Raw genomic sequence first — 64,089 nt, 5'->3', positions numbered from 1 at the left:
TAAAGTGCTGGTTGTAGGAGAAAATTAGTAGACTTACTGTGCTGCTGTTTGGATGGAGATATGGTCTAGAGACTCCAAAGTGGGTGAGAATGTTGCTTAGATTTAGTTTCTTGCCTGGAAACACTTGCTGGCAACTTCATAAACAATACGAAGCAACATTTTTCTCCCACTTCCCTTCCTCTCCTGTTCTCCTGTCCCATAAAAACAGCACATGTATGCTGAAAACTAGCTTTTTTTATTTTTTTAGTTTCATGTTTCAATTAGTAGCTTATGGGGGTCTGATCCTTGTTCCATTCCCCCAGTTCATTGCAGCTCATAGCGGCTTTCCTGCCTTTTGGTGAGTAACTCCCAAATTATAGGACCAGACAAAGAAGATCTCAGTGAAGATCAAAGACCATTTTTCTCCTTCACTCTAACCAAGCAATTGAGCAAAAAATTCAGAGGAAACACAAATTTTGTTAAAGTTATCCCTCCTGGGCCAAAAAAAATATGGAGTCTGTTCCAGCTCAGATCTGTCTGAATGACACTTGCCTGTGACAACATCAAGGAACTAAGTCAGTTCCCTTCATGAAAACACACATACTCCTTTGCTAGCACACCTTGTCCTGTTCGTGTTTGTTTAATGGGTCAGTCCAAACAAATTAAGTCATATCCCTTTCCCAGCAAACTTGAACAGGGGAGGAAAAAATCCGAATGCACAACATGTGGGAACTGACAACAGGCAAGTCTAATTGTTGGCTCAAAAGGAGAAGAAAGGTGAGTTTCTAATCCCATGTAGTTCAGTGATCTCTGGGTTTTGGGACAGCTGTATACCTGTTCCTGTTAGGAGCTTGGTCCTGCTTTAAGTGTCCTTCTGGCAGTAGCTCACATTTAATAATTCTGGGTGGTGCTGGGCCAGGGTAGTGCTTGCAGATGGTGACCTTTGCTTTAGGTTGAGCCAAACGCTTCTGGATTCTGACTCCACCTTTTTTCCTTTACCACATACATCCTGAATTTGCACCCCAAACATGATCAAAGTCCAGCAAACTCACTGCAAAGCTCCTGTTGTTTTCTCTTGGCTTTTTGGACAGCAAATAGTTACAAAACGAATACTGTGCAAGTGCAAAGGCTTGCCTGGACTTGCGACTCTTTTTCTTGGCTAGTTTAGTAAGATGAGTGCATATGGTCAGTCTCCACACTGTTAACTCAGCAAAATATATTTACACTTAGCTTCGATAAAAAGTAATGACAAGTCTCCCCTTTTCTTTCTCCTCTCTTGCTTCAGAGGAAGTTATCTTGGAAAGATATCCAGTTGCTGATGTTTATGTTCATGGCACTAGGAAGAGGCAGTTCCAATTTTCATAGCAGCAGCAGCCTTCATTTGCAAAGCATCTTTCCTGGTAATGGAACAATTTTTTCCTGGTAAAGGAAGAATTTTGCAAAAAGACACTCAGAATGAGATGTAGCCACCTCTGAGAGAAAAAACAGTGAGTGCGTCATTACCGGCCGTTTAATTGTGTGCAGCAGGGCTACACAAACAATCAAGATAGGAAAGGATTAGTCAGTCCACTGCAAAACTGCAGGTGGAGGTTTTTTTAACTGGTTTATTTATGTCCAGGTCCACAAAATTTGGACATTCCTTGGCTCATCTTAAAAATCTGAGACAAACACAGTTCTCTAGGGACATTCTTTGCCCGGTATTTATTATTTCATTTTCTAGCAGATCAAAACCCACTGCAACTTTGCATTTGCTCCCATTAGAATCCTCCTGACTCCTCTCAGGAAACCAGAAGCGCACTTTGTAGCTGGTCATAAAAGTCAACAAATAAGAGATGTTTTGAAAAACTTTGATGTTTGAAGAAATGGGTCTCAACAGAACCTTCTGGTTTTTTAAACAAACATAAATATTTCATGGATGCCTCAAGGGAGCTGAAAATCACTACTGTTCTCTGTGGGCTGAGTTCTGTAGTTGTGTTTTGTCTCCCACCAGGCATTTAGCCCTCCAGTCTCTGATGTTCTCCCTCACCACAACACATGCAGTCCCGGCCAGCTCATGAGAGCAGGCAGTGAGAGCACCGAAATGACAGTTCCCATGAAGAATCACAGCAGTGTTTCAGAGCAGAACATTTCCTGATTTTGATTTTTCACCCCAAAGTTGACACTGCTCACAGGTAAAAGTATCGATCCCCAAAACTGGGGTTCCTCACAGACAGCAATGCCCTGTTGTTTTTTCTTGCCTGTGGTGCTCCAGCTTGGTTGTGCCTCTTCCCTGTAGCAGCTAGGCTAGGCTATGAGGCATTCTTCCTGGCAGCAGATTCCAGGGAATTGTAAAGTGAAACCGATACCTCGGAGTCTTTTTAATGTTTTCTGATAGCAATGCAAAAGCACAGGTCTCTGCTGAAAAATACCTCCCCAGTTTCCACTAGTGGGTTGCCATGTTTTGCATCATTGTGAATGTCAAGGTAATTTTAAGATGTAGTCCCATGTCAAGCTTGTTCCAGTGGTCAGATTCAAAGAGGTCAAATCATTACTGTAGCTGGAAAGAAGGAAATCTAACACTCCTTCTCCTGGAAACAGGTGTCATAGGGCTTTTATGGACCATGAGCATTCAGGACCAGTCTTCTTAACTTACCAGAAATCTGTAATCTTACGGTACCTCTATTTTAGGCTTATAATGATGCCACTTGTTTTGGTGTTCACACATAGCAAGAGGTACCCAGAGGTTCCATGGAAGCAGGGTAATTACTGCTTGTCAGAGTATCTTCTTTGTCTTTTCTGTATCATCTGTGTCACAAGATACGTTTCTTGTTTTTCTGTAATGCTAGTGTCCTTAAGATGGTCATGCCACATCTTCTCCATCTCCATGGGCTCTCTATCTGGCTTCTGCTTTTTTTTTTAAAGTACAAATGTAAAACATCAAATATTACGCTCTCATGAACTGTAAAAATGTTGGTACGTTCTAACAGCTGCCCTTGTAGCAATGTGAGTCCTCATCGAAAGCCCAGTGAAACTGGTAGAAAACTTGCCATTTGCTTCAAGGGGTCAAGGTCTTCAGGTAAGGTTGTTGGGAGTGAAATGAAAGGGCTGTTGAAGGATGTGCATTTTTCTCACTCTGTGCTGTTCAGATGCAGTCCTTGACCTGCAGTGCAATGTGTTACACTGAGAACTTCCTATTTCAGATCCCCATGCAGCCTCTTGCCAAGAGACTGAAAGCTGACTAAGAAGGTGCTCAGCAGCAGTGCAGGTGCAGCCAGTGGTACCTGCTCTGCTCTTACCCAGGCACTCCATGAATCTGGTGCCACATGGTACTTAATGCAATGTCTCTTTGACTGGATGTATGTTTGAGTTCTCCCAACTTGACTGTAAAATGGAAACCTCTTCCATCAGTTGCCTTTTCTTTCAGGAGGAAATAAATTCCATCTAGGAAATACCATTTTTCTTTTTGGTTTTAGTCTTTGCTTTGGAAGGGACAAATGCTCTTCGTCCCTTCTGGGGTTCTCTCTAAGGTATCCACATCCCCTGGGGACACTGGGCTGCTGTTGCCTTTCCTGCCCCAGCTTCCTTTTGTTTCCTTTTTAGGTTTCCTATGGGTTTATATCTTGGGTCCAAGCGTGAATTCCTACTAATTCTTTCCCTTTTTAAGGGATGTTTCTCACATGCATTCTCTGATGTAAGCTAATGTGGGGGAGCTCCAGTCACATCCTTGCATAGCAAGAAGGGTACTGCTGGCATCTCCTTCCTCTGTGTAGACTTTCGCTTGTATGAAATGTTTTGTATGCTACCATCATGGAGGTCTCTATGCTGCACAGGTGAAATGGGACTGAAAAAGAACAGTGGATTCTAGTGTTATTAGTCAGAAGGGGAGGATACACACCCAGAGCAATCCTGTGGTCACAGAAACCTCCTCTTCTTAGGAAAGCAGGCTGCAAACAGCTCGTGTCCAGTCTTCTAGTACTATGACTGATTTGGGGGAGATATGGGAATACAGAAGAGAAGGTAAGATAAGTCTTTGGCATACACCATCCCATTTTGTCTCCAGCATCATTTTTTTCTGCTTTTTTCTTCTTCAGGGAAGTTTCTTGGACTATTCTAGACCATCTTTTATTTCCTCTTCTCTAGGGCTGACTCTCCTCTCCATGCTTTATCCATCACTGCCTGATTTCATCCCACTTCCTGAAATGCCCAAGGCTGTTTTTACTTATCAGTGGCTCAGGCCTAAGTGGGAGGGTGGATGCTGAGCTTTGAGGGCCCCAGCTGGTCCTGGGGAATGTAATCGTCTGGTGATCTGTTTGCATTCTGCCTTGCTCCTGCCCTAGCTCACCGAGGGTTTGTGAAGCTTGGTAAGTTAATGAGTTGCTCTGAGGGTGCTAAGCAGCATTTCCGTTATCCTGAGAAAGGGGCTTGTTCTGCGCTGCGAGATGTGGCTATGGATGCCTGACAAGCTGTAGTGAGCAATGGAGGGTGCCAACACTTAACTGCTATTAGGGTCTTTTGAATAAAGACCCATTATTCCCAGGAAGTGATCTTCAGATGAGCCTCAGCTGGTGTGCTGGTAATTGCACTGCAAGATTCAGTAATTGCAAAGGACTTTAAACCCCTCTTGGGATGTCTCTTGCAGTCAGAACGGCTTTTGTCTTGAGAACAAACGAAGGCCAAATGTAAGACAGGGCTCTTCCTCCAGTGATGTGCCGAACAGCATTAGGCGCGTTGTGGGTACTTTACACGTAATGGAAACGTGGAGCCAGACAAAGTACCAAGTCAGCTGGTAAAACAACCTGTGCTTTCCCTTTTACTGGGCAGTCCTGATACTGCCTGTACAGACAATGCTCTGAGCTGGAAGGGCAGGAAGCTAGGAGAAGCATGCGTGAGGCAAGAAGGTTCTTATGTGCTTGCTCTGTCCCTATACTCTTCCCTGGGCATCTGCTGTGGCCACTGCCAGAGATGGATGTGATCCAGTAAGACCATTCTCATATGCATTTTCTCATGCATGTCTGTGTGTTTTACAGCAAGAGAAATTAAAACTGAGGCACTTAGGCTGCTGTTGAAGGGAGAGCTTCCTCTTTCAAGTCCCTGAGCCAGTCAAAGGCCCTGGTATCTTTGTGGCTGACCACCCTGCATACGTTGTAGGCTGTGTCCTTGAGGGCTTGCCTAAGGTACAAAAACACAGCTTCTTTCGGCAAAGATTAGTAGTGTTGGTGAACACTGCCGCTTTGGGGCTCTGCAGAAATGTGGGCTGAATCTTCATTCCTGATCCCCTGCTAGCACAGCACATTCCTGCAGCCCTCTGGAAAACAGCCTCCTGCTGGAATCCATCTTTCTTTCCCTGGAACCTCCCAAAGGAGTGAGCAATGGGCCTCAGGTAGGAAGTTGGAAGACCAAAGGACAAACTCTTACCAATAGAAAAATGTGACATCTTCACGGATCATAACTGGGCCATGGCAGTTCAGAGTCACTTGCAGACCTGCCTGCAGTGACTGATCCTGCGACTGATGAGCAACATAGAATGAGGCAGGTCACATAAATCCTGCACCTGTAAGTGCAGGTTACGGATACTCACCTGTCTGTCACAGGCAATAATGTGGAGGATGGTCAATCAACAGTGTTTGTAAAGCACCCTTAAGACACAGAGCACTAAATCTTAAATAATAATGAACAAAAATCTGAAAGCAATCAGATAATTAAAGTGTGTGTCATGAAGTCAGAGCTGCATTGTGCTAGGGTGTGAATGATTCCTTGTGTGACAGAAGAGAAGAGCGATCTGTTCAAATGTACATATTTGCTGGGCTAACTCTGGGGAAGAGCAAAAGCTAGTGTCAGAGTGGGCTGCATTTCCAAAAGGGGATGTGATTTGGTCAAGTAGAGGAGCACAGTGCCCTGTTAGATCTGCCTGATATATCTGAAGGAAGAGGTGGAAGTTAAGGTTGCAGGGGGAGCATCAGAGAGGACAGGGTAGGTGAGTGGATACGGAATAAGTTAAAACACTGAAGGAAGCATCTTCTTCTTGGCATTTTCTTGGGGGTAATGTCAGAGACTGCGTTTGTCTAGCATAGAGCAGCAATCATGCAAATCCCTGCCCATGACATTGGGCAGGGTTTGCAGGGAGAGGCAAGGACTGAGTGCTGTTTGCGAAGCACACTGTCACTGAGTGACAGCTAAGCACCCAGCACGCCAGGGAAAAAATGGTACAGTTCAGGATCAGGGATTGACCCACATTCCTCCGTGCAGAATAGCTGGGACAAATGCTCTTCAGCAAAATGCATGGTAGCTATTATTCTCCAAGGACAAAAAAGACCTTGTTATCTATGCAAGCAAATTGATGAAAGCCATGTTCACTTGCTGCTTCAGTTTCAGGGAGGAGAGAAAGGAGTAAGGCAAATGATCTTAATCTTTTTCCAACATTGGGCAACACATTGAGACAGCTGCCCCTGGGTATTTTAAGTCTGATGAAAACTGATCAAGAGCCTTACTTGGTTCCCATAGCTCTCTGTCTTCACATCTGAGCACCTGCTTGGGCAGTTAATATTCATACAGTATTCATTCTCCACTTGGGGTCTTTACAGACATTTGTGACTGACAGGCACCATTTCACAGATGCAGAAGTGAATCATACAGAGAAAGGTAAAAGGATGCTTTCTTGAGTGACATGAAGTCACCGAATAGGCTAGGACAGACATGAATCCTGAAACCAAGGCCATTGTTAGCTAATATCAGCCCCCTAAAAAATTAACGTCTGGGGTTATATAAATATATTTAAGTATTGATACCATACTATTAATAGTATATTAGGGCAGGAAGTATTTTACTGCTTAGGAATGAGACAGGCTGATCTCTCCATTTTTGGGGGGTCGTGGAAGCGGAGAAGTGTAGAAGTAGGAGAGTTATCTCCCCTCTAGAATGGATTTTCTTAATAGAAAAGCAAAAAATGAAAAATTCTTCTTCATTGAAGAGTCCATTGTATGGTTACTTACCGAGGGCCCCAAATCTGTCTCAGTGGCAGCAGATCCTCAGCAGCAATGAAATCTCATTTGGATTTAACCACTGATCTCAGTGGCAGCAGGAGCTGATGGGTCTGAACATTTTGGCGGGCCAACTCTGTATGTCCTACTCAAGAAATGTTCATACTTGTCTTGCCCAGGGCCGCAAGTTCCCAAAGGGCTAGAGATGCTGGCTGCAGGGCAAGCAGGGCTATTGATGGGAGCCAGGGTGAGGAAATGAGTTTTTAGTCAACCCTGCAGTAATGCAAAGGTAATGGTGTGGTTTTTAAGCTCACAGAGACCAGGAGACTCGGTGTTAGATAATCCTCAGGGTAGCTTTTGCTTGTTCCTCCTGATAACAACACTGAGCAAAGTAACATGCTTCTTTGCAAGCATGTATTTAGTAACTGAAGTTGAACTGCATATGGCATGTAGGTACAACTTCAGTTAGCTGCCGTTACACGTTACAGAAAGAAATTACCAAGGGAAATCTCTGAAGGCTTTTTGCAAGGAAATTGTTTACACATGCCTGAAACCCCCTGGAATACATTCCCACTGAAAGACTTGTGCTTAACCATAAAAATACCCTCACTATTAACTGGTATGCATTGTAGCTTTTTAAGAACCAGAAGGAATGGCACAAAATGGATGGGCTAGGGCCTTCCCTGATATGCAGTAGTATAACTTCAAGAGCTTTCAGAGGCCTATGGACTTCTGATGGAGATAATACCTCCCTGACAGCATGGGGTTTTGATTTGGTCCTTTTTTTAGGATGCTAATGTTCCTGAAAATGCCCAGCAGTGCAGCAGTAAAGAAATGTTTTTAAAGCTTGTTGGCTATAACCAGAGGCGTTTTATGTGCTCTCAGTATTCTTATGAATTGGTGTTTGCTCTGGTTCCCACAAGAAAATTGTGCTCTCTAGGTGGTCAGGTTTGATGCAGAAGAAAGGCTTCGTGATTTCTGGTTTGGCGTCCCTTCTTTGTATCCCACCTGAAGAGTCTACTCTGGTCCTTGGAGTCTGACCAGACTGTGGCACGCAGCAGCCAGACCAGGGTCCTACAGTATGTGGATTAAACATAAAGCTGTCCTAGCCCCTTGCTGATGCTGCAGTATCTCACATCCTGTTGTGATGGGGGGAAGGCATAAATTCAACTTTGGGGGAAGAGCTGGACTAAAAAAACTTATTTCAAGGCAATATTTGCATGGTATTTTACACTTTAATAAGTCAAATAGTTGTGACCAAACTAACCCAGTTTTGGCTCTGCAACACAGAGCACAATAGGCTCTTTTGACATTACTTCCCTGAGGACCAGCGTGGAGGAAGTGTGTTTGCCATCCCTGAATCTTCCAGTCTTTTAAGGATATAGTGCTATTCAGACTTTTTCTGTTACTATCCTGGTTACACTTGTGTAAGGTCATGCACAAAGCATGTGCTGTGCCGGATGGAGACCATGAGCGGCAGTAAAAATAGCTGAGTGTACCTCTGTGATTGGGAGATGTTTCTCCTCTTCTGTATTGCTTTTTGGTTTTGGCAAGCTGAGCATGACTCACTCACACCTTGTGAGGATGAAGATTTCGATTAGCCCTCTAGATTCAGGGACAGCAGGGCCACCCCTAAGGCATGAGGAGTCTCCTTCTGCAGCAGAGATATGAAATCTGCCTTATTACTGTTACAGGTGCCTTGTCCTGGTTCCCTTCAGGCCAAATTCAAAGTCACTGTTTGAATATAACTATGCACCAAAGTTGAGAGACTCAGTTATCCCTGGGGACAGAAGGGAGAACATGATGTCCTGGTTGAGACTAGAGCCTGATCCGTGGGACAGGGAAAGTGAGTTTCTTTTCTTTATCCTATAAACTCTCTGTTAGCAAGTCTGCCTCTGATATGTGTATGTGTATGTGTGCTTTTCTTTCTATATAAACACAAATTGCTCTAATTAGGAGGGAGGATTCTTGTATTTTTATATGCTAAGCAATTTGATTAATTAATAAAATGACACACAGATAAACTTTGAAATTCACTGCCATCTGCTCCAGTACAATTCAGTATCACTGATATGTAGATATCTGTCTTTAGATAAAACCTAGTGCTGAACGCACTTAGAGTAACCACTCCATTGCAAAAGTACCTTGTGCCATGTGGGTGTGTTGTTCCTCGTGAACTTCTGTAACTGTTCCTGTTTAAAAGCTATGGGTTTGATCCATGTGACTCTGTTTCAGCCTTTTTATTATCTACCAAGAACAGATGTATGTGCACACATGCAAAAGGGACCATATTGCTATGTCTGGGGGTGTGTGAACCTGGGGTAGATATTACAGATCTGTTTACAATGTAGTGCACCCTCGGCATGACAAGTCTCCCTGCCTGCTGGGGCAGAAAACAGTCATGTGGCTCAGGTTGAGATGGTTGTTTTATTGGGAGAATAACAAATATGATTCTTTCTCTCTTTTTTCCCTTATCTCTTGGAAATGTATATTTGTCTCTCTTTGTGTAGCTTCTTAATCTGAAATAAAAATCACCCCACACAGAATTCATGTTTCGATCTTTGTTTGGAGAAGACCTAGCCTTTTAGCTGGATGAAGGCTTGCCTGGGTGGCTGGACATTTTACTGGAACAAGATTTCAGGCCCTGTTCTGATATCACGCAAGCGAGTTCTCCATGACACCTTTGGGAATGCCCCTGAATGAGAACGGTGCAACTCAGGATTTGGGTCCACCTTCCCAGAACTGGGCCCTTTGCCAGCAGGCCAGTGTCACTGGTTAACTGCATATTACTCCACTTACCCCATCCCTGTGAAGCAGTTTTATGCAGGGTAGCATTTCTCCAAGCCTTATACGTAGATAACCAGTCCTTCTCCAAAACTGGCTAGGTGTTTTTGCACTTGAGACACGTAATAATTCTGATCAGTGTGCTCATTTCAGAATTGAGCTACCAAAACAGTTTCAATACTGTTCTTCCATTAAAAGCTCATATGTCTCTGTAGGGTAGATTGTATCCTGAGACACACAACACAGTATCACAAATCCTGAAAAAAATCTACTACTATCTGTGTGTATTTTGGTAGTTTCAAGCATTATGTTCTGGTTCCAGAACTAATAAACACAGGTGCAAAATATCCAAGAATGCAAGCACAAGAATAAAAAAGAAAAATCTTTAACTGTTTTTTCTCGTTTCCTTCCTTTACTGTAGGGATAGTAATACTTCTCTATGGATAGACTATGAGGATATTTGCTTCGTGTTTGCACAGAAGTATACTTTGAAGGACCTATTCGTGTATGACTTAAAAATTCTGACTGATATTGCGTCTTGGTATGTGAATTTTATGAAACTACAAAGATGGTGTTTTCCAAATGTTTATCTGATCCCAAGGTTGTGTCTTTGTCTTCTCATTTCCCTGTTGAAACACCGTGGAGCAGCCTGGAGGGACTCCAGACCAGTGAGCAGACAGAGAAGCGCTCTTGCACCTCGGTCACTATCCATTCGAGTGTCAGCAACTTTGGATAAAGAGACAGCTGCTGCCTAAAACAAGCAGGTTTTCCAAAACTTCCTGAGGTAAGTGGTGATCAAGCGTCAGATCTGTAGTGCCTCGCCACTTGAAACACATGAAGCTTTATGAGATCTGTGGAAACTGTGGAAAGATCCCATTGTCCTTAATGAGAACTAGATTGAGTCCAGCTGGCTCACACCAGACATTATTAGAGCTTGCTAGACATTAACGCCAACCAAACTAGATACAGCTTCTCATGAGATTTTCAACAAAATGTTAAAAGTTGGAAGAAGTTCTAATTAAAATTCATTGATTTTATTCTTTTTTTTACCATCACCTTCCAATCTGGCCATATACTTTCCAATCTCCAAATTTGATCCTTTTGTAAAAGGAGGAAGGTTTTGAGGAAAGTGTTCCCCATATCTTCCTTTTAAAAAGCTCTAGTTATGGGTTAAAAAGGCAGATTACACATATTTGCCTAGTTCACATGAAGAACAGCATTTAAAAGAAAATTTATAACAAAAGCAGCTGGAATTGCTGTAACTTAATATATGGTATTTGGAGACTAAATCCAACAGTGGCTAAGGAGCAGATTAGTCCTTTTTTTAGGTCCTGGTTAAGATTGGTATAATTATGGAGAAGTGCTGTATGAGTTAGCTTAAAGGTTGAAAGACAACACCATTTTGTTCTGCTGTCAAATGAACAGTTCGGGTCAAACAGGTTGTGTGGTGTAGTTGTGCTAATAGTTAGGTCATCTTTTAGATATGTAGATTGTTGATAGCTTATTGAAAATCAAATGTCTGGTATCTTCCCATTACGAGCATTCAAATGGATGTATAAGTACGCTTTGCCTCTTCAGAGTCTTGTGAGCTGCAATCATCAGAAAAATAGCCTGACATGTTTACAGCTAACTTGCTGCTCTTGGATGTCAGAGTAAAGCCATCATGCTAAGGAGGATACTTACAGTTTTTGACCAGGCAGACAGGGTAGCAGTTGGAATTTATTTCACGTTTTGGAAGTTATCTTCATGATCATAAGAGTTGGGCTTGTCAAAATACATGTCAGGGACCAGATAAACTACAAACTGGCTCAGAAATGTAGGACCACAGATGCAACACAAAGCCACTCCATAGGCCTGTGTAAGAAGAGCTCCCCATCTCTGCAGGATAGGGATCAGAAATGCTATCTAAATGACTGTAATTACTGTGTCACAAAAACATGTACCCAATCAGGCAGATCTGGATTCTCTTCATCACGGTGCACTGCAGTGTAATTAGATGGAGGTGCCTGCAGCTACGGGAGTTGGAGGGAGGCTCACGAACATTTGTAACTTGAATCTCACCAACTGACTAGGTCCCAACCAGCAGCAGCAGAGTTGTTGTTAAGATTAAGCCTTGCTTCCCTGGTAGCACATCTTTAATCAGCTGTACTAATTTTACTCGCTGAGCTTCCTTAAGGCACTGTTTTTTTTTCCTTTTAGCTGTACCACTCTTGCTGATGTAGGAAACTAGTGCGACCAAACTCAGTGCAAGATCTTACAGAAAAGGAATATGATATTTATTTACAGAATTTCCAAGTAAGTTGATTTTGCCCACTCACACTCTCATAGATTTCATTCACTCGCTCACTCACAAGCAACAAAATGTATGTGTTCAAGTGGTCTGGCCTGGGTTGCTTGTGTGCTACACATAGGACCAGGGATGCTGGTGGTCAAATCCTCACTAAATCTCCTGCGTTCCTCTTGGCTGGTGATTATGAACTATTTTTTTGCCAGATCTTTAATAAACTTTAGGAATCAACAGCTGTTGCCTAGTGGTCCTTTGGTACAGTCTGTCTTCCTGGTAGGCTACCAGGAGAAGGAATGGGATACATGATACGCCGCAACCCCGCTGCCATCCTCCTATTATCAGAGAACAGTCCTCCACGAATGAGTTGTCTGTGCTACAGTCTTATCAGTGTGCAGGCCTTCCGGGCTTGACAAAGACAACACATTCCCCAATTTTTTTTGCTGGGAATGGCATCCTTTGTTATCAATACAAGCCATTCTTTTAACCTTTGTTCTGCTATTTCTTCTGATGCTCGCATACACACTTTTTCATTCATACCAATCCTAATATTTCTTTTACAAGTCTCTATGCTGGTTCCTGCAGAATGCCGCTCCGGTTTCAAAGAGTGTCTAAGTTCTGCTCAAGGCAACCAGCAAATGACAGAGGGCTGATACATCCTAGCAATTAAAGATAAAAAGTTAAAAATTATTGGCGTTTAAAAGTTCCCCATGTTCCCCACTGAAAGTTATAGCAAAATCTCACGTTTAAAAATTATAATTTTCCCAATTATTCATTGCCTGTTATAACTCACATAGATTGAAACTGCCACCACCTCCTGACCAGCTGGCCCCTTTTTATTTCACAGAAGCACGTAGCCTTCATCCAGCAAGAGGAAAGGCGAGGTTTGGGCCACACCAATTCCCTTCCATTCATCCTCATCTGTGCCACAACACCTAGCCCTGACCTGCAGCTGTCTGGGTGGTTTTGAATGGATGACAGTGCTGGCTTGGCCTGAATAGAGGTAAGAAGATGCTTTGGGGGAAAAAGGAAAACTGGAAAGCAGACACCTGCCTTTGTGACTATTTGTTGACTGTCCTGCCAAGCTGTCCGTGGAGTGATGGGTACATCGTGTGGCCAGAAAGGAGAAATGCAACTCCTACTTGCTGACCTTTTTCTTCCCTAAAGTCATATTTTCCAGTTCTTCTCCAAAATCAGAAAGAAAAAAAAATAAAAAAATTGTTCTTTTTTTAAAGTAAAGACTTAGTAATAGCATATTTATAGCTATAATAATCTAAAAGTATGAGTGAGGGAAGTTTTGTAGGCTTTTGATGAGCCTTCTCATGACTTTATAAACAAGCTAAAGAAACATGGCTGAAGTGAAGCTGCTATTCAGACATTATTAGTGTAACTGTCCAGCTGGAAGACTGGATTCCCCAGGGGCCTAGTGTAGGTCCAGGACTGTAAGTATTTCATTAGTCATGCAAATGTTGGAACAGAGAAAATCTGAAGGTCCCACCTGGAGGAGAAGCTCTGGAAACATGTAGACAGGCAGACCTGAAATTCATAGCTACATTGGAAAAACTGAGAGAGGGTCTGGAAAACAGAGCCTGCAAAGAATTAGGGTGGGTGAGAATAATTAACTGCACAAATACTGATGGGAAACATTGGATTAAGGAGCAGGAAGTTGCGGCAAATCAGAAGCTCAGCAGGTGCCAAACGTCCTGCATTGTGAAAAAGGCAGATAACATACCGGGATGTGTCAACAGGAACACAGCCTGGACTATCATATTAGGTTTGCATTGTCTCTGCCAGGCCTGCACTGGAGTTTTGGGTCGGGTTTAGTGCCGAGCTTCAAACAGATGTGGCCTAAAGAGAGGAGAAAAAGGGGAACGATCCAAGATGTGGAAAGGCCGATCTCTGAGGAAAGAAAAGGTTGTTTTCTACCAGAAGAGAAGGTCATCTTCCTACAGAATAGAAGGCTGAGGGTGATGTATTGGTGTATTTAGAGGTCCATAAAGGCTGCTACAAAGTCCAGAGCAAATAGTGATGCATCTACAGAAAGGATGGTCTTCAATAACAGCAAGGAAAATCTAGGTTAAACCTAGTACTCTAATGGCAGCGTTGCCTGATGAGACTGGGACATCATTATCATTGGAGGCTCTTCAGGTGAGGTTAGATGCGCAGGGAATGACACAGGCAGAGCTGATTCTGCCTTGGGGGAGCAGATGGAGGAGGTATCTCTTGCAATTCCTTTTTGCCCTAGGAGCCCTGTGACTTTTCACACACTTGTACATCTCCCCTTGCTGGGGAGTTCAGAGAACACCAGAATGATTACAGTACTTTATTGTAAACATCAAGAGAGCTGGCAACATTGCCCATGGAACAAGAGTGCCTTGCTGGAGGGATTTATTTAACCTCTAGAAGACATCACGTGCTAGGATTCTGCAGGATGTAGATGCCTTTTCCTAGACTTTCTGAAAGGAATTTTGATAATATGAACTGGCAGAAAGTGTAACCTCTCATTTTGCCCAAATAAGATGTCTCCTCTGAAGGATTCCTGATGCTAATGTCAAGGCTGGTAACAAAACTCATGATCACATCACCAGAACCATCTGGCTGCTAACAGTGGTGATCGGGCTGACAGCTGCCCTGCAAATACCTCTCAGGAGAGGTTAGACAGAGTGAGCCTGTGCAGTGGCCAGAGTCCTTGGCAATACCATGCTCTGTACAGAGACAGCTCCTGCCCAGAAGTGCATGTGAGGAAGTTTGCCAGCCAAATTTGCCTTAAGGAACAAGGAACATGGTGCTGTTGGCATGCAACAAAGATATTTTATAGATCAGTGCTGGAGCAATTTTGTCACAGGGAAGGAATAAGGTTTAAGGTAGCCAACAGAAGGAAAGAAGGCTTGTGTCAACTCCTTCCTGCTTTGATGATAATCTAATGTTGAAAGACAGGTAGGTGAACTAAGGGCTTGCATATAATATTAACTGTTTGGCTGTTTGAGACCCAGCTTTATACATGGAATAATATTCCAAATGCAGATAGATCCTCCCCAGAGATGATGCCCTACTACTGGCCAAGAGGTGGCAAAGTGATCATGACCCGTTTTCCTTTCCACTACAATCTTCTATGAATATTGCTAACGTTGCTCTGGGAACAAATAGGTCAGGGACATTTGCTGACATCTTGTCCATCCCAAACATTTATGTTGTTAGACTGAAATTTGATGCTGAAGGTGGTGCAAACGCTACACAAGAGCATATAGTGCGCATCCAGGCTTCAGGTTTCATCACAGAGTATTAACTTCCTGGCTTGCAGCGTGAGAGCATTCAAGGTAGAAAGGAGCTACAAATTGAAGTGCCGGAAACTCCATGCAGTGTCCAGAAAACGACACATCATCAGTTTGGGGCATAGTAAAACGCTGAATACATACAGCTACTGTTATTGGCAGATCCAGTTCCAAACAAAAACCTTGATATTCCCACCACGAAAGCAGAGATTTTTGAAGAAAATGGAGTCTTGCCAGGATAATGTTCCTTTTACCTGACATACTGGCCATCCCAACTTCCTATATACTAGAAGTATGCCATTTTCAAATCTGATCATAAGCAAGCACTACTTCATGTTGTAGATATGGGGATTATTGTTAAAGTGCTGTCATCCACAGATTGGATTAAATCATTCTTTTTTGCTGGAGAAACTTCTTGCAGGAAAACACAGTCTAAAAGAATCCTGAGATATCAAATCAGCAGTAAAACTTCCGTCTTAGTCTTTGCCAGTCCTGAGTGATCTTGGGTAGAAGTTTGGATGGATCTGACATTATGATATAGGTCAATTAAACTAGTTTCTGTTCAGCAAAACTCCTAACAAAGAGAGTCAGGGGTCAGCCACTGAAAATCAGTATTGTTTCCCTGCAATTATTAAATAATCTCTCCTTTAGATCACCAATTTATTCCACCTTTTTTATTGACATCCTCTCAGCATGAACCTAAGGGGGGGAGAGGAAAGATTTTGCGGGGCTTTGGCTGTTCATGCTGACATCCTGGCATTTGTTTGCTCAAAGGCGGAAGCGGACGCAAACCTTTCCTGTGCAGGATCGGATTGCAGAGGAGTGCTATTCAGCTCAGAGGACAATGACTGGCAGCTTGCAAGTAATTTAAAACAGCTCAAAACAGCCACACTTTGGTATGAATCATGACCAATCCATGCCTGCTCCAGCCTTCTGACTTGCCTGAAATCAGCATGACAGACAAGTGGCTCCCTGGAGAATAAGCAATAAACAACACTTTCAAGGATGTTTTTTCACGAGGAGAAGAGCCCTGGCTTTTTCCTGCATGAATTCCAATAAAAAGCTGAGTCTTAAAGCATGCATCTGAGGCAGGGGGATGCGCGGCCTCTGGGAGGCTTGCCATACCGTTCATCAAAGAAACACCAAATATAGAAATATCGTGGAGGAATAGAGACAATGTGCAGTTTGAGTTGGCTGTGAGTGCCTCTGAGTGCCTTACCATGCCACGCTGCAGCGTTGGAGCTCCGCTGTTTGAAGCAGCCCTGGAAAAGATCCTCCCACCCTATTTCTCTGGTGACAAAAGCCCGATCCTCCAGCACTGTAAATGGGGCCAGTGCCATTGAGGTCAGGAGAACAAAAGCAGTTCGTAGCAGCTGGGACTCTGGACCGTGAAGTAAACTGCGGGCAGAGACCGAGCATGCTGCAGGGCTGCTGAATGCAGCCAGCAGACTGAGGCACGAGCCAGGGATTTGGATACTCGGGTCATGTTCCTCGCCCCTGCCTGCTGAGCGAACTTGAGACATGTCTGAACCACAGCTCCTTCATGGGTTAAAGCTGACACCGATGTCATCTGCGAAGTGCTTTGAGAGCTACAGCTGATCTGTAGGAAATCTCAGTGGTATTTAAGAAATAAGCACAAGAAACCTTAATGATGGAAGAGATGGTGCAGACGAAAACCAGGGTCAGCCCATGGACAAAACCTGGGGGAGGCTGGTATTTTCTATGGAGTATGGTGCCAGAAATCTCTGAGCATGTCGGGGGAAGGCTGTGTCATCCATGAAACAACGCTCCTCTGACTGAGTCTGAACCCCCGAGCAGCACGACTCAATTTGTGGCTTGAGGACTCAATCCAGACAGCTCCTCGGCTGCCTGAAGGCCTGCTGCCTTTTCCTTAGTACAGCTGACATGGGAAAGCCCAAGCCCTGGGCACGCTCGGAGGCTGGCGCTGAACCAGAGCCTGCCGCTGTTGCGTGGGAGGAAGGTCTTCAGCTGGGAGCTCATCCTTTCAGCCTCAGGGGGTCCTGCTTAGCAATCTGGACCCAGCTTCTCGTTTCACTTGGTGGGATTTGTTTGCTGTTACACTGACGGTCTTCGTTCATGTAATTCAATTTGTACATGTTCTTTTACGCTAGAAGCAGAAACATCCCACTGCATTAATTCCCAGAAAGGGCTGAGGTTGTCTCTACACAGACTGGCCCCAGGAAGATCAATAGAAAGGATAAAGGGAAACATCCTAACATTAAGACAAGCTATTAAAAGGGGCTAGGGGTCATGTTATTTGAGCTACGTCTATGCACAAGACCGCACTCAGTATTTAGTGCCTGCTGATTGCAAAGGGGCTTTTCATGTCTTTAACTGATGGCAGTAAGGCATTTTATTTACTCCGTTAATTCACTCCCTGTGTATTTTGCTAAAGTGTAAATGCTAAGAGGTGCCTCAGAGTGCACCAGCAGCTGTGCAACCCCAGGGTTAGTGTGAGGCCAGCTGCAGAGAGCTCGGGATGAGCGCCCCGGCGTTTGGATGTCCCTTGCCTTCCTCGGGGGGAGAGCAATGGAGCGGCTGCGTGGATGAACTCCCCTGTGCTTTGCACGTGGTACTGCTTTTACTTTGAATTACTCTATTTTCTTATTATAAACATAATTCCTGGAGCAGAAAGCTTTCCAGCCTGTGAATACGTTCTTTTCCTTGGTAAATCATTCTGCTGTTTTACAGGGGGTTATGGGGTAGGTTACTTGTACAACATTTGTCAAAAAAAAACAAACAGCCAAATTGTAGGCACCTGCCACATGTCCCTTGGTAGACTAGATGAAGCTCAACCGACTAAAGAGAAAGTCGAGATTCATCTCAATGGAAAAACAAATCATTAATTTGGGGGGGGTGCAGTAGACAGCTATTTTCATGTGGCGCTTGCAACACAGATCAAAAAGCTTAAATAAAATTTCACTCCTTGGTTTCTAAGCCAGGTTCCAGCATATAAATATATATATATATATATGTCTGTATGTGTGTGTATGTTTGTGCATGTGTAAATATATAACTAAGGCCCAAGAATCCCTGCAGAATGAAGCTGAGCCCTCCCTTCTTGCAGGGCGCGTTGCCTTCGGCCCCAGCACACGGCCAGCAGCTATATTTAATGACACCCGAGTACGCCTGATCCGCCTCTCAGCCTTGCGCCACGCGCCAGGTTTACCGCGGCCTCCCGGGGCGCTGCTCTCCCCGCCAGCACCTGCAGCAGATCCAGGAGGAGGTCGAGAGCAGCACCTCGGCCCGAGTAAGGGGAGCCCGGGGGGGGAGCCCGGCCGGCAGCACCGCTGCGACCGCCGCCGCCGCCGCCCGCGCCGAGCCCGCGGGGCCCCCGGGGGCGCGGGCGCGGGAACGGGGGGGAGGGGGCGGAGCGGAGCGCTCCCATTGGCTGAGCGGCCTCAACGTAGCAATGCTGCGCGTAGCGACCAGGGGTGGGCCGCGCTCCGATTGGCCGCGGCGGGGAGGGGGCGTGGCCGCGCGCCTTCGCGGGCCGGGGGCGGCGCGGGTCCCGCCCGGGGCCGTGGCGGCGCCTCGTCCCGGCCCGGCCCGTCCCGGCTCGGCTCGGCACGGCAGGTAGGAGCCCGGTCTGCCCCGCGGCCCGGGGCGCCTTTCCTCCCCCCTCCCCAAATCACGGGTCCGCTGGGGCCGGGCCGGCGTGCCGGCAAGGGGGGGATGGGGGGAGAGGGAGTGCGAATGCAAATTTTGCAAAATTCAGCCAGTTTTGCAAAATTCAGCCCATTTCGGGGGTTGTTTCCCGGCGGGGGCGGGGGGGGATCCGGGCTCTAAACTGTTGCTATGGGAGCTGTGTCGCTTCTCCAAAATGGCAAAAGCGCTTCTGCCCCGTGCGGTTGCACTGGAGACTTCTGACTCTTTTTTTTTTTTTGGCAGAGACTTATGACTTTTTTTTTTCTTTCTTTTTTAAGCTCGCCTCCATGTGCTTTTATGGATAGTGCTGTTCCATCTGCGTCTCCTGCGGTAATGCAGACATTATTTAGTGCTTCTCAAAGCCCCAGAGCAGGAGTATGCGTTAAGCTGCAACAGTGCCATGGCTCCGCTGCTTGTTTTGTTTTGTTTTGTTAGCAACTAGCGCAGGTTTTTAGCTGCAAAAAGGCTTTTCCGCAGGAAAACATGCAAGAAAGGAAGGGGGAAAAAAAACAACAAAAAAAACAGATTCTGCAGGTCTGAAAGGTGGTTTTTTTTTTAATAAGAGCAAACAAAACCCCATTGTAAAGCTGCTGCGGGCCCGTCGTGGGGGACGGAAACGCTGGTGCCGGCCGTGTTGCCTTGGCCGAAGTGTGCGAGCCAAGCGATACCCGCTGGAGGCAGGATGCGCCCTGTTGGGGCAGGGCTCTGGTTTCCACCGTGGTTTTGTTCAGTTCTTTGGCAGGCGGTTTCCTTTTTGCAAAAAAAGACCATTCAGGGATCGCTTTCTCGAGAGATCCTGTTGCTCCCTTTGCAGCAGCTCCTGTTGCAGTGAATGAAACTTTTGTTGTTCTTATTCATCTTTTTATCTAAAAAGAGGCCAAAGTTACAGTTTTTGTGCAGCTCCATCGCCGGTGAGGCAGCTGAGGACTCAGGTGCAGACGCAGATTCTGGCTGATTCCCTGTATTTTTAACACTGATGGAAAGTCCTCGGTGCGCCTGCAGCCGCGGTACCGCATCTGTCCCGGGAGCTGTGTCCAGGCTGCTGGCGTTCATCCTGCCCGTGGGTTGGGACTTGCTTCTTCCCATCCTGAGGTTTAATCTTGATGTGTCACCAGCAAAGGGGAGAGCTTGACTTCTGAATTTTTGCATTATTTATCCTGGAAAATGGTGAGAAACCTTATTTTCTAGATGCTGTTTGGAATTGCACTTAGCATACTCTGTTCAGAAACTGAGTTAGAGACTCTTGAAAATGTGCCAAAAACCTACCGTGTCCTTTTCCCCTTGAATGCCCTTATAACTTCTGCAATAAGTGGGTGCTAGAAATATAAATCCAAATGGACACTTGCATTTATTCATAGGTTTCCTGGTTTCTTTTTAGCTTCTGCTTTAGCTTCTCAGGTTTGAATGAACCTGTCCTCCAGAGTCAGATAGTCTGTACGGATGCTGAAATGAAAAGCAGTAAGACGAATCTGCGTTGCAGGGATTGGCTTTGGGAAAATGGGAGCATCCGCACGTGCTCTGTTGTAAAGGCTGACAGTAACGTGGAAATACAGGGGACCTCATGCCACGTTCATAAGATCAACGCAAGTTTTCAAAGCACAGAGTAGAGCCTTCATGCTTCTGCATACAGTTACAAAAATAACAGGAGAGTTGTGACCTATAATTTTTTAATGTTGCTTAACACATGCTTTTCAAATCTAAGGTCAAGTTTATGTGTATATTTATATCTGTTTTGACTGAGCTGACTGACACATGACTCGAGCCACTAAATCTGATGGAAATAGCAACGTTCAACATCACTTTGACTTTAGTGCAGAATCTTCTTGAAAATAAAGAAGTACCAAGGCTGCATATTAATCAGCGCACATTAAATTCAAAAGTCTGTCTGCTGTGGTGCCTTGTTAAGCTTTCTCTTTTTTAATCACAGGCTACCCAACAACAAAATCGACTGTAAGGGTGTTTATGTCCTAAGCTGCGGGTTTCCAGAGCCCTTCCCTCTGTTAAGATTTGTACTGACAGGCTCATTTTTGAATTTGCTGTAACCATGGCTTCCTGCTCGTGTGCTGGTTGGAAGGGTATAAATGTAATTTCAAGCACATGGCAGCGTTTAATTGAAAGGATCATGCGTTTATGTGAACGGCGTGATGTACTCTAAATACGTATTAATGATGAGAGAGAATTGCACAGAAAAAGGAGGCGGGATTTTTTTTAGGGTATGAAGTCAGAGGCTGAGCTTCCGTCTCGCGTCCTGCGCGGCGAAGCTGCTTCCTGGCTGGATTGCCGTTTCCGTGTTCGCCGCTATTCCTGGGAAGAGCTTTGTTTCTCGCCGAGTGCTTTCTCTTGCCTTGGGACCGCTTCGCAGAGCTCTCGCTTCATGAGCGGAATAGTCGACTGTTAGGTGCTGGCAAAGACGCTCCTAGGACAACGCGCTCTGGAGACGAACGCTCCTCAGCCGTAGGAAAGATCTTAACGTGTCGAGGGAAACCAAAAAGGCGCAGTAAAGCAAAGCAGAGCAGCCCAAGGGCTTTGGGGATGTGGAGAGACAGTAATGAAATGTTGCTGGATGAATTATGACTGGGAACGTAACGGGCTTGTACTTACTTCTGTAAGAGCCAGCCGTGAACGTCTGCACGCTACTTAACGCCAGCACGTGGAAAGCACTGTGGATATTCGAAACATGCGGAGAAAGGAGGGAGCAGAGCTGATTAGATGTCCCTTCACATCATGGTAACCATTGATGTTCTCTGTTGAAACACAGGCTTTTTGGCATTAAGGAAAGCATCAAAACTGATGAATGCGAAGCAGGGTAGATGGGTGGCAGGCTGCTACTTTCTGAAGTGGGTACTGGAGTTTCATATATTTAGCTGGTTTTTGCACACTGGGCTGTTTTGATTGGAAGGGAAGGAATGCAGCCAGCGAGTGTCGTTTCCCCTTGCTACAAGGGTTTTGGCTTTCAGAGCAGGTAAACAAATATATCGCTGAGGATTTTCTGGGCATTTAATCACCTGTAAGTTGGATTTAACCTTTTGGCATTTGATTTGCTAATGCTTATTTGCCTGTCTGTTTAGACAAAACATAGAAATTAATTCTAGAAGCAGAGTGAGTGAATGCAAATCAGTTAAGATTAGTAGAATAATCAACAGATTATGGATCGGTAGATTAAGATTAAAGAATAATAGAGTGTTACCTCTTGTGGTTTAGAAGACTACTGTAGTTAAAACCTAAACAATAAACACTTGAAGGAACTGTGCACATGCTATGCTGGCTCCACTAAAAAATACATGGATGTTTCAAGTGTTTTGGGGTACTGTTTCTGTTAACGTCAGAAATCTATCTTCTGCTAAGCAAGATTATATATATAGCTTTTTATAAATTATACATTATAGAACAATATATTAGCAGGGGCGGGTTTATTAATTATTTTTCTTGCAGCTACCACACCTTTTTGTTTGGATATGCAACTTTTTTTTGAAAAAGAGTGTAATACTACTGATTTTAGGATGTGCATAGAGCTGCATTTGAGAGCAATGAGCAGGGTTGGGCAAGATGTGGCCGGAGGTGGCTCCGCCGCCGCCCAAGTAGCCCTGTGGATCCTCCTTTCCTTTTTTCCTAGCTGAGGCCTGGCAGGGGACACGAGCTCTCTCTGTCATCGGGATTTGAGCCGTGCTGCTGCTGTTGCTTTTTGTCGCTGGCTTTTGTCGCTGTTCCTCCGTTGAGGAGGGCTGTGATTTTTTCCCGGCGTTGCTGGCGTGCGTGCGGACATGGTGTGTCCGCTGCGGCTCTTGGACGAGGCGGGTAGACAGGTCCTACGCTGGGCCAGGCGATCCGTGGGAGCACGTGTCCTCCTCCTCTTTCCTTCCCCCTCCCTTTCTTTTTTTCCCTTTCCTTTTAGTTGAATTTGCTATTGATTTTCCCCCTTGGCTGGCCTCTCTCCTCGCCGTCGCCAGTGCAGCTCTAGCTGGGTCAGTACCAGCCAAAACACCCTGCTAGCATTTCCCTAACGCCGTGGCCGTGGTCGAGGCCGACGCCGCGGGGAGAAGCTTTGGTGTTGGCGAAGCTCTGAGGAGCCGGAGCAGCTGTGCCAGATGTGTGCCTGCAGCTGGGTACCGCGCAGAGCCGGCACGTGGGAGTTTCTGGCAGGGCCTATTTGGATGCCGGCTGCCTCTGCAGAAAGCCCATGAGATGTCATTTGTGCCTTGGTGATGCTGCTAGGGTATTTTTAGCTCCCGCCGCCTTGGCGAAAACAAGCAGAGGTGCTTGGCTCCGGCAGGCGTTTGCAGAGCGGGATTCCCCACGTGCTGCCTTCAAACGCTTCGATCCGGCCGATTCGACCTAGCCGGCGTCTCTGCAAAAGCAACGGGAACGCGGCCCGCGTGGCTGGCGGAGATCACCCCGCATCCTGAGCTCGCGTTCGTTACCGTCGCGCTTTTGCCCCAGTGCCGGCAGCGCCTGCTGAAGCAAGCAGATAAGCGACCCGGCAAGCGGGCTCGGCATGCCCCGGACCTGCGGTGGGGTCCCGGCGCGGCCGCCGCCGCCGGCGGAGGTGGCCCGACACCGTGACAAATCGCCTAAAATCGCTTGGCCCTGTTTATTCATTTCCCTACCGACGCAGGCAGGAGGCTCCCTGTCGCGGCAGCCGGCCGGGCACGGGCGCCTGCTACCCCGCATGGGAAGCGGAGGCCGAAATCCAAGAGAAACGAGCCTGACGGCCGTGCAGGATCCAATGGAAACCCCGGTCTGCAGCGGATGCTCTCCGAAGCGAAAGGGAGGCGCCAGCAAGTTGGCGGATGTGGCCTCTGTGCCGAGTGAGGGGGCTTTTCCTTGAGAAGGGAGGAAGTTGCACGCTTCGTACCAACCTCGCGTTTCCGTCAAAGGTTTAAACACGGCCTTAGGTGCCGCAGTTTGTGTTGGCATCCGGAATATTTTGGTTGGGAGGAGGTGGGGCTGAGTTTAACATCAGTGCTCTTTTTAGAGGGGGGGAAAAAAACACACACATATTTTCAGCTTTTTCATGGTTGTTTTTCATTCGCTGTATATCAAGGTGAGAAGAAAGCAAGCAGTGTTTCAGGTGTCTGCTTTTACGGAAATCCTGAAGCGGCCCTCAGAAACTGTCGGAATCAGCCTGAAGGATCATGTGATTTTTTTTATATATATTTTTTTAAGTTTTTTTTTTTTTTTTCTTCTGGGGTGTTTGTGCAATTAGAGATCTTCCTTAGTGAAGGCTGAGCATCTGGGGCACGTGTACCTATGGGGCTCAGGCTTCAAGAAAAACACCTAATACTAAAAGTTTTTGCAGTGAAGTTACGTGGGCCTGACCATGCAGCCTGCTCCGCAGCGTGCTGTCGGTTGAGCCAGCAGTGCCATTAACTGTGTTTTCATAAACAGCTGTTCATTGAGCTAGAAGTTGCACAGCTAAGCCCAAAGACTTCTGTTTTATAGCCTCCCCCTCCTTTTTTTCTTTTTTTTTTTTTTTTATTTTATTTTTGGTATCCTTCTCACTTCTGTGAGGCTTCTATTTTCAGTGTTGTGCGTTTGTCTCAAAAAAAACCCAAACAATTTTCCATCCCAGATGTCCTGCAGGGCTCAGCCACATTAATGTCTGCTTTGCTTTTTAGTTAATGATGTCTGATTTGGGCCTGGTAACGTAACTTGTCCGCTTGCTGGTAAGAGTGGCCATTAACTCGGGAGAGAGTTGTGCCCTACCAGCAAGGTACAAAACACAGGTTTGTTCTTGGAGCAGTAAAAGCTTTAACTATATCTTTCTTGTATCTTATGTCGTAGAAATGGGCAAATGCTGGTAAGACGTGAAGGCCAGTTTGTTCTTTCCTGTGCTGCACTTGACCCACAAAGATGTGATCTTACGATTTTTGGGTTTGGCCCCAAATGTATTTAAGTTTCTAGCCTTTAATCGTGTCCAGTTTCTTACTCGGTGTGGAAATGAGGGGAGGCAGAGAAGGAGACGGAGAGTTGCTACTTGTGTTCTGCATTTCAGAGCTCCCAGGGCTCGGCGCCGTCTTTCAAAGGAAGTGCTGCATCGATGGCCTTGGACGTAGAAAGATCGCCTTCCGAAGCCTCGCTGAGCGGGAAGCCCAGGCACTATGGCGGGTGGAACTACGCAGACGTAGAGACGGACTACCCTGAGCTAGTTAACGGCGTGCGCCGGCGGTTAGACGCCGAGGAAGTCAGATCCTCCCCAAAGGGAACTGAGCGCATGGCGATGAGCGGACGTGGCCGCTTGGTCAGTGGTGTTACCCAAAGGGATTCAAGCTACTGCAGAGAAGCGCCTTTACCTTCCGCATCCAGACTGTCCGGAGCGAAAGCAAACTACGTGGAGAGACAGCCGTTCGTTTCCAGAACGACTCCCGGTAGTGACTTGTCCCGTCACGTTAGCCACCATTTCCTCTCCTCAGAAGAGCAGCAGGTGAGAGGGTTTCACTTACTGGTGTTGCTGTTTCACCAAGAGGTCCCAAAAGAGATGGGGACTTGTTTGCCTAGGCTCCAGCCTAGCAAGGGAAAGAGCATTTGTCCCAAGGAGCTTTGTCCCAAGGAAGCAGAGGCCTGGGGATGGAGGGACGTGTCCGACACTAAACAGAATGGTTCTGTAGCAGAGAAATAAAACACGAATCTCTCCAGTCTGTTGGCCTGCCAGCTCCTGCATGCTTGAAAACATGGTGAGATAAACCAGAAACACCCTTACCCAGAGCAGGAGGGAGAAGCAATGAAAATGTAGGTGCTTAAAAATACAGGCTGCTTAACTTCGGGCCCTACAGTGGGGAAAATCTCAGCCGGAGAGAGAAGTGCAGCTTGGAGGGAGTTGGTGGCAAACTCCCTCCTCTGCCCGGTAAGCTACTGGGGGCTTTTCCTCTCCTGCCTCAGGCCAGTGCGCGTCCACCCCAGCCCCAGGCTGAACCAGATCCCCGCTTCCCCAGGCTGCTGCCTCGCCGTGCAGCCTACGTCAGCTCCTGCAAGCCTCCAAGGGAAATTGCAAGGTGGCGGCTTTGACCTTATGGCCGTGAAGGGGCTGGGCTTGAATGTTGCCTTGGTTCCTGTTGCTGCTGCGGAGCTGGGAAGTTGACCAAAAGGCAACTCCTGCCGTAGAAAGGAAAAGCAGCTTCCGCTGGGTGTTTGCCGCAGAGAGTTTCTCTCCTTGTCCCCTGCAGCCTCGATCCTGTGGGCCGCTGAGCGTTTTGCAGAGCCTGCTTTTCTGTTTCTGCCCTTTTTTTGTTTGGAGGGACGTGGGCTGAGCAGGATACGCGTAATGGCAGTGGGTCGTCTTCTGTTTCTGTTGGCTTTTGCAGGATAGGCACCCCGAACTGTGTTTCAGAGGCTGGAAGAAATAAACAGGCTGGGATGACATTCTGCCCTCAGCACGCACGCCGTAACAGCGGCTCTGGCTGCCAAGTGATTCATGCAGCCTTCCAAGTACTCGAGATGCCTTTCCTTAAAAACAAACCCAGTCCAGGCCGGAGTAATTGCATGCAATTTCACAGCAGGAGCAGAGTTTGCATTTGAGCCGCTCCTTACAGCAGATCCAGGGTTGGACTTTTATCTCTGTAGCCCAGTGCTGCTGGCTGCATAAAGGGGCCTTTTGTCTGGGTGCAAAATGCAAATAGTATTCAGCGTTCCTGGAGTGTCAGAAATGTTCCTCCCAGTTCTTTTTCCTGGGGTTTTCTTGCGGTGTAGTATGCTCGTACCATTGCTGAGCTTGTATAATGAGCAAGGTTGGAAATAGTGAATTAGTGGTTCATTTTTTGTGTCTTTCTCTCTCCCCCTCCATCCCCTTTCCCATGTCCTTGGACATTTAAGCAGATGAAAATGGGCTGTTCAGAGCCGGCATCCAGCGCTCCCAACTTGCAGAGCTCTGCAGAAGAGACTGGCATCTCCGACTTCTGTCATGATATCAGTACCAGCCAGTGGAGCCACAGGTCCCTCTCCCCTTTCTCCTCCACCCTGGGGTCCTTACCAAATAAAACCACCCTCAGCCCTGAGAACACCCTCCGGAGCCATTCCAGATCCAGCTTTTCCACTCTGTCTTTAGAAGAAAACAGCATCTGCAAGCAGCAGGAGATGAAGCGATCCCAAAGCTTAGCAGCTGGCGTGGACGTGCCTCCTGCAGCCATCACCTCTTGGGACCTGCGCCATCAATCCAGCCCGACAGAAGACAGGCTGCTGCGTGCACGCAAGCCGTTAAGTCCTCTCCTGGATGACTGTGTTACCATGGAGCGTGTGAGAAAGATGTCGTCCTTCCAGGCTGATTACTGGGCCTGTGCGATACCTGATTCGTTACCCCCGTCTCCAGACCGCCAGTCTCCTCACTGGGACCCTAATAAAGAATATGAGGACTTGCTTGATTATGCTTATCCGTTAAAGCCAAGATACAAGCTTGGAAAGACACCAGAACCTTTCCTCCATGACTCAGGAATAGATGTGGACAGCTTCTCTGTTTCTCCCGAGGGCACTCTGACGTCTGCCAGCATGCGCGGCCAAGGTAGGCAGGCTCAGGGAAGCAGAGAAAATCTGCATAAGGAGTTTGCGGTCTCTGCAGAAAGATTCTCTACCCCAGTGTCTAGAAAACCAGGCTGTTTAGGATCTGCATCTTACTATGAACCCTCACCTATTGCAAAAGCATCTTTTGCAAAAAGTGCTTCCTCTGCTGGCAAAGCAGGTGTTTCTAGAGGTTTTGCTAAGGGTTTAATGATGGAGTCAGCTGGGCCACGGTCACTTGATCACCCTGATGTGGCTGGGAGAAGCTGGTGTACCAGAGAGACCTCCTTTTCAAAGTACAACGGAAAGGAAAAAAGTGCTCATCGGTTTTTACCTACAGTGCAAATGCTCCCCCTAAGAAAAGAGTGGGAAGGTGATGAAGAGTTCCTGTCGCTGCCCCCAAGACTCCGGGAGTTGGAAAGTCTGGCTCAGTATCTGTCTGATCTTTCCTTAACTGTAAGGACACCTGGGCAAGACCGCCAAAGTCTTCCTTGTTATGGTGACAGCAAGGAGCCCCTTTCATCCGAGTCGGTGGCTTTCGGAGAAGCCGGCAGCGAGGGAAGTGAGGATTGCGGTGGGCTGTGTCAGTCGTACAGCTCTCGAGAGCCCAGCGGGGAAACCACCGAACTGTGTAGGCAGCACTGTAGCGATCCTCCGCGGAGACCCGATCTCCCTGCCAGTATCGGGGCCGCCTTGGATGGGAGCTACCTGAACGAGCTGCAGGTCAGAGGGTCTCCTGAAGAGAAGGGCCGGCACAGCGAGTCCCTTGCACAGTGCATTAAGGTAGGCTGCGGCCAGGAATTGAAGCTCGCCATGGGAAGATCTCGCATAAAATGTGCCTTGTTTAGCTCTCGCTTCTTCCCAACGTCTTGTGCGTGATGTTTGTTTCCTGGCAGCTGGTAGTAATTTATACAGGGCGGCTCACCGGAGCAGATGATTTCTTTTGATGGAGCAAGAACCTCTGGCAGTAAAGGGTTTTCTGGCCTCGCCGCCCTTCTGGTGTCTGGAGTATCCCTGTTAATGGTCTGCATCCACCTAAAGGCAGTTGGGAGGGCTTGAGATGGGGCTCGGTCGTGCTGAAATGCAGAGCAGCGTATCTGCCTTGGATTTTTTCCCATAACACTTTGTACCAGCAGGAGCGGTAGTATAAACAGATTCTTTGCATTTTAATGCCTTGCTTTCCAGACCTGTTTCTCCCAGGGCTCGGTATCACGGAGGTGGACTTGGCGGAAAAACGGCGATTCACCTTCCCGAACCAAAAATTGCCAAAATTATGTTCTGCTTTTAAATGTATGGGCTGGATAGGATTTTTTTTATTATTATTATTATTATCTTTAAACCAGATGCAGAGCTGGTGGCACTTTCCTGAACTTTCATTAAAGTGGCAAGGCTGGAATTTGACTTTGGGAGCAGAGGCCCCTTGGTTTTACCCAGCACCTTACAAAAATAATTCCTTACTGAGACACTTTAAAAAGAAGTGAAAGCACTTAACTGAGCTAGACAGGACCCCCCCCCCCCCCCCCCCCGGGAAAAGGCATTGCTAATTAACTCGGTAGCTCTGGTTTTCTGTGAGGAGGAAGGCCTCCCTCCCGCAGGGGGATGGTGGAGAGAGAAAACCCTTCCTCCAGGGCGATGCCCTTGGCTTCTGAGACCTTCTCAGAGCATTTATTAGTGACCTTCCACAGTCGTGCACACACCCTGCTTTGGGGTACGCTGCTTAAACTGAATTTGCTCGACTACTTTGTTTTCCGTAGACCCTCAGTTTTCTGAGTTTAGGGATGTTTTTGCTCGCAAAGTCATGCCGTGTGGTGATGGTTTTTTTTCCTTCCCCTGCCAGCTTGCAGGTTCAGTGTGTTCGCTTTGGGTGCGCCGGCCGGCCGCTCGTCGGAGGCGGTGGGGAGAGGAGGGCGGCGGGGATGCCGCTGGCACCCGAGGAGAGCAGGGCTGTAGCGGCAGGTGCTGTCCGAAGCGCCGCTCGCTCGCGTGCTGATGCGCCTGTGCTTCCTCTGTTACAGGAATAGCTAAGTGATGCCTCTTATTTTGATTCCTTAAGCAGATGTTTTGCTGTCAGCTGGAAGAGCTAATTCGTTGGCTGTACAAATTAGCAGAGGTCGCAGACAAGTGGGTGCCGCCCGCGCCAGGCGTTTGGAGCGTGAAGGCGTCCGTGCACCGTTACTTGGTAGGTATAGCAGTGCCCTTTTCCCCCTCGGTGCCGAGGGCAGAACTGCTTTTCCCTGGCCTTGATCCACTCGGCGCGCCAGCCCGCGGCGCAGGCGATGCGAGTCTCTGCGTCTGACGGATTCCTTGCCAGCCGCGTAGCCACTCTGGGCCTGAGAAACTAGCTTGACTGCAGCAGGAGTCTGCTCTCTCTGGGTGGTGCTGGCCAGCCGCTTCCCAGAGGCGGTTGTGAGGACGAGACGATGTCTGCAGAATGCTTTGAACGAATCAAGCGCCTTAAACCAGAATGGCCCGTGTCAAACCAAGGTCCCTGTGGTCCAGGCTGCCCAAAGCGCTTCTAAATGACGCTACCTCTTTGCCTTCCCAGGAGTTCAAGAAAGACGTGGCTGATCACCGAGGTCTGACGGAGAGCGTGTTGCACAGGGGCGAAGCTCTGCTGCAGTGCATGGCATCGAATTCGCCAGGTGAGCAGGAGCGTTTCTCATCCGTGATGAGGGGAACGCGCGTTTCGACGCACGGGACCCGAGGGGCTGGTAGGGGATGCAGCCGGTGACGCTGGTTGTGGCATCTGCCCTCTGAGACTTCGGGGCTGGTCTGTGTCCCCGTGTGCAGGGATGGAGGGGGAGCAGATTTTGCCGTTCAGCAGTTTTGTCGGCACGCAGAGGGATTTTAAGCAGATGACAGAAGCCGCCTAGATGAACACCAAACAGGACTATTTAGCAGGCAGCAGTCTAATGAAGCTTCCTCAGTCGCTGTCTGGGAGTTTTCCCAGGAGGGAGGATGACTTGGTGGTTTGACTCCAGAGAAGCTATTAACTCGCCAGCACTTTCAGAGCTGGCAGCTGCCGCGGGCCTTAACTTTGCCCCGCTTTCCTTGCGCCGCGCCGTCAATCACCAGTGCTCGCCAGGTGCGCGGCTGATCGATGTGTTTGTGCCGCTTGCTGGCACCCGCGTAGACACGGAGCTGCTCCGGGGTCGCTGTGTCACATCTTCGTCTCCCGCAATTACTTGGCAGGAGCCGCGCAGGGCGTTACACCCGCGGGGACGCTCTGGCTGACCTGCCACCCGCTGTGCTGGCAGCGCGGCTCGGTCTTTCTTCTGCGTCTCGGCTAATGGCAGGGGCCGTTTCCCATTCAGGGGGCGGCTGCTGCTCTTCCCTGTCCTTTTTCCCCACGAGCAGAGCTGGTGGAAAGTGGAGATTGGGAATGTCCTGCCTGTCCTGAGGCGCTGTTGGCAATGGCAGTGAACCTGCCTTTTTTACTTCCATGTGACTCCTTTGATTTTTATCTTAACTGCAGCCTGGCCAGCTCCTGCTGGGCTCTGGAAAGGCTGTAAATCTTGAGCTAGGTAGGAGGCAATTCTTTCTTGCAGCTCAGGAGCAGGTGATTTTTACACCTCGTTTGCACTCTGGGAACCCCGGGCCTGGCACCTGCAGCAATTTGGTGTTACGGGAGCTGTGAACAGGCAGCCTGGAGCAGCCGCTCCACTGAGTTGGCGTATTCTGCGCACGTACCTGGGAGTGTATTCCTTAAGGAAGGGCCACGCGGTCTGCTCCGGTTTCTCTTTTAGGACGAGCTGCAGGAACTCCAAGGCACACGAGAACCGAAACGGAAGGGGCAGTGGGGTGCCCCTGCGAGGCCCCCGTGGGAAGGGGCATGAGCGCGTGTGAGCAACTGGCTGTGGCCAACACCACCTTTGTACAGTCGGCGAAGGTGTGTTCAGTTGTGGTCTAGTTTCGCATTACGGATGGATTTTTCTTCCACAGCCCCAAGGGAAGTTTCCTCCTCCTGTAGTTGCCTTTGAGCACAACTTTAGGAGTGCCTTTTTCTAGATTTTTCAGTCTCAACTTGGAGCCTCCTAGGTGCCCCCTCCCCTTCCCCCCCCCATAACATTGCATCACCATTTGGAAGGGATTGAGATCAGCTGATGAATTTCTAGAAGTCGATTTGCTTCAAAGATCTGTCTCGGGCAAGTGGAACTCCTCTGTATTGCTCCTCCAGACTGGATTATCATGTTAATACTGCCTCAGTCCATGCTTTTTGTTTTTCCAGCTTTAAAAGACACCCTGGATCTGATTGCAAAACAATCAGAAGAGCTGGAAAACCACATGGCGCACTGGTACAAGTCAGTTCTAGCTGCTGTGGAGCCCCTGCAGGGCGAGGATGTGATAAAGGACGTCAGCGTGCGGCAAACACCTGCTCAGGCAAAAGAAGCTAAATGGGTAAGCAAGGGAGCAAGCCAGCCTTTTTTTTGTGGCGGTGGAAGAGAGGGCGGCGTAGAAGAGAAGCACTTAGATTATTAGCACACTCTGTCAATCAGTCTTTATTTTAATCTGATGTTTGAAAAGGCTAAAGGGAGAGGAGACCAAAGGCAATCTCACAGTGGACGCCTGTAGTTTTCAGGTGAACAAGATGCAGCAATGTGAGATAGGTGGCAGGAGAGGGGGGAAAAAAAAAAATTAAAAAAAAAAAAAAAAAAGGCAGGGTGAGTTAGCGAGCCAGTTGCTGAAACCGGAGGAGCATGACAGGAGCCATGCCAGGATCTCCAAAGGGGACTGCTGAGAAGGTGAGCAGGCAGGTAAATGCTAAGGCAGGGTGCCGGCGCTCACGTTGGAGGTGACGTCAGCAGCCCAAGCGCAGACGTCCGCTTTACGGAAATCACTTGGGCAGTGGAGGGAGAGGCTGGGATGTTTGGGCTTTTTTTCAAAGAAAAGAGTCTATTTGCATGTAATAATGGACAAGAAAAGTCAGGTTTAAAATATGGGCTAGAAACTTGTTTGCTGATGTCTTGACTATCTTGCTTCAAGTAAAACTCTGCAGTGACAAAAGTGTTTCAGACGAGAATGACAGCAGCGTTAGAGTAAGTGGGGGGGGGTGTATTGAGCGGTGGTTGAGGAAGAAGACACAGCAGAGTGATCTGCTCAGATTTGTGCAGGAAACGCGTGCAACACATTCCCCCCCCCCCCCCCAGCAGTATCTCAAACTGGCGATTTCTCCTTGGCCTGCTCCACAGAACACCGTTAAAGTTTGGGTTGCAAACAGGCAAAGTTCTTTCTGAAGATTTAGATGGGAGTAACAATGAATTAAGTAGGTGGTTTTTTGTTTTTTTGTTTTTTAAGGGGTAGAGGTACATAGCTGTATTTTATACTCTAGCAAGCTCATGTGGTGATTTAAATATGCCCTTTACCTTTAAGGATTGCAGCCACCTCATCGTAACCAACTTTTCATTTTTTTCAGGCAATGCCTCTAGCAGACATGGGATTTGTTAGCCAGTCTCTGGATGGGTGAGATGAATTCCAGCAAGGAACAAAACACTACTTTCAACTCTCATAGAGATGCCAAAATACATATAATCACTGTGTATGGGATTAGCCCCCCTGCCGGGCTGATTTCTGTTTGTTTTTTACTGTTGCTTGAGAAAGGCAAGCTGTACAGAAGTTATCTGGCTACTGGTAGTTCTGTTTAATGTTGCTGACTAAGTTGGGGAGCTCTGTGAGTAAGGAATGTACAGCTGGCCTTCGGTGGTTTGTTTTGTTTATGTAGCTTTCCTTTTTATAGAAGTGGCTCGTTCCATGCATTAGCAAAGTATCAGGAACATAATGTTTTTTAACAGAGTAATCCATAGTTTGCAATGCAACTGTTTTAAGTAAAGCTGTGTGATTTTAATAGAGGTGGGGCTTTTTTGTTTGTTCATTTATACTCTAAAATTAAGTGCTAGAAGCCAAGAAGTATCAACTACTTCTGGTTCCCGGGAGCAAAGTGAACTCTTGTTTATAAACTACCATTCACTACTGAAGCAGAGGCTGTGTATTTTAACTTTCAGTTTTGTTATGTATAAATGCAAAGGTCCAATACTTTATGTGAATCCTGATTAAAATAATACCTACAGGTGTGTGCTCCCATGCAAGAACCAAGCTCTTCATGAACTGCTGTTACCTGTTATTTGCAGCAGTTCAGTAAGTTAATGTTGTGCTGCTTCCCTGTGCAAGGTTTGTGCCTCCTTACAGCTAATGTTCATCAGTACTCACAAAACAGTCAGAAAGGAGCTCTAGATGTTTTCTGAAAGAGAAAACAGCACATCTAAAGAAGCTTAACAGGATAAGTGTCTAAAAAAGTTACAGCCAATTAGAGAGTGTTGGTACTTTTGTTTTACTTAACCTTTAAACTAAATAGTTATCCTCATGTTCTCATGAAGAATGCATCATTTCCTCCCATTCTTGTGAACAGAAAAGAGAGAAGTGAACTTTGTGTAAAAAGCACAGTTAAACTAAAGCAATTAACCACCTCTGAATAGTTTAGGTTTGAAAACTGCACCATCTCAAATGCTTTATTAAAATATATATACACACACACTCCCCCCTATTCCATCCCCTCAACTTAAATGACTAGCTTGTATTGCTAAGTCACAGGTGACCATTCATATAGATCAGCCGAAGGTCAAAAAGGCACAAGCAAATGGTTACTCTTTGGAGTCACCTCCACTACCTCTCATACCTATGGGCATTCAGGGGGACCCTTAGTTAGAAGAAGCCTGGAGCAGAAGAGGTCCAGGCTTTTCATGCACAGTGAATGCTACCACCTATCTTGAACACAAGAAATAAGCTACTGGTGCCTGTTTGCTACCACTTTGAGTCTTAAACCTGACACAACATGTTAAAGCTACTTAACATCTTAACTCTTAGGTGAGGCTACAGTTCCAGGCACTGTTCCCCTGCCTCTGATTTTTAGGCCTAGTCTTCACTCCTCAGTGCAACTCCAACCTCTCCCCAGGCTCTAGCACTTAACAGTACCAGCACATTAACACAGTAATGACTTAGTAAAAAAAAAACAAAAACAAAAAACCACTGAACAACTGGTATAGCCCAAGTTGGTTTTGCAATGCTTTTATTACTGTATATATTAACATTGTTTTGGATAGTATGTAGCAGGCATCTTGACATTTAAGTTCATTTGTGCAGTTCTCTGAAGGGAAGATGTTTTACCCTCAACACACCTCCATCTGTTCACTTCCTGATCTTAGCAGCACTCCCTACTCCTACTGCTCCAGCTTCCTAGGAGCGAGTCACATATAATGAATTATACCAACAAGCACATCTCTAATAGAAAGCACATCACTTTATTGTGAAGGTCTCAAGTGGAAGAGTTCAACTTAACCATGACAATACTTTTATGTATTACAATTGCCTGTTGATTGATGCAACTATGTTGAAGAAAGCTGTTAGCCAAAGTTCCCCCCCCAACCAAAAAAAAGAGGATATTTGCACCAGTTTTAGTTTATACCTCACAACATACTTAGGCTATAGTTTTACTATCACAGGGTGTATTTACTACTAGGGGAATGTTACATGGTCTTTCAAACATGAGACTATTTACAGAATAGGCTGAACATTTGAGTTTAGATAAAGCTGAACAATTTTACATGTATAGGAAGTGTTATAGGCTAGCTTTCCTGTGGCTTTTAGCTAGACATCAGGCACTAATGATTTGATTAGCTCTGTACAAAGAATCACACACTGACCAAAACCTCTTGGCTGCTGGTTAGTTCCAAATTGTTTGAAATAGCGCCTACTTTGCGCAACAGTCTGGTGTGGGGTCTTACTTGACCAGTAAGATCACTTGTCCCCATTTCATCCTTCTGATGCCTTTATGCATAACAGAATAGGAACTAAGCTGTTGCACTAAGTCAGAAGAGTATTGATTAAAAGAGGATGGAAGTAACAGTATATAGAAAAGACAAAATGTACTGGTAGAGTCACACCACCTCAAGGTTACTTTGAAGTCATTCATGTTCAGAAAATACTGTTCTCCCCTACTACACAGAGCAGACAAGAATCCCTAAATCAAGTCCTTGAGAAATAAATTAAGTTCCAAGACTAAGATAGGGAGCTGCTGTACATTCAGAATGCATTATGCCTCCATGAACATTAGCTGGGTGTTCCAGGTACAGGATATATGCCTTAAGCACCATGACAACTCAGTCTTTTCGGCCATAGTCACTAGTTTTACTTCTGGGGAAGTTATCTGGTCTACTAGAGGGGCTGAGTGCCATGGCTGCACAAAGATATGTTTTGTGCACAATGCAAGCCTGATTTCCCCCTTAGCCATACAAATTAAGACAATATTTATCACCATACAGTTTGATATTACTTCCAATAAGTACAATATTTATTAAACATTTCTTCAGTTTTGTTACATATTGTGCAACAAATTACAATATTCTGCAGCCACAAATTATATGCAGAGTATGAAGAAACTATTAATCAGATAGTGTGATCTTTCCATTTATAATTCTACAAGAAGGAACTAGTAAATCAGATCTTACATATATCTTACTAAATTTTATGCATGGAAAGTGACAGACACTGTTGTGCTGTTTGATACAAAATGGCTAAACTTCATCTTCAGAAGACTAAACCTGACATCTAAACATGCCAATAGAAACATCAAAACAAAAATACATCCTAACCAACCACAGGAAACAGTCTGGTATCAGGAAAAGCAACAAGGATTACACGTTTATAAACCAGCACACAAAGGTTTAAAACAGTTCTGAAAATGAAGTTAGCTGTCTTGAGTCAAGGGAATAAAAAAAGTCAGTATTGACCATTTACAATCTCTGACCTTTGTGGAGACGGTAAGAATCTGTTGTAGTGCAGCTACATACAGTACAATTCAGGCAATTTTTTTTTTCACTTGGGTTCAGATTGCAAATTCATTGTTGTGAGACAAAAGGGGGGAGGCAAGTTTTAGCAGCAACCTCCACTAGACTGCTTGACTGGAGTGCTCTGAATTTTAACATTGGACTTCTCTGCACCACCAGCTGTAGCTCCAGGACCCATTCGTTTTTTAATCTCAGCAGCCATGGTCATGAAAGACTGTTCTACATTTGTGGCATTCTTTGCACTGGTTTCCAAAAATGGAATTCCAAGAGAATCCGCAAATTCCTGCAATTGAGAAACAGCATATAGTAAGTTTATACCTCACCTTGTAACCTGGCACACCTCCATAAAAACCACAAGTTCCTAGATCACCATCCCACTTCTAAACTCCAGTTTCGTCACTTGCACTGGAGTACTCAAGGGCTCATTATGCTGCTGGCATTTAGGGCACATTGACATCTATGTACCAAGATGCATCCCTACACCAGAACTTACTCAAGCACATTATGATCCAGACTAGGTGTTCAACCAAGCAAGTATATATTAACATCAACATACCTTTGCTGTTGTATAGTCTACTACTTTCTTTGTGGTCAGATCACATTTGTTCCCCACCAACAACTTGTTGACGTTTTCACTGGCATAACGGTCTATCTCCTGCAGCCACTGTTTTACATTATTAAAAGACTCCTAGGAGGTAAGAGAAGTGTAAGAAAGATTCCCTAATCAAAATGAGAGCTCAGTGTTATTCACTAATAACTTGGAAAGAATGTAAAGCAACATAATTTCTCAGTGTGCTTCACAGCCAGAAGATACAGTCAGAGGACTTTCTACTTAAGTACTACTGTATTTATCCACACAGTACTCCCCTAATTTCCTCAGGGGAGTCACAGGGTCTATAGCTCTTCAGTCCATTGAGGCAAGCCCTACACAATCACCCCTTGCTCCACTCCTCCCCTTCTTCCCCGCTCACTCTTAAAAAGCCAACATCAGTTTCCACTAGCAGGGACTCCTCCTCCTCCTCCTGTAGGAGAGATTAAAGACACAGCACATAGCTGAAAGCAGAACATGAACCCCAGGCACTTGCAAGACACCAGGTGTTAGCTGCAAACCACATTGGTTGTGGAGACACTGAAACAACCTTTGACTCCAGAAATGCAGAACCACCATGCTGAACTGACATTCAAGTTCGTGACCAAACCTGCTTGTTCCTTTTCTATTAATTCAAGGAACTCTATACTCCAAGAGCCCCCCCCAAACAGGACTACCACACCAGTGATCTTTGCAAAGATTCCTTCTTGGAAAGCACTGGCTCACTTATACCCCGCACACATGCTGAAGATTCTCCATTTCAGAGGCCAATTCTTAAGTTCAAGTATCTTCAGAAACCTTTCAACTTCAGGCAGTAATTCAGAGTTCCTGCTGCCAAATGCAGGTTGGCAAGCGTTCACATGTAACAGTCAGTTAGCTGCCCAAGTTTTAGGTTAAGCCTAAGATGCAACTGCTTTAGAAACACGTAGCCTAGCAGACCCTTTATTTCTATGTTTAGCCCCAACCCAGAAATCAGAATGCATTTAGCTTGATAAACCTTAATGCAGCCTGGAGAACACAGATCACCGACTCCTTCAAAAATGCTGTGTTATAAATCCTATGTCATGCAAAAGCATCAAATTGCAAGTTTTGTTGCCACATTAGCCAAGTGTATTCCATCTTGGGAAACACTGTAGGCACAGAGGCTTTAACACTTACCTGATCTGTAACATCATACACAACTATGATGCCATGAGCTCCTCTATAGTAACTGGAAGTGATGGTTCGAAATCTCTCCTGTCCTGCTGTGTCCCACTACAAGACAAACAGGATCAGTTGCTGCAGTTCACCTGTATCAGCGCTGCACATTAACTTGCAGAAATACAACTTGGCTGATCAGCCATCCAACTATAGGCATATCTAGTCCAAGTCACATCTACAGGAACTGTTCTGAAATTGCATCTGCATCAAATCAAGAAACTGGTATTTTGAATTGCACTTCAGTAGGAACTTTTCTAGAAGTGCTCATCTATTGAGTTTTAGACAAGTATAATAAAAAATCTCACTAAAAACAGTTTTAAGTAGTTTTGACTCAAACAGAAGCCATTTTTGCATCTGTAAACACAAGTCATAGGTCAGAGGGGTATCGGTATCTTTAGTGTTCCACTCCCTTTAACTTGCTTGGTATAGGAACTGCTGTAGAAGTGTTTAAAAGTGACATCCTCTTCAGAGGATGAAATGCAACATTTCAGAAGCAAGTCTCCTCTGGTTCCCTTCTCCTGCCAGGAGAGTTAGCATAAAGGACAGCTGGTGCTTATCCTCTTCCCCCACCAGGGTAGGGGCAGCAGCTCACCCAAACACTTGACAACTTCTACTCTTCCTGGTTAAGCTACCTTAGCATCCATTTCTGTTCCTGGAGCCGTATCAAGAATAGGGCTAGCAGCCTATTAAAAATAGGCTTGCAGACAGAATTTTAGCAGAGACAGCATTCCTAGTGGGCTGCTCTGGACTCAGGATAGCTACATGAGGTCTGCAGGCTCAGAATCAGGCTTCTGGCTGTAAACTGGAGTCCTGCTCCACAAAACCAAGCCCAGAATCCCTGAGTCACTACTTTAAGTCCCAAGAGCCTCCACTTGAGCTGGAGGCTGTGGCTGACAAGGATTACATGACCTTGCATAGATATTTGATTTCATTACACACAAGTCACCCTTTTAGAGGGCTTCAAGATTAGAGAAGAGAGCTGCCAAGTCTTTTCCTCCACTTACTCCTAGCAGAAGCCCAAGAGCATAACCAAAAAACACTACCCAGCGCTAAGGCAGAAAGGCCAGTTACAAGCACCTATGTCAGTTTTTCCATTTGGGTCAATGAAAGCAGTTACAAAGCACTATACAGTACAGATGGCTATTAACAGCTGTTGAGGAATTTCTTTCATTTGTACAAATCCTTGTTAAGTACTGCAGAATTCCACCACTTCAGTTTTGATCTGAGAACATACCAACATGGGATCCTACCCTCTTAATCTCACTGCTCACATTGCCTTTTAAATACTTGCACTTTTTCTTCCCAGTAAAGAAATTCTTAGCAGGTAGTTTACCCTTTCAGGCAGACAGTCTTGATACATGCCCTTCTTTAAGGGCAGAGAGGTCATGAGAACTCTTGCAGATGGGTAAAAACCACTTAGCTTAGAAGATACTACTTATGTATTAATGATTAGGTAAAAAGTACAAAGATAACCTGTTGAAGCTCAAATTTATATTCACAACTATTAGTAGCCGAGTTACCCAGGAGTCAAGAAATATTACTTACTATTTGAAGTTTGATCGTTTTCCCATCTAGTTCTATAGTTCTGATTTTGAAGTCCACACCAATTGTGCTGATGTAACTTTCTGTGTACGTGTCATCCTAGGAGAAAGTTAGTAATAAGTCAAGCCATTTGCAGCTCTTTTGTAGTCACCTACTCTGCTATGCAGTAGACAAGCACCACTCAGACACCAAAGGTACTTAATTCACTAACACAAATGGTCTGATCATTCAGTGGAAAGCCCAGAAGGTAATTAAATATTTCTCACTGAATATTTACCTTTCAGAATTTCTTAAAGATTTTTAAAAATATCTTATATGACAAGATTTATGCTCCCAAATTAATAAGTAACTCATTTCTGAAAGTTCTCTAGGATTAAGTCCTTTTCAACTGTGGTTTAACTCAGCATTTGTTCAAGTTGGCCGACCAAAGTGCTATTTAAAATAACCATTATGGTTATTAAAATGCCTCCGATTTCTATTTTACTTTGAGGGGTTTTCATCTTTATTACATGGCATCTACCTACAAAAAGCTAGAGGCTTTGCCTCAGTCACATTCCACATCTGATTTTCAGGCCTTCTGCTACCACAGCTGGTTGCTAAGAAAGTTTAGAGTTACAGCTTGGATACTTGTATTAAAGTCCTCGCCTCTGCAGCCTGAGTAAATACAGGAAACGATGCATCGCACAAGTTTTAGTGGCTTGCACGGAACTGACCAAGTCTCCAGCAGGCCTTAAGGCACACAGGAAGTTTCAAATGAGTCTTTGCTGGGTGCTAGGGATTGTTAACCTACTGGCATGAAGGATATTTCTATTCCCTCAATACCAGCAAGACTGAACTTCAGATAACAAGATACCATGAAGAGCCCTATGTAACCAACAGCTATCACAAGAGCAAGGGATTTCTTTGGGTTGTGAATGGAAGACACCTTAGTTAATACATTTCGCTTAGGGAACAGACAAATAAGAATAAAGTCATGTCATTCTGAAAGGCTTAATGCATTTACTTCCTTAACACTTCAATACACAAAAGCATATATTTGAGAAGCCCGATACAGTTTAACCTGCAGCAGGAAGAACATAGGTAAGTGAATGCTCAGTAATTCCTTATGTCAAAGTAAAATTGCTTAATTAGAAAGTCAAATTTCTAAAGTAAAAAGCTACTTAGTTGAAAAAATACCAGATAAACTGAGCCCAAACTTAAGCTGGTCGTCAAAAAAAGAAAAGTTGAATGATTCACACTAAGTCAAAATTAATTCAAAAGCATCTGCAAGGGAGACAGGCTAGATTGACCTGGGAGCGCTGCTGCAGCTGTGGTATTACTTCCAATTCGCTGCCTCTAGTTCTGAGAGCAGAGCAGGTTACATCTTTCTAGTGTTTACGCTGGTTTTATTGTTGATCTGCCTAGTACAAGTAATGCTGCACAAACACTGGCCGGAACAGCTTTAACTTGTTCGTCCACCACATACAAATTGCTTAACATTTTATATGAATGATGTTGAACAAGACAGGCTCTTTCCAGAGGTGCCTACAGCAAATGTTTAGTATGTGAAACCACTGCCATTATTTTGAAGTAACATCAAGATGTAATTCCACTCCCCACCCTTTCTCTCCTTCCATAGCAACATAAAGCTGCATTTTGGGATAAACAGATAGAGTCAATGGGACTCCAAAACTGTCAGACCCATTTTAACTCTTCCCATTAACAGGAAGACTAAAGGTACCAATTCACTTTTGTAGCTCATGAGATATACTGCAGAGTGAAGCAATCCAGTCGCATCAGTTAGAAATTCAAGTGCTTTAGCAATACTCAGCAATAGCTGGTCATATAGCTCAAGTCCCTCTATGTCATGCTGTAAGACAGAGGCTTTGGCACTCTTGGTGGCCTTACTTGAAGCATTACAAGAGTCTTCTGATTACAGGAAGGGCAAGTCTCAGGTGTGCTGCACTGCACCACAGCAGATGCTCTTACATGAGGTTCCAGAAACAGCAGCCCGCCAGCAGCTTTAAAGTCTTACACACATTCATTAAAGGAGGCTTTAAGGCCTTACTAATCCTAGCATAATATTTAATTACATCTCCCTCAGACTATACAACTGATAGGCCTCTTCAGTGAGGACTTCAAACTTTATCTGGCTGAAAATATTCAGATCAGCTAATAACTGATCACCTTCTTGCCCAGACACACTTGGATTCTTCATTCCTGAACGTGTACACCCCAAAATTTAAGTGTGTTCTTTCATCTTTAGTGTTCAAGATAATCATGCACCCCTAGTGTAATGGTGGGACTTAATTTAAGATACCTTGTTCTCAAGTACCAGGAAAATGAGAATTAAACTTAATCAGACATTTTCTTGATATTTCTTTCCATTATTACTCATGAACTAATACATCATCTGGAAACAAATGCACAAAACTGGAGGGCGGTGGAATATTTTAATTATTCCTTGGTATACCAACTCCTGACACACACATCAGTCCTTTCAAGTAGCTCTTTCAGCAAAGGCATTGTTGCTAAGTACTCAGTAGCTTTTCTACATGAAGTTTTCAAGCATGATCACTTACTGCAAACCTAAGTAGAAGGCAAGATTTCCCAACACCGGAGTCTCCAATCAGAAGTAGCTTGAATAAATAGTCACTGCAGAAGAAAAGAAATATGTCACTTAATGAAAACTGCTATTGAGACCCAAATTCCTTATAGCTAGTATATTACTACATTTGAGCTGGTTAAATGAGTTTACTACTAGGAAATAATCACCTACAACTCTGAACTTCTCTATCCAGTTTAAAGCTTTCACAATACACTTAATTTACCTTATATGCAAAGTGTAGAAATGTTCTGAACACAGCATTTTTCTAGAACTGTAGTTTTATGAAGTTACACAAGAGATATTAGTATCACTATCAGCAAGACCAATATAGTCCTACTACAGCCCTTTTGTGGCATAGCTAATACTAAGATTGTGCTTCTTAGCAAAGTCTAAGCCTCAATGCTTACTTGAGTGACTTGAGTAGCATGCACATAGTAGCAGTAACTGCTCTGGTGGACAGACAGCTACCTTTGGATCCTCTTTAAAAATCAAAGGCTTGATTCCAGCACACAACTTCAGAAATATCATGTAGCTGGCTAAAAACAAGCAATTCCTTCCTCAGTTTAAGTGGCCCAAATCTAAGTTTCAGTAAAAGCCAACAGTGTAATATGCAGTTTAAAGGTAGATAATATTAACATCAAGTTTAGTGGCCTGCTAAAGCAAAAGGAACATTCACCTTCCATGACAGACTACTAACAACCAGTAACAAGCACATGCTCCACTCACCTTTCAGGAAGGAAAATAAAGCTTGCCATTGCCAGATGAGAACACATTCATGCTCTAGAGGATGTCAGGTGGGATATTAGCAATTCTAAAGTCATGCTGACAAGGATGACAATTCTTGCTTTTGTGCTCAATGCTGAGTCGCTCTCAGCACTGAGAGAACAAGCACAGTATCCTAAGTGACTGACCTATTCTTTACCTGCAGATAGGGAATATCTGCAAAATAGTAGCCACTTCACTATCTCTATTAATGCTGAAACACTGGCACTTCATGGAGGCTGCTTAGAACTACCTTAACGATTTCTAGCATTTGTTCTTTACTGCAGAATCAAGGATAACACTTCACTTACTTTAATTATCCCTTATTCTAAAGGGCAGTGAAGATTTTGCTATTAGCAAAACATTAGATTTTGTGTTAGTCACAACAAGACAAATATGGCAGTTTAATAGCAAAGATCAAATAGCAGGAAAAAAGCAGTGAACCACCACTTAAACAAGTTACTCTGCTCACTATATATATTGGACTAACCCATTCTAGACTCCAGCCCTGTAATGTCCAGGATTAAGCCCTGTGATCATGTAACCACAGGAGTTTACAACAGACATGCTCCTAGGCCCACTTAACCAAATGGAGAAGACAAAGCTTGAACACCTACAGTCAACTGTCCCCACCTATTATTCTCTAACACTGCCATTGACTTTGGCTGGCAGGAATCCAGCTAGGAAACTGCATCCATCCTGCAACTGATAAGAGCCAAACAGATGGCCAACTACGAGGCTTTTCACCACTCCTCTGTTCAAGTGCCTGGAGGACTGTCATTCTGGCTGGTCCCTGGCTGCAAGAACATGCTCAAATGAAGTCTTCACCAGTTTCTGCAGCTCTTCTCTCAAGGCTACAGCCAAGTTAAAAGTGGTGGATTAGCAACTAATAAGCTAATCCTTAAAAAGGCAAGCTGCCCCCACAGTGCAAAGTTAAAAGCAATCAAGGTATTTTAAAAATCAAAGTCACTGAAAGAACATTTAGCAGTTTAAGGTCATCAGAACTCACTCCCTCTGTCAAGTCATATACTAATACAAGGTAAGATGGTTTTAGAATTATGACAGTAATTACCCCAACTAATTTGGGGGAAATAAGGCATGCAGGTTGTGATGAAATCTAACTTAAGTTTCAAGATAGCGACCTGACCAGAAGCATTATTGCTAGCAGCCAAACCCTGGTGATTATTGCCCAGGATAGCATGGGCAAGATAGGCAGCTGCTGAAGCCGGAGCCTGCCTATAAGCAGGCACCAAAACCCTTGCTTCACAACATGGAGCCCTGAACACTTCCTCTCTGTACGCTTCAAGAGAGCAGTTTCATATTTCCTGTGGTTTCACTTGCAGAAACCCTACCACAGCCACACTGACGATCCAGCAGTTGAAGATGCAAGGTTGCGTGCTGTGCTGTCACAGGAAAAAAAGGCTTCAAGTCCCCAAATCCCTTTTAGTGTGCTGAAGCAAGACTAACCGTGATGAAACACCGGTCAATACCTTTCCTCCCTTCAGCTACCCATCACTGCTACCTCTGGAGTGCCACCAACATGCAGCAACTGAGGCAAGCAGCTACATGATAGCAACTGTAGCAAGAACCATTTAAATCCCTTCCTATCCACCCCCACTAACAATTTAGTTCTCTGGGAGCAGAGAAACTTGACGTAGTCTGGAGCACAAGGTGCAAGAGCTCTCAAGACCAGGTCCACTATCCAACCTATACCCCTTCCCCACTGCCTAAGCTTTCAGTTAAGCAGCTTTAGAATAGCTCATTTCTATTTCATCAATTTTGGTTGATAAACAGTCAATCAACAAATTTCAATTGTTAGTTCCCTGCAAAACTAGATGTTTTCAGCAATACTAAAGTTAATTACTACTTGTAGTAGCATTAATACACTTGAAAGTAGTAGAGCCTGCAGCATGTTATAATCCCCTTAAGAATGGTAACATATGAATATTACAACTACATTGTCTTCACTAAAATTATTTTCCTGCTAATGTCAGTGGAGAAAACTAAATCCCTACCTAGCGTAGCTAAGGCTTCAGCTACAGGTTTGAAGGGTTCACTTAAGAGCTTCCCCTTGCTTCAAAGGGGGATTCAGGTTCCCCCCAAACTACCAGGTACCTTGTGCTCCTCTTGGTTGTTCCTATTAGTGTTAGGAGCAGCTACCAACCAGCTATATCCTGCTATGAAGTCTTCCATTTTACATGCAGGCATTTATTGTTCAAAAGCAAACAACTATAAGGGTTTATCCATAGCACTATTGTTTTAAGTTAAAGCAACAAGAACCCAGAAGCCTTATATTTATACATCTTCACTGTTAAGATCTTCCCTCACTTGGGCTTTGGTATTTCAAAGAGATCATATAATAACTTAAACCACCTGGTCTATCCCTACCCAAAGCAGGGCCAATGTCAGTCTGATCATGGCATCACTAAGAACAGTTTTACCAAGCTGCTCTAGGTTTATTACACCTCTGAAACGGATGCTAAGTGTCATGAACCCTAATTCTCCCAGAGAAGCAAGACTGAAGCTTAAATCCTCTGAACTGATACAGGTTTAAGTAAAACATTGATATTTAAGTTTATAGAATTAAAATTAGTATAATTAGGATTTTTATGGGCCAATAACATAGCTCCTTCCTTTCTAGGTACAGTTGCTTTATGACCTTTTAGAAGACACTAGGTGCCTATATATGAGCTTTGAGAATCAAATGAGCAATCTGTTACACCTGGTATGATGTTAGATGCAGCTTTAAGAATACAGCTTTGCTTTTTTTTTTTTTTTTTTTTTTTTTTTTTTAAAGTGAAGGAAAATGAGAACAAGCTACAAGGTTCTGCTGATTTCAGTTTTACTTCCAGACTGAACTAAGCTGCTGGAATATTTGAGTGAACAGCTTCAACTGTAGCTGATGTGTCCAGCAAGCCAAATACAGGTTATTCTTGGTATTCTCTCCTGAAGAGCCACCCAATCATTTCTGAAACCACTGAATTCTGCTCTTTAATCTAAAGACTTAAGTCACTAGCTCTTAAGGTCTAAAAAACCTTCATAAAGTGTGCTAAATGCAAGCTATGCAGCATAACCTTCTCCAAGCCAGTTGAAAATGGTGTGAATTCAAATTTATCATTCAACTATCTCACACTATTTATATAAACAAGTCATGTTTAGTACCCACAAAAGACAACACACTGGAGGAGGATCTGCAGCAAGGCAGGTAGGTACTGACAGTGAGAGTGAGGCTTTCAAACCCTTCTCACCACAAAAAGGAGAAGGTCACTTTCTCTCACTAACAAGATAAAGAATAGATATGCTAAGTTTGAATTGCCTCCTGCAAAAAAGCCATCTCCAAAATGCTCCTGTCAAATCCTTGAGTGAAGAACAGTCTCATATTACATGCATTTTCCATGCAACAGTCAGTAAGCACAAAGTTCAGCAGAAGACCAGGAAGTCAAGTCTAGGACAGATCTGTCCAACGCTGTGTGGAACAAGGGATCTGTAGGCCTCTAAGGTACTGTAGTTTATGCAGGTAGAAGAAATGTTTTCATGACAGCAAGGTTTTATCCCAATACAGACAAGACCAAGTAGTCATCTGCCTCCTGAAAGGCACTGCAGCAATCAGCTTTAATCATTGATGTCAGCAGCAAGTTTATTGTAAACAGATACTCACTGCAGCCTCGAATCCCCAGTCTTTGTTCTTCCACCCAAGAAATTTTGAAAAGGAGCATGACTGTCACTTTGATTGCACACTGTTTGTGTAAATAAATAGGATCTAGAAGACATAATGCCACTTTCTACCACAGATTGCAGTTCAGAAAGGTTAGAACACAGTTTATGATATTTTCAGCAATATAAGAGTTGTCACTCAATTGTCATTTACTGAACTCCATGATAAGAGATGGAAAAGCCCACAAAGGTATTCTCTAACACTTCTGAGGAATTCCAAAAGAGACTTACTCCAAAAACACTTCATTGCCTCATCTCCCCTTGAAGGAAGTATCTAGAACCCCCTGCATTCATCAAGATTAAATGTCCTAACCACTTAGCTGTTCGACAGTTCACCCTCCCATGTGTTTATGCTAGTCAGCCTACTACATCCGAGTTGCAAAAGGGACAGGAAACACTGAACCTGACAAGGCCTCCACATGATCTAGTCACAACAGCATCAGTATTGACATTTTGCTTATTTAAGCACTGTAAAGAGGTGGAAGGAACACCTCTTGTGGCTAGGCAGGCAAGTGTTTTGAGAAGCCAGCCTCTCACCAATCCCTCCCCCTACTCCACTCACACCAAAAAGCACGCTAACTGGTCAGTCAGGCTGTCCTGCAGCCCTGGCATTTCAAGGAAGTTCCCAGAAACACATACTCTCTGCAAACCTTGACACCAGCAGCTTCTAATCCTATAACCTCTTTTTATGTAGAAAGACTGGCACTGAAGGTCTTGCCTCCTTCAGTTTTATTAACAGATTCCTGAACTAGTTAGCACACTGACCTCTAACAGCAGTCTGGCACACCCAGGGGAGAGGAATTAGGGCTACAACCTAATCTGAAGCAGCATTCAGGAAGTAAGAAAGTGTTACATTACAGGCAAGATACTTCTGAAAGGACAAATGGACATCTGGACCTGTTACAGGTAAACTAGAAGGAACAAGGTTATAATCCTGTAAATAGTCTTCCTGGTTTAACATTGATCCAAGTGCACATATTACAGAGACAGAACAGAATCGTCAAGCCCGTTGTGCCCTTCCCTGCTCTTATCCCCATCCTGCAGACACAGCCCTGTCAGGAAATGACAATTCAACATTACAAAATTATTCTCAAACTACAGCCTTTCCTCCTTGCTTTGCTTTCAAGAGCTCAGCAGTTCTCACCACCAGGAATGAGCACACTCCACTGAGAATCAGTCTCCATCTTCATAACAGCATTCAATATCTCATTGGAGGAAACTATTTTCTGCATCAGTTTATAAAAAGCTGGAATGCCTCAGGAAGGCAAGAAATCCATAGAAAAAAAGTCCCTTCAACCTCTCTCTATACAGAGAGGCCTAACACTCTGCAGGCAGTCCTCCACTACAAAACCCATCAGTCTGCAAGGTAGGTTTGAGTTCAACCCTGAGAGTCATTATGTCCATGAAGGCACCAATAATCTGTTAGTCTTTCATTCACTGATTACATGCAACTACTGTTTCAGCATTTTCAGAAACCATACTAGCAAGCTCATTATGTAATCTTGCCAAGATGTAACTTGAGTTCCTGGCTGTACCTCTTAGTTTTCACCAACTATCACAAACTAGCCAATAATTACTTTGCCTTCTATTCCTATTTGCTCTTCAGGTGATTTTAATGGACCCAAAGTGCTTGCAATCATGCTAGCCATGAGCAGAGCACACAAAGCCATGACCATGCAAGTCTGAAGCCATAGTTGTGTGAAAGAGCAAGCTTTTAAGACAAAAGCTGGTTAAGTGCTATCCATAAAAAGATACAGTGAGTATCTAAAACAGTAACATCACACCTTAATACCAAAAACACTTCAGTTATATTAGAGGGCACAGTGGCTTCATCTTCCCAAACCAGAGGGCCAGGAAAGCCAGCACAAGGGAAGCCTTCTAAAAACAGCCTTCAATGCTAGAGTGATGAGAGGGAAGCAGCTGGTCTTAAAGTGCTTTTTAACCAGTCCCAAGTCTCTCCTCTTGGTCACTCAAAAAACCCCCAAGAGTGAAACAAGGTTTATTGTCCCCAACATCCTGGTGGGCAAGTCACTGCTCTTACTGTTGCCAGGATACAGACAACTATTGGCCAAAGCACTCAGACATCCCTACTCCCAAACAGGTCAACTAGGGAAATAAAAGGTCGTATTCCCATGACTGAGTACCACCCTCTGGAAAAAAAAAAGTGCCATCATCAGGATTTCCAGGCAACTGCAATTTCAGCCCAAGACGGCCCCTAAGAGCGTTTCATTATCAAGTCGCGGCGTTGCAAAACCCACACAGGGCACGAAGTGTTTTGCAAGAGCCATGTGACACACACATGACTTGCAGCTAAAGCGCAGGGTGGACCTCCGGCTGCTAAGCCGCCAGCGGCACCGGGCCGGGCCGATCAGCTTCCACGAAGCGCCGTGTCCCCGCGCACCCCGCGCGCGCTCGCTCGCTCCCGTGCGCGGCGGCGGCGGCGCCGGGACAGCCCGCGGCCGGCGCCCATGCTCCCTCCCGCGGCAGGCGGGGGGAGGCCGAGGCGCCTCGTTAACTTTCCACCCCCCCCCCCGGTAACCCAACCCGCGGGGACGGCCCCGCCGCCCCCCCACCTCCCCAAAGCGAGGCCCCGGGTTGGGGGCGCGGCGGCGCGGGCAGCCCCCCCGGCCCCGGTCCGCACTCACTACTCGGGATTCATGCTGGACATGTCCGTGGGGCCCGCGGCCCGAGGGACGGCGAGCGCGCTCCGAGGAGGGGGGCGGCTGCAGCGGTCAGGCACCTCCCGCCGCCGAGGCGGGCGCTCCGCGGATGCAGGCGGCCAACGGCTCCTCCCGCCTTCGCCCGGCGCTCGGCTCGGCCTGCCCCTCCGCCGGCGCCCTGCCCGCTCCGCGGCCTCCGCGCTCGCTCTTCAGCCCAAAATGGCTGCCGGAGCCCAACCAGGAAACGGGGCGGCCGCTCGCCGAGCAGCGCTTACATGGCCGGGGGGCGGCGGCGGGGCATGCCGGGAAGGCGAGTCCTCTCGCGGCGGCCGGCGCAGCGCGGGAGTGGCGGCGCGGACTCGCTTTCCCGGCGGCCCCAGCGGCCCCGGCGGCGCAGGCGCCCTGGGCGGCCTTTCTTCCCTTGGCCCCGTCGGCTCGGCGCGGCGGCCGGCGCTGCCGATTGGCCGCGGGGGCGCCGGCTCGGGGTGACGTCGGCGGGAAGACGTGGCAGCTCGGACGAGTCACCGGGCGGACAGGAAGGGGGGCGTGGCCTGCGGCGGGCGGGGCGAGGCGGGGCGGGGCGGGGCGGGCGCGCGCCCCCCTGCGGGCGGTGCCGGGGCTGCCCGCGGCCCCGCGCCCTGTCCCCGCCCGGTCCGGGGCGGCCCGGTTTGGCTCCCGCAGGCCCCGGCCCCACCCGCACCCCGGGTCCCTGCTGCCTGCAGCAAAGCCCCGCCGTGGCCTCCCCTGCTTTTTATTTTACCGTTTACCTTTGGGGTAAAAATGGAGATATTTTAATAAAAACAGGAACAGCACGGGTGGCGGCAGTGCAACGGGATCTATAGTAGACCCGTGGATCTGTAGGAGTTAAGCCCTCTTATCTCCACATGCATTAATAAGTAACAATCCTTTTTTTTTTTCTTTTTTTGCACTACCATTGCATCTTTTATCAACAAGCATTTTACAAGCATCAATTAGTCCCATTTTATAACATGCTTTATGCACGGTAAATATTACTGCTCTCCTTTTACGGCTGGGAAATGCAGGCATGGAGAGATTGTCACATGCCCGGGATCGCAGAGCAAGAGACTTGCTAAAACTGGAAGAATTCAGAATTCCTGGGCCTGGTTTTCTATTTACCCACTTAAATCCTCATTGAATATCAAGCTGTAGCACGGGTGCTTTTAGTTCTTGATGCTTTCAGGTTTATTCCTAAATTCCCTTTTAAACATCATCAGAACACACCACTAAAATGCTGGATATCGTTCTGGAACTGTTCACAGAGCACCGCTGAACCTTACAAGTCTTAACAGCTCCTTTTAATCAGCTTGGGAATTTAAATCCCCACTAAATACGTATTATCTGATGTTATTTCATTACAAAGGGCATAGTATAATACATTGACCAAAGTTTATCTTCCAACCAGCTCAAAGGACAGGGGGAATAATCCACAAAGGGACTGCAAGATCACTAAAATACCCTGGGCAGGGAAGTGTGTGTAGCACTTATTTCATCTTCCTACTGCAAGCTAAAAAGTGTTATTGCAGCAATCTAGATGTTAATCTGTCTGCACAGTGAATTTCACCAAGCTGCAAGTCATTAGCCGTGCAAGTACCCCAACGAACCACCAAAATAACTGATGTGGATGGCAGTCCTTCCATTGCACAGCGACAGAACGGAGCTGAATCCCCAGAAGGACCGCAACTGCACAATGGCTCGTGCTTTTTTCCCCACAATGGGACAGTAAAGGTCACTCGTGCTTCACGCATCTTCATGTTTTTAATAGTTACATTCAATTCCTTGCAGTCAGTAACATAGTGCCAACTGTGATTGACAATATCAAGCATTGGTCAACAAAGTTTTGTGTTTTTCCTTTGAGATTGTTTTCTTGCATTGCTGGTTAGGTAGCATAAATTACATTATGAATCTGTAGCATAAATTACTGTACATGCTGCTTTTACAGAGGCCATCACTGAAGATTCTACTCCCCTTTTGCTATTACTTTGTATATATGTGAAATAATATTCTTTCTGTTTGATGTTTGCCATCAGAAATCCAGTGAATCCTTTGAAACTCTTCTCTCTCATATGCTGTGGCCCTTGAGATACTCTATATAAGATGACCAAATGTGTAGGAATATCCCAGATGGCAAACTCCATTTAGCAGACAGAGCATCATTCTCTGCTGATATGAAAGTCCTTCTTCCAGTGACCTTTTTAACATTTGTGCCTTTACTTTTCTCCTCTCCAGTGAAAGAAACAGCTGCACCCCAATTCCTTATTCTGTTGTTCTGCAGGTTTACGTTGGAATAATGCTTACAGTCTGCAGTAAACAGGGCCCTGCTGTATGGGCTGCTGTACAGATTTATCTAGTGAACTTAAAGCAGATGCAGGGACACACCAACACCAGCACTAGCTAACGACGAAAGCCGCAAATTAGATTCACTTCTGAAGTAGATCACAAGTTAATAAGAGTGTGGGATGTTGTTTCATCTCAGATAAATAATAGCTTCCACATCTGAGAAGAGTGTTTTTAATCTGTGCCACTGAACCAACAACATGGCAGGAATAGCAACCTACTGCTCCTGACGAGGCATAAATTATCGGAGGGCAGTGCGAAAGGTGGGTCTACCTCGGCTCTGCAGGGAGGGCCCTCCTCTGCCCATGGTGCAGGCTGAGGTCATCTGCTGCTGGCACAGCACCGCACCTGCGTGTGCACCCGTTCAACCAGATGAGCAGGCTCAGGACCCCTGTCTGGTTGCTCACTTGGAGTGATGATTTATATTCTGTGCATCACGTTCTGTCCTGTTCCTCCTCCTCCCTGAAGTGGGTATTCAGAGTTTGTTGTGACCACCAAAACCCACCGGATGGTCAGAGAGGCCTTGCTTGTCTCTTACTAATAGGAGCATAATGCAAGGAGCAATATCAGACACCAGTTAGAAAAACATTATTCATATACCTTCAGGGCTGAATTCTGCCTGTGCCAATAGGGGCTGATTTTATCCTGTCAGTGAAATCAGCTGCAGAATTTCTTTCTGCTTTGGCCGCACCGCTCTAACAGAGCAGCCTAGGAAAAGCAGTGAGCACAAGCGTAGGGGGAATCAGGCCTCTGACCCAAGTACTACATCACTATAAAGCTGCCACGTCAATACAGCAGTGTTCAGATGTTCTTTGGCCCCTGACGCTATCCTCTTCCCTAGACTATGTACAAAATCAAAAGAAACAATTTATGTACTTACTTCCCCTCCTGCCTTCCCTTGCTCTTCCTTCATCCCCCTCCCCTTCTCAATGTCTAATCCATGCACTGGGAAGGTCACGGACGAATAGATGCGTAACAGCCACACTGAGAAAGTCAGGCGCTACGAAGGCACCTAACAGCAAGCTGAGAAATTGCAACTGATTCTTTTGGTACGGGTGCTAACAGGGAACAACCACATACTGATTTTGACTTATCAATAGTGCCATGTCTCCCTCATGTTGCTCACAACCCTCCCACATACCTAATCGCCAGGCAGCACTTTTCAGCTACTAATGGTTTTCTGACAATATAACCAGTCCATTTCAGATGTGCTGGCAGCACACCTACGGTGGTGCTAGCAAACTCTCTTATTACTTCTTGATAAAAGAAGTAAAGGACAAAAAGTTCAAGGAAGAAGTAAGTTGTTGATGAACCTGTGGGTGTCACTGGGAAAGATGGAACCAATAAACCCATACTTAGGTGCAGTCTGATGTTAGAAAAACAGAAGTGGAGAGGAAAATGGTATTCTGAAACCATTTAAAAGAGCTGGGCTATTACCACAGATTGCTTCTTATGGGAGGTAGGTAACTAGATGGCCTAGTGGAACTTCCTCGTTGACAAACCACCTGGAAACAGCTGATGTCCAGCTCTATGTCTCATTTTTGCCCCATGCAGTCTGTGCTTTTGCATCCTACAGTGAGGGGAATGGAGCCAGAGGCTTCATGTTAGTTCTGATCAAAGGCAGAAGTGATGCAGATACAGGCAAGGTGAAGTGCCAGAAGAGCTGGTGGGATGTGAAGGGCATTCTCCTTGGAGAACAGATGTCCAACTTTGGCCATTCAAATCTCCGTTTGGGATTCCCAAAAGCAGATCTAGCACCTTGCCCTGGCTCTCTTCTTCAGAATCCAAGGCCAGTTTGCTTCACTACTGCGGTTGGCGCATGGGAGTTGTTGTGTATCACCCAAAACTGAAGTAGAAAATAATTTTGAGCAGGACATGAAATACTGTGATCAGCTGACTACCTACTAAATTTGATATCAAATTCTCTGTACTTTACACTGTCGCCACAGTTCAGATCTTGATTTCCTAAGCTTTTGCAAAACTGACAATACCACATTGTGTATTGCATGAGTTGCCATGGAGGAAGCAGAGGGTTTGGGTAGTTAAGAGCTTTTGTTACACAAGCAGTGCAACGTTGCGAGTGCAGGACATTAACTGAATGCATTTGCTAAAATCAGAGAAAAATAAGGTTGGAAGAGACACCAAGAGTCTAGTCTGTCCCTCTGCTTCAGTCCCACCTATTTTGATCCCAATAGCAATATTCTCAAAAAACTTTCAGTAATGACAACTCCACCATTCCCTTAGGCCACTTATGATAGCATCCACAAGGTAAAAAGGTAAGAAAGCTCAGTGGTAACAGGATTCCAAAGACAAATTACACAGCTCAGACTTTTAGTTAAGGTTGCCGGTGAATTCAGCACACTTTACTTCATCAGTTATATCCTGGGAATCTTTTAATATAATCTTCAATGCCACAGGAGATAAAGAAGACAGAGAGCTAGAAGTCGAGCTAATGAACTTGGCTTCTGTGGCTCTGTGCTGGCTGAGGACCTGGCCTGTTTATTTCTTTTTAAAATGACAGCTCAGAGCCTGGAGCACAATTGCACAACAGCAGGTTGGCCTCTGAGGTTGCCACCTCCTGAGCACCTGATGTCCTGCCTGCAGCACCGGTCTCCTTCTAGTAAAGGAACTCTTCCTTACTGATGCAGGCCTTGGTAGGCTGCCACATAAACACTAGGGCAGAGTACTGATAGAAAGCACCCTTGAAAAGGGCCCAGAAACATCAGGAAGTAAGAACACGCTGGTTTGCTGAAGTGGGGATCATAGTACTCTCCACAGACACTGCCAAAGGCTAGCTTCTACCTCTGACTCATGCATTTTGCAACCCAGCTGAGATCAGCAGGGTAGTGCACCATGGAATTTGGTCGCTACCTGCTCTCTGCCTAGGCATCTATTTGCTCAAGAGTTCGATCATCACATCAGTTTATCATCTAAATGCTCTGGCATGTATTCATCCAACTGGGCTGGCACCTCTGTACATGGCACAGGATGTTATTTAACGTTGACGTTGATTTAATACTGAAGGTTGTTTTGCTGGGTTTTGTGGGTGTTGATTCCAGGGTTCTAGAGGAGAGTTCCTCCCTGGTAAGCTGATAAGCTGGTATTTTCTCATATATGTGTATGGCATCCAGAAGTGGGCAAAAAGATGCATTTCTGATATAAAACAACAAATCAGATCAGTGGCTATACTTTCTTGCATCTTTCCGTCTACTGTCTCATCCCTTTTCTTCAATACCAGTTTTTGCATGATTATTCTCTTTTCTGACCTCTTCCTTTTTCAAAGTCTTTCTCCTCATTTTCTCTGTTCACTCATTCTTTTCAGACACCTGCCTTGCACAGCATCTCCTATACTTCCTCCGTGTGTTGCACACTTAGGGGGGTCTGCAACATGTGATTCAACAGCAGAATGCCTCTCCACACCTTGTTGCATGGCCTGACAACATTGACACCGTTTTACACCCTTCATGATCTACATTTTGAATTTCTTTCTCACAGTTCTTTTTTTCTCTTTCCTCTTTCTTGCCCTGTAGCATTTTGCTCTTCTCTATTCATCCCCAGTAAGCGACACCTAAATTGGTTTGGGGCATTGATCAGCAGGCTTGTGAAGCCGCTTGCACGTGCATGTACAGCTTAGCTGCCATGTCAGGAGAGAGCGTATCACCTCTGCAATGACACTTCAGTCTGCAGTGGCATATCAGACTGTCTTCTGGAAGTATCTATCTTCACAGCGGCTGCAAACACAGGGAGAAAGGAGGAGCCACTTCCCACATTGCCCAGGCATATCTTCATGAGGAAAGGACAAGCAAAACTCACTGGCATTCTCCTCTCCCTGCACAAGATTAATGTGGACTCCTGCCAAGTCAATAGTTTGACACACAGTTTAAGAAATACTGTTACAACTCAAAGATGCAGCACTCACTAGACCCCCAAAACACAGCACATTAATCTTTTCAGTGCTTGGGCCTCCACAGCCCTTTGAAAACAAAAATCTTTCTTACAACTCTGTGTTCTTCTTGTTCATACTCTCTTCTCAGTTTCCTCTACTCTATTTCATGCCTAAAAGCGGCAAGAGAACAGAGACCAACTGGCAGACAAAGAATCAGTCAACAAGGCTGCTTAGTCTACTGAGAGCTCTCAATGATACCTTCGTTTTATTCTGTACCTTTCTGTAAACAGGTGCACTTCACCTCCAGAGTTTTACTTCAGTAAGTATTATGGGATTTGGAAAGATTTGAAAATAAGCTTACATAGCTGGTTTATCCTATCAGTAATGCTGATAACTGCATACCTTCCTTGGCTGGCAGACTAAACCTTGAGTAAAGTCATACACTACATTAGACTAACAATCAACAGAAAAACAGATAGGATTCATCTTTTATTATTGTTATTCAGCATGAATCCTGAAATGTAACAAAAGCTGAAAAAAAGCTCAGGCTTTGGATAATTTGTTAAAAGAGTAAAATGTCTTCATCTTGATCCTAACACGGGACTGACTATACTAACTGAGGCTAACTTACAGACCTGTAACCAATCCTTCAGATGTCAGTTCAGGATTACGTATTATCTCTATTATTTCAGACTGAATCTCCTAATTTGTATCATGGATACTAGGGTACACCACTACAATCCTGTGAGAAGGATGGTACAGACCAGTTTAATAAAATCTTTGCAGAAGAAAATAAAAATGTTTTTGAACTGTGAAATATTGCAAAGAATTTACAACTGTTGGTTTACTTATGTGATTATTGGGTAACAGATTTTGAAAAATTAAAATTAATAAAGGTTTCACCCTGCCTAAAAGTCAAGAACATTAATCAGTGAATTCAAGTGGTAAAACTCCACCACAGTAGCAAAAACAATGTGAGAAGTAAGCACATCAGCGTCTAGTCCATACAAGTTAATGAACCTAGCTTCTGCTTTATTGAAATAGGTATGCTTATAGGCATCGACAAATAAGCAATACATTTTACTTTACACAGCTTATCACTTGCAAATTTTGAAGGCTCATCTGACTTTCAAATACAGTATCAAGAGTGTGTACAAAATGAATACAGGCATGAATCCTTTATCTGGGTTGTACATAGCTGAAATTAAGATATTAAACTCAAGATTCAATTAAATGTGGAAATTCTCTCCTGCAGTATAAAGTATTAATGATTGGGTGAACTTTTTTTTTTTTTTAAGATTGCACTGTGTCTGCACTGACCTGGTACATCTAGCCTATATTGTTCACACACACAACGTACGTAAGGCAAGCAACTCTTAAGTCCAGTAGAGGTATTTCATTTTCAAGATAAAAGACAGCAACCCTGAATTACTAGCAGGCCAATCCTACAACCATTATTCACTGGAAGCACTCAGCATGATGAAAGGGTGCGAAGTTAGTACTAAATAACACTGGGCAACAACTGAAAATTTTGAAAGAAAAAGCCCACAAAAGCAAAGGTAATGAGATGCAAGACACACATTACTGAAATGTGGTAGAAAAGCATGATTCAAGACTAAGATATCCTCAGCTGAAATTAATTTTTCTTCTTTGTTCTTTGTTTATAAGATGCATAATGTTAAATTCAAAATTCTGTATTTAGATACCTAAATAATTAGACTGATTTCCAGGTATACCAAACAGTTTTCCCCAGACCTCAAAGACTGCTTGCACTGCTTACCACTGAGGGTGAGGAATGACCTATCTGGCCTAGAAGTCACCTGTGGATTTTTTTGTAAGGTGTATTCTTTCATGGCTGGTGGGGTTGTTGCACTAATTCATCAATGGATTCCTTTTCCTGAGACCAAACACAGTATGGAAATGGCACTGATGATGCAGCTCAAGTTTCTCCCTAAAAGCAAACAAAAGGAGAAAGAACAGATATATAATTACAGGAGCTATAAATTCATCACTAAGAAAGTAGAAGACTATTTATATTCTGTTGGCTACTGTGATGAAAAATAATTAGAAAGAATGTTATTCAACATAGTTTACTGAAATTATTTGCTCCTATTATCTTAAGAAGCTATTTAAAGATCAAGTAAATCACAGTTAAATGCAATCACTCCCTACACACTGCATGTGTTGCCTATGCTCTTAACTAATGAGATTCCTTTTGTACTGTGGAAAAAGGTCACATTTTGAAAACACTAGATCAGCTATCCAGATTCAGTTGTTATCCAACACAATACTGCCACATGTAACATTCATTCCACAGCTGGGGTTTTATGTCCAAAGATACAGTCCCCTAAAATACATGGTTCAAAAAACACATTAATATCACATCTAAATCAAGAGCACCCTAAGCGGGATGGGGCAGAAAGCCATATTATGTGAGATAGCACTTGAAGGAAAAAGTAATTAGGACAACTACATTCACTTTGCTATTTGGTATCCACTGGAGATCGTCATAGAAGAGATATAACAAACATGGGAACAAGGGTGACAGCTTCCTCCGAGATGATTTTTTGTTGCTTTTGGTTCTCATACTTTAGTACAGAAACAGCAATGGACTACTTCCCTCAACACCTAATTAACACTATCAGAGACCCCAGCTTCCCCCATTAATTCAAAATATCCCACCTGATCTTTTCTAGTGTATGCCCATGTACTAGTTTAACAGTTGTTAAATGGACTGACTCCCTCAATCAGACAGAGCAGCTATTTTAGGAGGGTCCCAATCCTACAAAACTGAGGACATAGCTCTCTCCCAACTTCTACCTTACATAGTCATTCAAAATTGTGCAAAATATTGTTCCACCCTATTAGAGTGGTTACATTTTATGCTCCATGTCATAAAGCTAAAAGATTATTGCAGCCTGCCCAAAATTAAGAGGGCAAGGAATGGAATGTACATGGGAATGTACATTGCAACCAGGGGAGCAGAGAAAGCTCAAGACCTCTGTAAGTGCTTTCTATTCATGGATATGACAAAACCTGTTAGAGATCCTTCTTATAAAAACTGAAAGTGCTGCCTTTTCCTTTCTTCTTGGTGGGCAGTCACTGTACATGATAAAAAGAGCTATATAAAATGAACTGCAGACCTGGTTTTAGTTCAGTTATAGCTTTCTCCTTCAGTCCTGAGAAATGCACTGAACTGAGGCAGAAGTGACTCATTTTTCTCAGTAACATTGCTCCAAAGCAATTGACAGCAGAGAAACAAGATACTGGCCTATGATAGCAAGACAGAAGAGAGTGTTCCAAGAAAGTTCCAACTATACCTTTATGTTCATTGCAAGTATGCCAAGTTTAAACATATTTTCTTTTCTTACTCATTGGACTACATCCTGAAGGACAGTTTGGCATGCATCCATGGGAGGGAGACCCTGAAAGAAATATATGGAATACACGTAGTTTACCTAATGAGAAATGTCTACAGAATGTTTAAGTCAAGGCTGATCTTAATTTCCACTACTTGCTTAATAACTAACACTGATAAAAGGGAATGACAGGGTAAATATGCTGCACTTTGCCCTTCACTGTATCTAGACATGTATGAAATATCACCCACTACTTTAGACTCCTTCCCACAGTTGAGCCAAAAGCTAAGTGTTCAAAGCAGTGTTTAACTGTATGGAATGATCCTTTCCGTTTATAACAAGATTCCTGCTGGTCTCTCCATCCATTTCAGTTAGGTTCCACCCTTATAAAGCCCATTTGTTGACACTATTCTTAACAATTCATTTAGATTCTTAATTAGTCTATTTTATAAGCTTCATTATTTTAGTTAACTTTTTTTTAATGAAAGGGTGCTGTTGGTATGAAAATGGAGACTGAACCAATATTCTGATCATTATGTTTCATGTTCAGTGAGAGTACCCTTTCAGATGTGTCAGATTGGGACTGACGCAGTCTATTTGTATCTACTGACACGATCACAACCAGTTCAGATAAGGACATTCCCTTTCATTATAGCAGCACTGGTATAGACACTGTAATTGCTTGCAGAAATGTTAGTTTAGCAGGAATTTTCTATCTAAAGCAAGCAAAAGTTCTTGTATACAAAACCCAGGAACTATAATAGTTCTGTTTCACTTTTGCTTCATACTGATAATACCACAACTTTGACACTGCCATCTGAAAAGGCTCCATGTTATTTCTGCATAGAAGGCTCAGTAATGAAGCTTGCAAAATAGGTCTCCCAAGAATTTATTCTGCTTAAGAAAGGGTAAGGAAAATGGTGTATATATATGGGCTATTTGTTTAACTAGATCTGTGCAAATTAGCAATTTAAAAAACTGGCTGTTCAACTCCGAAACAAATCTTTACAGTATATCATAGGAAAAGTGGTCAAATGAAAAGGAGACATTTGAAGTCGGACTTTTGAGCAAGTATAAACGAGATGCGTGAAGCGAGGAATAAGGATAGGCAGGGAACCTCCAAATTTTACAGGGCTAGCCAGGATCTTCTGGGGGACTGCAAGCTGCTTCCCTTGGAAGTTAGGTCCTGAAAAATGTTGGTGAGAAATGATCATGTTCCTTCCATAAGCCAGAAAAGCAGAGAGCAAGTTTCACTCCTCAAAAGGTATTGAAGGTATTGCTCTGGAGCATGTGCAGAAAGAGTTCGACTTACAGTTCCCTGGAGGGGCTGCAATTACGTGCCACCTCTCCAACACTAAACGAGAGCTCACGCTAAATAAACCTTAACTCATCTGGTTCGGGTTTGAGATAAATGGTCTACTGTGTGTATAGAGTTGCTCATCTATCAATCTGTATCGATGACTGGAGGGAGAGGAGTGAAAAGAAGAACTTTCAGTGGTTTGATTTGATCTAATATGTCTGAAAAAAAAAATTTTTTTCTACAAAATGCTGATATACAACATGATGCCAATGGATTGTTAATTACTGGATGTAAAGAGAAAATTTTGATTTACATTATACTGGCAATTTATGCCGCATGGAGAAAATAATAAAAAAAAAATGCTTCCTTTTACTGATTTTTACACAGAATATTACCATATTCTGGTAGAACAAAGTACATCTGCCGAGAAACTAGCTCACAGTGCGTGAAGGCTAGTATCTCTGCCAATATTAGCTTTATGGACCAAGTAATAGTATTATGCTAATAACAGCTGATTGCTATTTGTGTACCAGACTGTTCCAATACCATGGTGATGAACATGCTGTTGGTGTCTGGAACAGATGGACAGAACATAGAGATATTTACTTTGATTTTAAGACAAATAGGATTACCTGTTTCATTAGCAAGTCTACATGAAAGCATGGACAGAAACACATGATCCTATCTTGATCTCCAGTAGCTGATGGGAAGAAGACAGTGTATACAATAAACAATTCACCCTAGCTTTCATGAAGGGCAACAGCTTTGAATCACTTGTAAAGCCAATGCAGCTGTTTTATGCTGGTAAGAGGCGAAACAAAATTTGCCATCTCCTCTCACCTTCGGTCAGCAACATAGCTCCTTTGCAGTTCTCTGCAAAGCTGATGCTTCAGACATATGAGATGAGGCAATTGGCTGTGTGGTGCCCTGTTCCAGTGATTCTTTACCTGATGACTTAAGGACCCCTATAAAGAAGAAGGTGTGACAGCTTTTCACCATCTCTGGAGAAGAGAACTGGAAGAACAATGAGCTCCTCTTCAGCTCATCTTTTTGATTTGACACTGAAATGGAGAGAAAAGTACATTTAAATCCCACGGTGTTGATTCTTAACCCCTACCACAAAAGTCTAGATACCAACTTTAATCTACACTCTCTTCCTTCAGAGAAATGAGGAAGAAACACAGGCCCTGAGGCAACAGAAAAGGGAAATATTTTCACTGTTGGTTGTGCAGTTTTGTTTAGAATTAAGCCCATGATACTGGAAAAAAATGATCTCAGGGCAATATAACATAATATAATACACATTACAAGATATGATGCCATATACTACAGGCAAACCGGTTTTGAATGACTGAAAAAGCAGTTATGCAGCAGGGAAGAGTGCTCCGACACAGAGCACTGGGACCATAACAACAACAACTCCTTTCCTATCTCAGTGAAAAGCCAAAAGAGGAAACTGGAATCTATTGCTTTCATATAAGAGCTGCCAATTTCCCACTGGTATCAGAAGCCAGTCATGTTTGGAAAGGAAATGACCTATTGCTGCATGGCAAAGCTAGCAGGTGCAGATGGCATGTGAACAACTTTCCCAATCACTGATCTGCCAAGGTCACAAAACAGAAAGTACAAATGGTTTTAAGGACAATCATTCAGTTCCTGCCAGGTCATCTACAGATTCTGAAAGCACTTCATTCCATTCGGCATCCGAAAAGGTTTGAAATAAGGCCGCTAAGGTGAGGTGTCAGATCACTGCAGTAATATATTCCCCCCTCCAAACACAGGCAAACAAAATTTTATAAATTCAGATATGTGAACAAACACTAGCACATGCTGAAGCACCACAATCATTCAAATGCACACATTGGCAATGCCTTGTCTTTAATTCAATCATCCCTTAATGCAGCCAGAAATTTTGTTCGAAAGTGTCTGCTTCTCCCGCAGCACTGCCTGGCCTGCAGACAGCTTCGCAATGTCAGGCTGCAGCACAGAGATATGTGAAGGGAGGTGCCGAGCGCCCCTGCCAACCCCACGAAACCCAGCACGCGCTGTCTCACTGTGGGGTGCAGTAAAGGGCGTCTCAGGATGAAACCAGCAACAGTCACACCAAGTGCTGAAGGTGGTTTTAGAGAACGAGATTTAGGATGCGGCCTCTGCTGAACATGTCAAGCAAAGTCAGCGTCTGTGAAGGCTAGGGATGTTAACCAGGTGTGTATGCAGCCGGGGCCAAATGAGAAAACTTTCTGCCATGCTTTCACTTTCCATTCCCTTAGCCCGGCAAGTAACACCCATCTACATCTACATCTGTCCAAGGCTTCATGTTATACCACTAAAACATGAAGAGATTTTATACAGGTCCCCATTCACATCTGAAATACAGAGGCTTGAGAAGCTCACAGGAAATCGCAAGGGGAAGAAGGTTTCCAAGAAACACAGAGCCACATCAGCACTTTGCTCTTCATTGGTAGATTAAAAAAAAGTTCAAAGAAACCTTCTCTGCCTCTCTGTGGAGCAGGCTGAAATACGGTAGAATGACTTCCATTTCTGCAGAATTTTGCATTTGCAAATACTGACTGTATTTTCATCTGTTTTCTCTTACTGAGAAAAGTAAGGTTGGATATACTGCTTAGACTGGAATTTATTTAAAAACACTGCAATGATAGCTGCACATAAGAGACAGCAACCCTTCCTCCTTCTGAGCGTTTATTTCCTCTATCCTGAAATGGGTGTCTAAGATAGATGGAATGAATCATTTTCTGGAGTGCCTACTTCCCTTTGCTGAATACTGACCATTTGCGAGACAAGATGGTTGAAATTTAGAGTGAAATTTCATTTGGCTTTGCCAATTACTTCTGAGTTCTTCAAAAAGAAGTGCAGAGCAGCGTACAATACCATCGTGGCACTCTATTGTCTCAGTAGTTCAGTCTGTTCATTTTCACTGGGAAAAAGCAGACTTTCCATGCACTGGCACTACATTTTTAGCCTGGGTTCTAGAAGTTAAACTATATGCTTTCTGTTAAGCTTTGTTAATATCCCCATATGTAGCAGAAATGCTGCTAAATTATCACCACAAATTGGTCTAGAATGTTGAGGTCATATTTCAAGCACGAGACCAGAGAGTGAAAATCCCTATACACAAGGCATTGCCAAATTCAAGGAGGAAATATATGGGGAGGAGGAAAGAAAAGAAATAAAATGAAAAATCATCCTGTTCTTGAACTGTAACTTCCAGTTTTTCTTAGATATTCACTAATGAAATCAATGAAATATTAATAAAATTTAATTTTTTAAGCTGACAATATTCTTAAGTATTTTTGAAAGATGTATTGCTTTTTTTCTACCAACCTTATTCCTACACTGATCTGACTGTATTTTGAATATATAGGGCAATAAATAAAACCTTCTGTTTGCTCTCTTTTTCCTTCATAATAACCAGCTGAGGTCTACATCAGCACAGAACAGACTTACCCAAAACAACTGCTGCATCCACATAACGACAGTATAGTGGGTCAGACCAAAGACCCACCTAGCTCAGTATCCCATCCCTCACTGTATATTTTGTTCTAAGGTTGAACAGGTCACAGGGACAAGGCACTCGGAAATAAGATTTGCTAGATATCACTTTGCCACTACAAAGTACTCTGTGATGATATTCCAGGCATTACTAAGCTGGCTATCCCCTACTTGGCTTGCTGTAGTGGTGTAAAGCTTATTTCTGGCTTGATCTACAAGGAGACCCAGGGAACATTGAGTGTTCCTCTAAAACGTGATCTGAGATGCTGTGACTTACACTGAGCATGCAAAGAGGAAGACTAGGACTGCTATGGATACGGTCCATGCTCTGGGGTGCCAGGGTCACACTCTATATGGCTT

The 64,089-nt window shown here is 44.7% G+C and overlaps 2 protein-coding genes and 1 long non-coding RNA gene across 8 annotated transcripts; 2 read left to right on the top strand and 1 right to left on the bottom strand.

Moving 5' to 3' along the window:
• The first annotated feature begins 6,540 nt into the window (after positions 1-6,540).
• On the top strand, positions 6,541-18,190 carry LOC106500066 (uncharacterized). Of its 2 annotated transcripts, XR_010883653.1 has the most exons (6): positions 6,541-8,781; positions 10,141-10,260; positions 10,368-10,503; positions 11,919-12,014; positions 12,851-13,006; positions 16,050-18,190. It is a non-coding gene; the product is annotated as an uncharacterized lncRNA (long non-coding RNA). The 2 variants fall into 2 exon arrangements; XR_010883652.1 differs by lacking the exon at positions 16,050-18,190 and having other exon boundaries at positions 12,851-13,236.
• Positions 18,191-18,800: 610 nt separating this feature from the next.
• CEP68 (centrosomal protein 68) lies at positions 18,801-33,518 on the top strand. Of its 4 annotated transcripts, none has more exons than XM_067292780.1 (7): positions 18,801-18,872; positions 24,937-25,365; positions 26,751-28,211; positions 29,482-29,607; positions 29,974-30,070; positions 31,657-31,826; positions 32,842-33,518. In XM_067292780.1, exons 2-7 carry the CDS (start codon positions 24,982-24,984, stop codon positions 32,890-32,892), a joined length of 2,289 nt encoding a protein of 762 aa, XP_067148881.1. In that variant the 5' UTR covers positions 18,801-18,872; positions 24,937-24,981; the 3' UTR covers positions 32,893-33,518. The 4 variants fall into 4 exon arrangements, with proteins under 4 accessions (XP_067148881.1, XP_067148880.1, XP_067148877.1 ...); XM_067292779.1 differs by lacking the exon at positions 18,801-18,872 and adding an exon at positions 19,331-21,671 and having other exon boundaries at positions 26,754-28,211; XM_067292776.1 differs by lacking the exon at positions 18,801-18,872 and adding an exon at positions 19,331-21,671.
• Positions 33,519-34,471: 953 nt separating this feature from the next.
• Positions 34,472-49,481, bottom strand: RAB1A (RAB1A, member RAS oncogene family). Of its 2 annotated transcripts, none has more exons than XM_067292782.1 (6): positions 49,305-49,481; positions 42,158-42,230; positions 39,600-39,695; positions 38,013-38,108; positions 36,822-36,953; positions 34,472-36,548 (listed from the first exon to the last, which is right to left on the bottom strand). In XM_067292782.1, exons 1-6 carry the CDS (start codon positions 49,325-49,327, stop codon positions 36,351-36,353), a joined length of 618 nt encoding a protein of 205 aa, XP_067148883.1. In that variant the 5' UTR covers positions 49,328-49,481; the 3' UTR covers positions 34,472-36,350. The 2 variants fall into 2 exon arrangements, with proteins under 2 accessions (XP_067148883.1, XP_067148882.1); XM_067292781.1 differs by lacking the exon at positions 49,305-49,481 and adding an exon at positions 42,910-45,726.
• Between the last annotated feature and the right edge of the window lie 14,608 nt (positions 49,482-64,089).

This window comes from Apteryx mantelli, chromosome 3 (genome assembly GCF_036417845.1).
Source record: "Apteryx mantelli isolate bAptMan1 chromosome 3, bAptMan1.hap1, whole genome shotgun sequence".
Classification (NCBI taxonomy): domain Eukaryota; kingdom Metazoa; phylum Chordata; class Aves; order Apterygiformes; family Apterygidae; genus Apteryx; species Apteryx mantelli.
This window is presented reverse-complemented; position numbering and strand designations above follow the sequence as displayed.

Bases quoted from the DNA above. Each gene is read 5' to 3' on its own strand.
- RAB1A (XM_067292781.1), bottom strand. From the start codon at position 42,956: ATGTGTTCTCATCTGGCAATGGCAAGCTTTATTTTCCTTCCTGAAAG. The intron at 36,954-38,012 runs GTAAGTGTTAAA...CTTACCTCCTAG, and splicing joins TGTATGATGTTACAGATCAG to GAGTCTTTTAATAATGTAAA. The intron at 36,549-36,821 runs GTATGTTGATGT...TCTCAATTGCAG, and splicing joins TAGACTATACAACAGCAAAG to GAATTTGCGGATTCTCTTGG.
- CEP68 (XM_067292776.1), top strand. The intron at 29,608-29,973 runs GTAGGTATAGCA...TTGCCTTCCCAG, and splicing joins CGTCCGTGCACCGTTACTTG to GAGTTCAAGAAAGACGTGGC. The intron at 30,071-31,656 runs GTGAGCAGGAGC...TTGTTTTTCCAG, and splicing joins CATGGCATCGAATTCGCCAG to CTTTAAAAGACACCCTGGAT.